The sequence below is a fragment of the Vulpes vulpes genome, chromosome 12 (assembly GCF_048418805.1).
Source record: "Vulpes vulpes isolate BD-2025 chromosome 12, VulVul3, whole genome shotgun sequence".
Lineage (NCBI taxonomy): Eukaryota > Metazoa > Chordata > Mammalia > Carnivora > Canidae > Vulpes > Vulpes vulpes.
This window is the reverse complement of record NC_132791.1, coordinates 33,287,331-33,359,419: the sequence shown is the minus strand read 5'-3', so window position 1 is coordinate 33,359,419 and position 72,089 is coordinate 33,287,331. Positions and strand designations below refer to the sequence as shown.

At 42.1% G+C, this 72,089-nt stretch overlaps 1 protein-coding gene across 1 annotated transcript; it reads left to right on the top strand.

The window, feature by feature from the left end:
* Nucleotides 1-11,935: 11,935 nt before the first annotated feature.
* On the top strand, nucleotides 11,936-64,366 carry MTAP (methylthioadenosine phosphorylase). Its single transcript, XM_072728167.1, has 8 exons — nucleotides 11,936-12,330; nucleotides 24,320-24,406; nucleotides 25,600-25,658; nucleotides 29,251-29,418; nucleotides 51,371-51,473; nucleotides 55,849-56,088; nucleotides 60,966-61,088; nucleotides 63,420-64,366. The coding sequence occupies exons 1-8, from the start codon at nucleotides 12,298-12,300 to the stop codon at nucleotides 63,456-63,458; spliced, it is 852 nt and encodes a 283-aa protein (XP_072584268.1). The 5' UTR covers nucleotides 11,936-12,297; the 3' UTR covers nucleotides 63,459-64,366.
* Nucleotides 64,367-72,089: the final 7,723 nt, after the last annotated feature.

The following is a 72,089-nucleotide window of genomic DNA, read 5'->3' as shown; positions in this document are numbered from 1 at the left end:
AGACAATAGGAGCCTAGCAGGGAAAAATATATCCTTGTAGACTGAGACCATTTCAAATTTATAATCCCTAATCTGACATGGTCCCACAAAAATATGCCATCTATCTTCAAATCCATTTTGCAACACCATCTCTTACTTTGTTGAGAATATTAGGCCATCAGGGAGGATTTCCTGCAGGTTCAAAACACCTTCTCTTAAATTTATCTAAAGCCCTCATTCTTACCTCCTTTTTTCCAGACCTGTATCTCCTTCCTCTGATATGGGACCATGCTCCCCATCAGTACTTCTCATCCCATCCCTCTGGAATACTCCAAGATCCTGCCTCATTAGATATCCCTGTCTGTTAGTATCTTCCATTTTTCCTTCTGGGTGAACTTCTTCCCAAACATATTCAAAGCTCTCTCATCATTCTAGGAAAGGGGAAGAAAACCAACATTTACTTCCTATCCTCTTATGTTTCAATGTCTTTCTTTTTTCATCCAGACTTTATGAAGGGAGCATCTACTGTCTCTTTTCCTCACTTCCAGTCCACAGCTTATTCTCTTCAACAGTTTCTGCTCTTGGTGGAATAATCAATGTTTTGTTTTTATGTTTAATATTGAGTCAGATGGAGTTGAGAACTCTGTATGCATAAACAAGTGTCTTTTGGTTTTAAAATTAATATTAAATCTATTAAGGACACAAAATCAAAAACAAGTCTTAAGTATTCCTTAAGCATTTATTTTTAATTGAAAAATTGTTATTCTACTTCTTACGATGAAATCAGACTGGGAGACAAACCTTAACTATAGGAGACTCTTAACTATAGGAAACACACTGAAGGTTGTGGAAGGGGAGGTGGGGAGGGAGGGGAAGGAGAGGGGTAACTGGGTGATGGACAATAAGGAGGGCACGTGATGTAATGAGTATTGGGTATTCTATGCAACTGATGAATCACTAAACTCTACCTCTGAAACAAATTTAAATTAATTGAATTTAAACTTAAAAAATTTTATAGCATTAAAAATTTTTATTCTATTTCTATATTGGGTACAATGAGAAATATCATCTTTGCTCTTTCATTGATGATTGCATTAACTTTTATTGGTTAACACTTCTATCTCAAACAGAATAATTTTCTTCAGTTCTCTTTTTACAATTAAATCAAACATTTTTCAAAAATATTACATATTTTATTTCATGTTGAAGCATTTCACATTCCTGAGAGGACACATTTACAACACCTATAAGTAAAGCATTTCCAAGAACTCAAATATTTTTAGATGGAGTTATTTATATACTTTTAGAATTACCTATATTACTCAGAAATATAGCAAACCAATTTTTTTTTTGTTTTGGGGGCTTTTTTTTTTTTTTTTTACCCACAGCTTTCTATAATCAGGCCAGAAAGGGAATGCAATGATTTTAAATAACAGTAGTTGCTTTTACATTCAGATATTTCCCAACTTTGTCTATCCATCCCATCAGAAAAATATTACTTTGTGCCATAAATAGTTGCAAGGACCATTGAAGTCTCTAGTTTATAACCAGCTGATCACAAAGGCTCATATGGCATTTTGTAAGTTTGTCCACGGAAGGTAGATCGTTGCTAATCCTACTTGAGATTATTTCTTAGGAAATTTGATTATCTGATAAATGTCTTCCAAAATAATATGGTCACAGGGTGCCTGGGTGGCTGGGTCAGTCAGTGAAGCCACTGACTTTGGCTCAGGTCATGATCTCAGGGTCTCAGGGGACATCAAGCCCCATGTCAGGCTTTGCTCTCAGTGCAGACTCTGCTTGAGATTTTCTCTCTCCTTCTCCCTCTGCCCCTTCTCCTGCTTGTGCTCTCTCTGTCTCTCTCTCATATAAATAAATAAAATTTTTTAAAAAACCAGTATGGTCACCACTGCAAAGTCAAGGCTCTCAACCAATTTAATGCAACAGCTCCAGGCTGGTGTCAACATAAAGGGCAATCAACAGTCATGAGAGAAAACCAAATATTTATGTAAAGTACTCTGTCAACATTTTGTGAAAAATGTGGAGTCTTGCTATTTTAATTGTCAATTACCACAAGTAAAGTAACGTGATCAAGTGATTCAGTCATTATTTTATTGCTTAGATCTGAGTATCTTGAACCTACAAAAACATTCTTCTTGGGGACAGACCCTGGCATTCCCTTGGCACTCCTTTCTTCTGATCATCACTCTCCTCCCCAAGTCCTGTTTATCCAGCTGCCCTATCCTTGCACTACAAATTCACTAGTCTGAAGTAAGTCACTCTATAGAAAAATTAAGAAACATCAGAGAACATTCAGGTTTCTCAAGAAGATATGAAGACAAATTTCACCATTTTAAGAAGACACACTAAGAAATTTGACGGTTCAAAGTTGAAAATCCCAGCCCCATCATCATGTATACACGTGTATGCACATATGTCATTATATATATATATATGTACATCTTATCATGTCACAATGTCTCATCCTTGTGGAAAACGGAAAGTGACCTGATATCCCTTAATCCTGAGTTTTCTTCTTTATAAAAAGGGGTGGGGGATTTCTATCTTACAGATTTTTTTAGGAGATTAAATTGTTGTGTAATTCACATGTAACCGTAATATAATTGACATGGTAGATATTATTTTAATAAATGCCCTTTCAGATAGTGAGTTCTCTTACTAGTTCAAGTTAGAAAGTATAGCTGACTATTTCTGTAGAATTACAATATAAAATTGGTGTTTAGAAGGCAAGTATTTACACATATCTATTTAATGTGTTTTTAATTCAAAATATGGACCAAGTCAAAATGCTGAAATGTGAAATATGAATGGCTCAAACTTATGAGGAGTTATAGAAATACAAATTAATCTCAAAATGGATTTTATATTTATATATATAATGCTTATTATTGGTGTGTAGGAAACAATTTCATTTTCTTCTCAGCAGTGCAAGGTGGCAGTAGCTTACTATAAGATAATTTGACTCTACCGAGTGCTTGCAAAATGCCCATTCCTTTTGATTCTCTACCTCTCTTCTAGAAATTTATCCTAAGGAAAAAAATATATTTAAGCAAATATTTACATAAGATAGAAATAACATGAACATCCAATTAAAGGAAATATTGATTAAATAGCTATACAAAATATCTTATATGACCTGATACTGTGTAAAAATTTATAGTGAAATTATCTGCCTTTTAGCTTAAAATCAATTGTACATTAAATTAGAATTGTAAGGATAATCTGTGAAATTCTATTCATTTGATACATTTTACAAAGTTTAAATAAGAGACATAGAGATTTACCCTCAATTTAACATGAAGGTATTAATACTATGTTTACTTTATTTCATTTCTTTTTTTTTTTTTTTACTTTATTTCATTTCTATATTTAATCCAAAACTTTCCCCAGATTGCAAGGCACTTACTTACTTAAGGATATCATAAAATGTATTTTCTAAATTGGGACACTTTTGAGAGGGAAAGTGGTAATAATAACAAGAATTAAAATGTGGGGATCCCTGGGTGGCGCAGCGGTTTGGCGCCTGCCCTTGGCCCAGGGCGCGATCCTGGAGACCCGGGATCGAATCCCACATCAGGCTCCCAGTGCATGGAGCCTGCTTCTCCCTCCGCCTGTGTCTCCGCCTCTCTCTCTCTCTCTCTGTGACTATCATAAATAAATAAAAAATTTTTAAAAAATTTTTTTAAAAAAAGAATTAAAATGTGTTCATTGATTTATATCAGAGATAAACTAGGATTGTCACAAGCAAGCCAAGTCACCTCATATTTATCCAAGTATAGGAAGTAGTTTCCAATTTGGGTGAGCAGAACTTTCTGGATCATGAGTTCCTAACCACATACAGTTATATAGGTCAGAGATTTCAGACCAGGTGATAGGACCCGAGTGTTAACTGCTTTCTAAGTGTTTCTATCAGTGTTACAGGTAGACCAGCGAGGTCTCTTTACAATTGCTGCATCAATTAGCAACTTCAAGTTTATATGGTTCATAGTGATTTTGTGATTTGTATTTCCCAGGTTCTTACTTTATTCTTTATTCTTTCTTTCTCCCTTTTATTGCCTGATTTGGGTAGGCCAACTTTTCTACCACCACCAACATAGATTCCTTTTAATGTTCCCAGCCATTTGCAATTCTATAAAGTTATTTTAATTTCATCTCATTGGCTGCTGCTGCTGCTTCTTCTTCTTCTTCTTCTTCTTCTTCTTCTTCTTCTTCTTTCTTCTTCTTCTTCTTCTTCTTCTTCTTCTTCTTCTTCTTCTTCTTCTTCTTTTTTGGCTTTGATCTGAAACCACAAATTTTTTTCATGCTAAGGATAAACGTCATTGACAACTTCCTAAAATTCAAATAATCAAATCTAATCAATCATTTTCATTCCAAATCTTAATGGACCAAATGGTAGTAATTATCTGAATGATTATTCTCTAGCAACTTTAGGTCCCTTTATACCCACCCTCACACGCATGCACATACACACACACACACACACACACACACACCTCACTTCCATTATTGGCTCATCCCTTAAGACTCAGCTCAAATATCACTTTCTCTAGGAAGAGGAGATAATGAACCCTGCTCTGTGCTTTTACAGGACCAAGTAGGCAGTCTCAGACTTTTCATAATCTCTGACTTCTCTCACCATACTGGAATTCTTTAAGGGCTAAGAGTGTAGAGGTCACACATCTCTATCTTCAGAACTTAGCTAAAACCAGCACATGGTGGGAAACATAGAGTAGCAATAAAGAGTTCAGACTTTGCTGTTATGACAGATCTAGGGCTGAATCCCAATGATCCCAGTTACATAAATTTGAGAATACTTAACATGACAATAGAGATAACTCCCATCCTTGTGCTTTCTCAAGCATCACATTCCATCTGGAGTTTTATCTTAATTTGCTTTAATCTCATGCAATCACAGACCCCCTAAGGGAGTAACATTTTAAACTGCTATTGGACACTTACAACTTCACAGAAATAATAGATTTCATCAACTTTTTTGATGGCCGGGGAGACCCCAAACAATCAAAGAAGCTTTTGATAGAGGCAGATTTAAAAAGAGAGAGAGAGAGAGAGGCCAGGGGAAGCCAATGTCTCTTAATCTCCTCATCTGTGAAATGGAGATTAGAACAGCATATGAGGATTAAATGAAGACTAGATTGTTTTCAATAAATATTAACTACTTTATTGTTGCTTTTGAAGATAGAAGACAAAAATGACCTCATTCTCTATTTTTTAGACTTTATTTTTAAAAAAGACTATTTACAGACAACACATGGATTTAGCAGTGAAAATAAGAAATGCTTCGAGTTAGTTCTTATATTTTCTTTGCTACCCATAGGTTCGCTTTGAGTTCTAAAAGATTAAAGAGCAGAAACAACCTATGAGTTTCCAACCTATGAGTCTCTCCCTGCTTTAGTCTGGCTGCTATAACAAAATACCACAGACTGGGTGGCTTACACAAACTTATTTCTCACAGTTCTGGAGGCTGGGAAGTCTAAGACGAAGGTACTGACAAATGCAGTGCCTAGTGAGGGCTTGCTTCTTGGTTTATAGATAACCATCCTCTCTCACTGGTCTTCACATGGCAGAAGGGACTGGGTTGCTCTCTGGGGTCTCTTCTATAACAGCACTAATCCCTTGGGGTGCCTGGGTGGCTTAGTCAGTTAAGCTTCCTACTCAGGTCATGATCTCATGGGTCATGAGATGGAGCCCCAAATCCTTGGGCTCAGTGCTCAGCAGGGAGTCTCCTTGAAGATTCTCTCCCTCTGCCTCTCCCCAACTCACACTCATGCTAGCATGCATGTGTACACACACACACACACACACACACACACACACATACACACTCATTCTAAAATAAATATTTTTTAAAAAGTAAAAGCACTAATCCCATTCATGAGGGCTCCACTCTCATGACCTAATCACCTCCCAAAGACCTCACCTCCTAACACTGTCAGCACGGCGGGGGGGGGGGGGGGGGGGGGGGGGGGGGGGCAGGATTTCAACATACCAATTTCGGAAGGACACAAACAGTCGATAATACTTGACATAGTTCAGATTGTGACATGCTAAACAACAGATTATGCTGCAGCTGTAATATTAAAATAAATCTGAGCACTTGCAACTTCCTGCTTCTTTTCTATACAGAACACAGAAAAGCCCATGTCTCTTTAGAACAAACTCAAACATTCTCTCCCTCGCCAAGGGAGGTGTGTAGGGTTAAGGGCTTCCTCTAGCAACTTGCTCATCCTATAATAGAAATAATAATATCGGCCTCACAGGATGTGAGGATCCCAGGACTCTGGGATTCCAGGATAGATGGTCATTCTGTTAACCAGAATAGGTTCTTGATGGGGATTATTCTAGGGAGAGTGGAAAACTAGACATGATTTTTCTTCCATAAATCCAAATTATATGAAACTTGAGTCATCTTCAGTAGGGTCTCCAGAAATGAAAGGATAGATACAATTTGAAGTGAACACTGAAGAAGAGACAAGATGACTTGGAATAGAAGCTATTTCTAGCCATCTCTGGGGTCAAATGGACTTAGAATAGAAGGAAGAGAAAACTGAATGAGTGGAATTTGATTAGGATTGGAACAAGACAGTTAAATAGCCAGGAATCACCAGGTGGCTGGAGCACACCAAGTTAAAAATAGATCATCGGAATTGACCTTGCTTATCTCATTTCAAAGCATGTAGTCCTTCCTTCAACCATAAATACAGATGCCAAGTTATATTTTATTATTGGACACTACTTTTATTAAAGGTCATTATTAGGGATTGCCACCTAAAATGTGTTATAAATACATTTCTCAGGCATTACACTTTTTAAGGAAGTTAACCTCTGATTCCTTCTACTAAGTGCCCTGCAATAAATGCATTATAAAAATTAGACTTAAACAATCGGAGGACAAACATTATCAATCGGAGAAGGACAAACATTATATGGTCTCATTCATTTGGGGAATATAAAAAACAGTGAAAGGGAATAAAGGAGAAAGGAGAAAAAATGAGTGGGAAATATCAGAAAGGGAGACAGAACATGAAATCTGGGAAACAAACTAGGGGTGGTGGAAGGGGAGGTGGGCGGGGGGTGGGGGTGACTGGGTGACGGGCACTGAGGTGGGCTTTTGACGGGATGAGCACTGGGTGTTATTCTATATGTTGGCAAATTGAACACCAATAAAAAAATAAATTTATAATAAAAAATTAGACTTAAATAATATTTTCTCCTTTTGTGACACGTTACTCTGACAACAGGAGCATGAGCCATTTTTCTTTATTTTTTTCTTAAAATTTTAGTCTAAGTAATAATTAGTGACCTATAAGACAAGTATAAAGAACTTAGATCAAATAAATTAAGCTTTCTGTGACAAAATTAATTAGTCTCTAGTACTAAAATATTAATGTTACATGGTATAATGGCCTACAGTATATGGTGTCAGAAGATACACAACTGTATTTTTAAAAGCTAATAAAATAATTTACTTCATCCAGTTATTTCCCACAATCAGGAATGTTAAAGAACTTGAATTATAGATAAATATTTACATACCAAATAATATATATATATTTTTTTTTTACAGAATGTTTACCTATAGGCTGGCTTGGTACCTATTTGCATATCTTTTACTTCTTATCCTGATAAACACCAGCCACTCTTCCCGGTGGCAGGAAAAGAGAAGTTAATTACTTTGAATATTACCTATAGAAAAATTTCTCTGGACACAGTTTTGTTAAGGTTTGTCGTGTCTATTTGGGATTAATTTTTTTTTTCAATGACCACACTGTGTACAATGATGACATTAAGGTTTCCAAACCTGAATCGATAGCAATTCAGACATCTCTGGGAATCTTTGTGCCTTCATCATGGGCTTGCCCAGCTGGAAATCCAAAGGGGTGACACTTGTTAAAATTTACTATTACTTCTATTAATTTCCATATTTTCTTCTTCAAGATATTTAGTTGACAATGTGCCTCTACATCCAGAGTGGCTTTTCCTAGCTTCCAATGCCAGACTGTAATCCACTGATAGAAGCAGCGGCCAAAACATCACTACCCATAGTATCTGTGATACAGGAATACTGTAACAAGATCTGAGTCACAAGAAATTGGGGCTCTGCAAAGACACTCTCAGATTATTTAGAATTTTTATTTTGGCCCAAATTTCTAAAAGGTGGTGGGGAATTATGTGGGTTCCTTCAGCCATAACAATTTGACAGCTTTAACATGCCTACTTGAGGAGGGGTCACCAAACAGTTTGGGTCCCTTTTGGAGGATCCATCCAGCACTGACACACCGGTCAGGAGCAAGAGATGTGATTATTCACTGGGAAAACTGATATGGTTAACTGAGATGATACACTTCACACATTGTGTGAAATTTCCTCTTGGATATTTGATGATCCTGGAATGATTTGAAGTCTTACAAAATAACATATCATATAGTCATATTTAAAGACATAAATTGAGGCACCTGGGTGGCTCAGTTGATTAAGCATCTTCAGCTTAGGTCATGATCCCAGGGTCCTGGGTTTGAGCTCTGCGTTGGGCTCCCTGCTCAGTGAGGAGTCTGTTTCTCCCTCTCCCCACTGTTTGTGCTCACTCTCTCTCTCTCTCCTAAAAATAAATAAATAAAACCTTTAAAAAATAATTAAAAACACAAGTTATTGGAAGTTCTCTCCCTACAAAGGGACCATGGGAGAATAAAAAACCATTGCTCAAGACATGATATGGACAGCCATTGGCAACACCATCTCAGTGCATCATTGGCTAAGAGCTGGAAGTTGGGGAGGTGTGGATGAAGGACTCCCTGAAAAAGAAGAAGCTATTGAAATATCTGTGCATTGTCATAATCAGAATTGTTGTAAGGTGACCTGGGTATTTCTTTAGAATTGTGTGAGAAAAACAAGGGTACAGGCGAACAGAGGGAATTTATAGGGCAAGAACATGAGGAGAGCAAGATGTTACTTTCATAGGCAGACTCTTCAGATACCTGCTGTCCTGTTGAGGATTCTCCCCTACTAATGAAAAAGAGAGACCACTAACTATGGCAAATATTGTCTTCCATTGATTCTAGGGCTCAGTAAGAAAAAATTATCTAAAACTTGGAAATAAGCCAAAAAGACACAAGTTTGCCCAAGGGTCATCATCTTCTGGGAGTAATAAACAATGGCCCGCACCCTAGCCAAACCAGCTTTCTACCTGTTTTTGCATAGATTCAAACTAAGAATGTTTTTTTACAATCTTAAGTGGTTGGGGGAAAAAATCTAAAGAAGAATAATATTTTGTCATATGTAAACATTGTAAAAAAATTCAAATTTTAGTATCCATAAAGCTGTATTGGAATATAGCCATGTTTGGGGGCATCTGGGTGGCTCAGTCAGTTAAGCATCTGCCTTAGGATCAGGTTATGATCTCAGGGTCCTGGGATCAAGTCTTATGTTGGGCTCCCTGCTCAGTGGGGAGCCTGCTTCTCCTTCTCCCTCTGCCCCTGCTCATGTGTGCTCTCTGTCTCTCCCTCACTCCGTCTCTCAAATAAATAAAATCTTTAAAAGGAGATATAGCCATGTTCATTCAATTAGACATGGTCTAGGTTTTCAAGCTTCATGTGCTCCTTGATTTTTACCTCTTAATAGGCAAGGTTTGTAGACCTCTTACCTAAAGGCTGTAACTTTGTTTTATTGTTTCTTATTGAAAAATGTTCAGCCTCTGGTGGTAATATCTTGTTATGCTTGATTACTTTTTTTTTCCCAATAATATCTATTGGTAGATGAGATAATCCCAAAGGCTACGGTTTTATTTTTTTTTTGTAAAACATAAATCAGTTTTGTTTCTAATTTTGTCACCTTATTCTATCATTCTCTTTTCTGTTGTTCGGCTTCTTATATCCTTCTTTGAATTTGCTTTGCCACTCTGCTGGTTCCTTTATTGATAAGCTAAGTACGTCTCTGAAACGGCTGACTATATATTTATTTGAATATTATGTTTTCAACTTTCTGAAAATTTACTTTGACTCATTCTTCTAAAATGGATTTTTATTAAGAGAACCCTGTAGTGGCTGTTGTGAGTTCAAATCACCTATAGTTTGCCAGTCCCATGCTCCTAAGTATTTGTATGCCTTTTTCTCATAATGCATAATGATGAAAACTGCAGGAATCTCCTTGGGAGGTGAACAAATTGGTCTTAAACTACATGTCACACACACACACACACACACACACACACACACACACTGCCTCACAATCAGCTGGTGGATAGGTGCCTGGTTTCTTACAAGAGGTTAGAAAATTGCTTAAATTTTATCTAGAAATGCTAATTGTCTCCCATTAATGGCTTGTGAATTACATCACTCAAAAAACTTGACCAGATTTGGGACAATTTTCTCTTCACAGATATCACATAGTCAAAAGCAAATGATTGAGCCCAGACCTACAAGTTACAGTAGAAAAGTCCAGAAGTCCAGTGTAACCCCTTCCAAGTTTCCACCTCCTTCTCTGAGGGTCTTCTAAGGCTTATGGTATCTGACCTGTTTACAGGGTCTAACTTAGGCAGAGACACAGTACTGAGTAGACACTGGACTTGCTGATCACATCAAAGCACCTAAATTGGTCAAGATCCCCTAATTACATAGCAGTGATAAATAAACCCCAGGGTATGCGGGTCCCTGCAATGGTTCCCTTCTGATCAGAGGGCTTCCTGGTCTCCAATAGAGCAATCAGCAGACAGACTCCTAGAAAACCACATTTGGGGGACTCTCCGGCTTCTGCCCTTTCAAAGGAACACTCCAATCTATTCATTACCCATTTCATTGTATAACGTAAGAGACAGAAGAAAACTTGCATCGTAAAAAAGTCAGACTTAGAGCAATAAATAAATAAATAAATAAAAGAGAGTGGAAGTCCATACTATTTCAGTGAACAGGTTAGATGGGCGGCACCCCCACAGTGATACTGTAGATGAAACTGTCCTTGCGGGGATCCCTGGGTGGCGCAGCGGTTTGGCGCCTGCCTTTGGCCCAGGGCGTGATCCTGGAGACCCGGGATCGAATCCCACGTCGGGCTCCCGGTGCATGGAGCCTGCTTCTCCCTCTGCCTGTGTCTCTGCCTCTCTCTCTCTCTCTCTCTCTGTATGACTATCATAAATAAAAAAAAAAAAAAGAAGAAGAAACTGTCCTTGTGTCTCGTTTCAGCGTGTTGCTGCTGTAGGGAAAGAAGGCAGTACACTCTTCCACAGCCATCCTTCACCCCCCGGGGTAATGTGCAGGGTTTTTGTGTCTCAGAACATTGCTGCCACCCAGCATTTACTCAAGGAGAGCTTAATCCATCAAGGGAGGTAAAGTGGATTATCCTAGCAGGGAAGGGATGGAGACTTTGATAGTAAGGGACCGTCGCAGCGGAGGGCCGGTGCTATGCGCTGGGGAAGAGGGGGACACGGGAACGACGGTGAACCCGTGAGTCTGGATTCTGAATCTGGGTGTACCGGACATTGGCCGAGCTGGGAGAGGTTAGGGATGGCCGTGGCCGCGTCAAGCCAAAGGGCGGGGGGGGGGGGGGGGGGGGTGCTGGCAGTGTCTCCGCCTCCCCTGAAATTGAAGATGAGCAGGCTACAGTCTGCACATCAGGTTATCCAGGAGCACGTTAGTCTGTTTGCTTCTTGTCATCCCCGGGTCCGGGGTCAGCGCCGTCCGCGCTCTGCCTCCCAGGACTCAGGGTCCAGGCGGTGGGAAGAGCAAGGTGAGCCGCGTCAGCAGCTGGAGGGAGGTCGCGGAGCAGCCCCCGCCCCGGGGAGGAGGAGGAGGAGGGGGGGGAGGGGGGAGCTCCCTCCCGCCAGGACTTGTGGAAGGCGCCCCCGCCCGACCTCCCCGCGGAGCCCGAGCGCGCCGGGCCGGCTCGCGGGGGGCGGGTCTTGCAGAAGTTCCCGGAGCCGGTTGAAGCGCAGCGCGGAGCTCACCCGGCGGCCTCCGCTATCACCCTCGCCGGGCACCCGCTACTCAGAACCCGCGTGGAGAGAGAAAGCACCGCGAACCGGAAAGGTCTGCGGAGGGGGCGGGACGCGGGAACCTCGAATTGAGGAAGGGGGCGGCGGGGGCGATCCGCACTAGCAGCCAATCCAGCTGTCCTGGGGAGGAAGAGGAGGAGCCAGGGCCGCCCCCGGGACTCCGCGCCGCGAGTCCGGCGCTGCCGCTGCCGCTGCTGCCGCCCGCTCGGCCGCCGGGCCCGCGCCTCCTCCGCCTCCGCCGCCTCCGCCTCCGCCGCCTCCGCCTCCTCCGCCGCCTCCGCCGCCGCCGCCGCGCAGCCATGGCCTCGGGGGCCGCCCCCACGGCCGTGAAGGTGAGAGGGGCCGTCCCGGGGCTGCAGCCGCCCGGCCCCTGCGCTCGCTCCCGCCCCGGGGGACCGCGCCCCGGGGCCACGCGCCTGGCCTGGCGCCGCTGAGACCCGGCCCGGCCGGGGTCGCTCGCCGGGGCCGGGGCCGGGGCCGGGGCCGGGGGACAGAGGGCGCCTGCGAGGCCCCCGCCTGCGCGCCCCGTGGGCTCCGCGGCAGCCGCGCGGCGCAGGGAGCGGGCGAGCCCCGGGGGGCGCAGTGCGCAGGGGCTGCGCCTCCCGCCCGCCTCCCCGGCCTCGGCGCCCTCCCCGGGGCCGCGGGGGGCGCGGGCTGGGGGGGGCGCCCCGGGGGCTCCTGGCGCCTCCCGCCGGCCCGACTCCGGCTTCCGCCCCGCCTCGGCTCGCGGAGCCCACGTGAACTGGGTGCTGGCTCTTTTGCGAGCTTCCGGCTTTTTTTCTTCTTCTTGCAAACGCAGGGCTTTGCTGTCCTGAAGTTTTCCCTGCGGCCGCGCTTGGGGAAGGGCCGAGACTTCTGGACTCCCCGAGCTGGAGCCCAGGGCCGCTCCCTGTTTGGAGGCCTCGGGGTTTGTTTGCAGCCTCGAAAGTTAGAGATCAGTTCCCTTGTGCCCTCAGACCTCACGGGCCCCGGTACCAGGGATCGCTGTTGGGTGGGAGGTGGGCCGAGGGCTGAAGCGTGCGGCCTGCTGCCCTGGGGCTTGCAAACGCTTGTGACCTTGTGACCTGGTTGGTGTCTTGCTTGGGAGAGAGCGTGTGTAGAATTACAGTGCAATGGGAAAATGGATGCTAGAACTTAAGATCTCTTCTAGGTGGTTGGGTTGGCTGAGAACTCAGTTAATTTGACTTTAGAAATTCCTGCCTGATGGCATAGGAAGGTCTGGGATAGATCCTCCTTCGGGTGTCTCCAGACTCAGCCAGTGATTCGCTTATCAGGCTCTTTGGCTCTTAGAAGGAGAAGGGGTAGAGTGGAGAGTGTTTGCATTCATACTTAGAGACATGAAGTTTGTTTTGCCACTTTGAAAGGCATCTTGAATTTAACAAGTATTTGTAGATCGCCTCTCCCTTATCAGTAACAGAGAACAAGGCAGAACGTTTTTTCCAAAGCTTATGTGCGGAAGTAGGTGAGCCAGGGCCTTAGGAGCCAATCTGTAAATGGAGATTTTCCTACAGGGTTTGCTGGGATGGTTCCAATTATCTGTCTGGCACTGGTTGAAACTTATTAAAAGTTAGTGCTTAATGGGGGGGGGTGTGTGAAATTAATCTTGCATGACTTTTTCCCAGCAGTTCTGGTGTTTTATAGGTTATTATAAGTGTTACTAGGCCACAGCTTTCAGTGGGTAAGCAGGAAGTGATCAACTTTCCCTTACAGGAATACACTTAAAAGTGATGTTAAGAGTAGGATAATTTTTAAATTTTTTAAATTTAAATTCTGTTTAATTAACATATACTGTATTGTTAGTTTCAGGGGTAGAATTCAGTAATTCATCAGTTGCATAAAACACCCAGTGCTCATTACATCATGTGCCCTCCTCAATGCCTGTCACCCACTTATCCCATCCCCTTACCCCCATCCCCTCCAGCAACCCTCAGTTTGTTTCCTGTAGTTAAGAGTCTTTTATGGTTTGCCTCCCTTGCATAGAGGGATGATTTTGAAAAAACAGTCTCACTTCAGTCTTGTTTGGCATTTTCCAGCCACGCAGCTTCCCTGCAAAATTAGTGCAGTGCATTTAAGTGCAGAATGGGCACTGATTAGAGCCCTGATGTAAATATTGAATGATGTATATTTTTGGTTTTGGCAAGATGCTGAATATAAAATTAAGAGGTACAAATAGCGCTAGGCCAGCCTGCTGATTGCTCTTTGAGCTTAGTGAGGTGACAGCTTTGCTCTGAGAATCCATGACAGTGACACCAAGTCCCCCAAACTGCTGAGGCATCATCCTCTACAGGAGACGGCAGGTGCCAGTGTGCAGAGCAAAACAGGTTCATAAAAACCATACCCTACCCTCTGATCATAGACCGTGGAACTGGAACATTTCTTAAGACCATATAGCCACACAGACCCCTTTTGGTGGACATAAAGCTGAGTCCCAGAGAGGTTGACCAAGGTGTTCAGAGCTACACAGGTGGACCTAGATCGAGAATTGGGCCTAGAAACTGGTGTTCCACCAACTAGATGCTGTGAGGCAGTTCTGAAATCTAACATGGGGTCTTTGGGCCCCATCTTATTATGTAAGTAGGGAGATCATGCCACCTGTCCCCCCCTCCCCCATGGACACTTGCCCATGTTATTCATGACAGCTGTTGTCTGGGAGGACCTCAGGGAGACATGATCCTCCAGCGTCAGACATGGGCAGGTGGTATGCATGACCATGCAGAGGGATGAACAGGTCTTTGGCACCCAGACAGAACATTCTAAAGGGCTCTTTCAATGGGCTATGGCTCCCCCAGGCAACTGCCCAGCCTTTGTTCTGGAGGGTTAAAAATAAGCCTTATTAATCATGGTTCTCAGGACAAGGTGGGGATGTAGTCCTATCATAAGTGGGTAGTGGCCTACAGTAAAACTGCATTGAGAGACGGACAAGTCATGGAGTCTAGACTGGGACGACAGACCTTTTAAGCTCTCCTTTTGGCTCCCTGATTATAGCTGGCCAAGGCCTTCGGACTGAAAGTCCCTAAGTGACTCTCAGAAACCAAGGAACAACCCTCAAGTCCCAGTTGGAAGCCAAAGAACCAGCTAGCCTTCATGTTTTTGTTTAGTCCACAGTGGCATTTTGGGTAGGACAGTCCCTCCTTTTGTAGACTGTTCTGAGCATTGCAAGACCTATAGCGCATCCTGGACGCCTCCCCAAAAAATGCCCCAGTCTTCGTGGCAGCCAGAAATGTCCCCTTGGGTTTCCACACACTTCTGGGAGAGCCAGTACACACTCGGTTGAGGGATCTGGGCCAGATCCCTGATACAGAGACTGGTGAGGAGAGGTAGGAGAGCCCACTTTGTATCCTGACCAGCAGAGAAAGACCAAGAGATAAGGAGACTTTTGTTGTTGCTTGCAGGGATGTTTTTTATTTTGTTTCTGTTGGAGATGGGGGGATAGACAGAAATAATGACGGGTACTAATGCGTTATTTCATTGGATTCTCATAATTCTGCGGATTAAGGAAGAATCTGACCGTTTCCGTACAGATGAGCAAACAGGTGATAGAAATTTTTTGTGTGCAGTGGACCTTCATCCTTCACTGTGATTGTGATCATGGTATTCTAGTCTGTGCCTCAGAAGCATCTAAAGTAGTAATTCTCAAAGTGTGTGAGGCATCTGCACCTGCCGGGGGATTTGTTAGAAATGCACCTTATTAGGCCCTGTCCCAGTCCTGCTGAATCAGAAGCACTGGGTTGGGGGCCCCGCAATCTAGGTTTTGAAGAACTTCAGTATAGGGGGCCCCGCAATCTAGGTTTTGAAGAACTTCAGTATAGGGCAGCCCTGGTGGTGCAGAGGTTTAGCGCCGCCTGCAGCCCAGGGTGTGATCCTGGAGACCCGGGATCAAGTCCCACGTCGGGCTCCCTGCATGGAGCCTGCTTCTCCCTCTGCCTGTGCCTCTGCCTCTCTCTCTGTGTCTCTCATGAATAAATAAATAAAATCTTTTTTAAAAAAATGAAGAGCTTCAGTATATTCAGATGCCCTCAAAAGTGTGACAAGTGGTGACCCAGAGAGCTTGGAAGACCCAGGCATCTGCATTTTTAACAAGCTCGCCAGGTGATTCGTGATGTACTAGTTTTCTGTGGCTGCTATAACAGTCACCACAGACTGGATGGCTTAAAACTGTGCAAATGCATTCTCTCACAGTTCTGGAGGTTAGAAGTACAGAGTGAGTCCTACTGGACTAAAATCTGGGCAGCTTCTCTTGGGAGATCCAAGGGAGAGTCTGTTTCCTTACTTTTCCATCTTCTAAAAGTCACCAGCATTTTTGGCATCATGTTGCCTTCTTCCTCGTTGGACCATCTTACAGGGGCGCTTATGATTACATTTAGGTCCTACCCAGATAATCCAGGATAATCTCCCTATCTCAAAACTTTTGATTTAATCAGGTAAGGTGACGTTCACAGGTTCTGGGAATCAGGAGACAGATAGTCACAGACAGTGACCTTCAGTGAGCCCAGATTTTGGAAATTCCTGGTCTGGGCCCTAGAGTGAGGTGCTCAGTGCTGGCTGCACATTAGAACTACCTGTGGAGTTTTAAGAAAACAAACTTTTCCTTTCCCGATTAAAAAGAGTCTCTAGAATCTTGGACCTGAGCTTTGGTGTTGAAAACTCCCTGTGGGATTCTTGTATTGAGGAACTCACCGGGTGGGGGCACCAGGAAGATTCCTGCTGTTGTCCCACCAGTAGGAGGGAGCTCTATAGAATACAGTAAACATTGAGGAAAATGCTTCTCAAAAAAAAAAAAAAAATGGGCCATTTCAAGAGGTAAACTATATCTTCAAGAGGGTGTGTCTACCCATTAGAATAGCATCCTGACTTTGTAAGAGGAGATTGGTTAAGTAAAAATGATGGATGTTCTGTGTCATAAGATTGTCTCTGACCAAAATGTTGCTTTACTGTATTAGTTTGCCAGGCTGCCATAACAAAGTACCTCAGGCTTTCTTCATAGCCTGAGGGCTGGAAGGCCAAGATCAAGGTGTCAGCAGGGTTGGTTGCTTTAGAGGCCTCTCTCCCTGGCTTACAGACAGCCAGCTTCGTCCTGTGCTTCACACGGTCTTCCTCCTTCCTCGGTGTGTGCTTGTGTCCTAATCTTGCTTTATAGGGACAATAGTCATAGTAGATTAGGGCCCTCCCCATGACTTCATTCAACCTCAATGATCTCATCAAAGATCTTTTTCCAAAAATAGTTACATACTGAGGTATGGGCGTTAGGGCTTCAACATATAAATTTGAGCCAGTTCACCATGACCAATGCCTACAAGGGTGCCTTAGAGAGGAGCATCAGATCCGAGATAGAGCCCCCAGCCATCTCTGTGGACCATATTGCAGGTTTTAAACAGGCCATCCAGACTGAGACATTTGGCCACTCTCTCTCCATACAGCTGGCCTTTCAGGATTTTACAAGGCCCTGGGAGGCTCAAAGCCAGGTTGTCTTAATAAATGGAGAACTTGTGTCTGTTGCGCCTGCCAGATATGTCAGTGGCAACCAGAGCTGAAGGACTGAAGTGCTCAGATCAGGGATTGCTGCCAGCTTGAGCTCTGGTCCTCTCGCCTCATCATGAATTTGAAGCACTCAGAGGCAGCCCAGCTCCCTAGCAGGAGTTAGTCTGAATTGCTTGGGCTTAGGTGTTTTAAGAATGCCGTCATGCAGTGCTGGCTTCTTTAAGGTAATGTATCTAGGCCTCAGCATGATGGTGAGTGGTTCTTGAAACCAAGTAGTATATGTGTAATTTCCTGGGTCCAGGTCCTAAGGGAAAAGACACAGGGTAGGGGGTTCGTATGAGCCCTTTCAGCATTGCTGGAAATAACCATTCTGGCCAACATTCAGATAAAATGCTTTTGCACTCTCAGGGAGGAAGTCAAACCCTCTTTTTTAAAAGGAAATTGATGCAGTGGCCTGGTGTGGGAAAGCATGGGATGAACCCGTAGCTGTTAAAAGTTGGCAATGACCATGATTGACCAAGGGTTCTCTATTTCAGAACCTTATCTTGTGTAAAGAAGTCCCAGCTGAGCAGGACTGGCCCAGAAATTCCATCCCAGTCCTCAAATATATTTCTAGGCAGCCTGGGACTACCTGGACTAAGGACTGATGCTTTTGGCTCAGGAGGCCTAGTAAGGTCTTGTCCTTGCTTCCTGAGTGTGGATGAGGCCCCTCCCTTTGGAAGTGTTAGCTTAGGTGCCCAGGGTCATTGTTTCTATACTTACCCTGTGACCTTGGCCCAGAACTTGACCTCTCTGAGCATCAGATTCCTCAGTACATGGAGAGAATACAACTTTCCTAAAGGGGTATGATATAAAGGACTCCAGGGGGTATCAAGAGACAGTAAAATCATCGCAGTTGAGCGTGAAAAACCACTCCTATTCCAGCTTTGCTTCTGACGATTTGTTAGAAGAGGAGTTTCTTAATTTGATACTTTTCTTTTGTCTTTGGGAAAATGAGTATAATACTGTAAGGCGTATCTTACGGAGTGGTTGTGAAGATCAGATGAGGTAAGGTGGCTGGGGCACTTGGCACAGTGCCTGGCACATCTCAGTACTCAGACACAGTGACTTTATCACTGAGGCAGGTACAGAGTCAGCTGTTGGATTCAGAGGCTCCAGGCCTGGGAGTTCCATGCTGGTTATCCTTTGCTGTGGGGCCAGCAGGTGGCGACATTGCCCCATCCTGGCGCTGAGATCCTCCCTCTGCTGCAGGAAGATGGTTAGTGGACCATTTCCTGGTGTGGCTGTATTGTCCTGTGTACCTTGCAAGATACGACTGTCTGTAAACAACTGGAGCCTGTTGGGTGACTGGACACGCTCACCTACAGATCATTCCAGCGCCAGAGACCCCATCCCAGCGTTTCTGGGGAGCAGTAGCAGGTCTTGCTTTCACGGCCAGTACATGTTTCTCTTCCAGGGCTTCCTAATGCAGTCATGCAGCCTGGGAGCTGTGGACTGAAGCTTGAGGCTGCTGACCTCTCGGGCTTAAGGGTGCTGAACTTTGGCAGGACCTCTCTGGTGGGCGTTTCCTAGTCACTGCTGTGATGCTGGGCTAGCTTGCCCCAAACCGAGAGGTGGTTTCACCACAGTCAGTTTTGTTTTGTATGTGCAAATCTGAGACTCTAGTGTTGAATCCAGAATATGAGATGCCATGGCCCAGGGGACCTCCAGAAAGAGCCAAGTCAAAGTGGTAAGAAACCTCTAAAAAGAGGAGAGAGGGCAGCCCTGGTGGTGCAGTGGTTTAGTGCCTCCTGCAGCCCAGGGCGTGATCCTGGAGACCCTGGATCGAGTCCCGTGTCAGGCTCTCTGCATGGAGCCTGCTTCTCCCTCTGCCTGTGTCTCTGCCTCTCATTCTCTCTCTGTGTCTCTATGAATAAATAAATAAAATCTTTAAAAAAAAAAGGGGGGGGGGGGCAAGGCAGAAATTTTCAAGAGCAACAGAATCCCCCAACTGCTGAGTATAATTTCAGAGTCAGCAGTTCAGTTTTGTGACCTGGGGTGAGGACACAGGCTGGGCAGCTTATTGGGTCCCCACCACCCCATGATCTGGGGTGCTTCGGGGATGTAAGAAATGAAGGATAAAATGGAGTAGCCAGTTAGAGGAAGGATTAAGATTCTATAAAACCTATTTAAAGTTTTTTTTCTAGTGCATTGGCATGATTTAAGTGTACTGACTTAAACGAACACTTCTGTTGATGGGAAAACTGGAATATTGGTTACTCTTAGGATGTTAATGTGGTAGCAAGGTAGGAGAGAGCTGTGGGGTTGGCACAGAATGTGTAACCTGCTGTGGTTTCAACAACCTACCACAAGGTGGCACCAACTTCAAAAGCTAGTTTAGCCAACTTTAGGAAGTTGTGGGGACACTTCCAAGTTCTGAATCACGTAACTAGCAGTTCTTCAGTAAAATCTCACTAAATTGCCCCTCTGGTTTTGTTTTGTTTCCAGAAAACTGGGAGCCAGAGGGATCACCATTTCCCCATATATTAATATAAAGTCAACTTGTGTAACCTGATCTGAAAATTATTCAAATGTTCAGTGAATTCTTAACTCTGGGATTTTTTTTTTCTTTCTCAAGGAACTGTGTTTTTCATTTAGTAGAAATTTTACTCAAGTGACAATAGGCTTAAAGCTTTTCATTGAAAAAAATAATGCTCAGTCGCTTTCCATTCGGTTTTTAGTAAAAGTGTCCTCCCTCTAACCTGTCACTGATAATTTAAAAATTATTTTCCCTTTAGGAATTATCAACCCAGAGAAGCTTTAATGATTTCAGTCACTTAATTTTTAGTCAACACTTCAGTTAATATTTAGTTGTCTTTGTAACTGTTCTTGTTTGTGTTTCTTAGTCATCAAATTAGATTAACCCTGGAGATGCTGTACCAGATTCCTTTTTTTTTTTTTTTTTTTTTTTTAAGATTTTATTTATTTATTCATGGCAGACACACAGAGAGAGGCAGAGACACAGGCAGAGGGAGAAGCAGGCTCCATGCAGGGAGCCCGATGTGGGACTCGATCCCAGGTCTCCAGGATCACACCCTGGGCCGAAGGCGGCGCCAAACCACTGGGTCACCGGGGCTGCCCACAGTACCAGATTCCTGTAACTCCCATTAGCCCTCGAAGATAGCTGTTAAGTTCATCTCTGCAAAATGCAATACAACACTTGAAATTTTAAAAAAAAATTCAGAACTACCTTTGCATTATTCATATTGACTATATAAGAGGGATGGTTTGATTTTATAAATATACATGAGGCTAACTTTCTGCTTTTCCAGACTCTTATCCATGATCTCTTACAGCTCTGTGATTTTAGTGGCATAGGAAAGAGAATCTTTCTTGTTTCTTTATCAAATGGTATAATGAGGAGGAAACATTACCAACTTGGTATACAGAATATTTTCTGTCCTGGAGGTCTTTTGAACATTCCTTATTTCATAACCCATTTAGAAGACAAAATAAAATTCATTAGAAAGTACTGTCTGCAACCACACATGTATTTCTTGGGTGTTTTGTTTTTTGTTTTTTTTAAGATTTTATTTATTTACGCATGAGAGACAGAGAGAGGCAGAGGGAGAAGCAGGCTCCCTGCAGAACAGAGAGCCTGGCTCAGGACTCAATCCCAGGACCCTGGGATCACATCCTGAACCAAAGGCAGATACTCAGCCACTTAGCCACCCAGGTGCCCCTAGGTTTGGTTTTCTAACTTAAGCTAGCTAAAGTATCTTTCTGTGCTAATTTGTTATTTGCAGAGTCAGCAATAAATGTCCTATAGTCCAAAAACATGACCCCTGTTTTGGTTATTTCTGGAGTATGGAAGGCCCTCAAATATTTATTGAATGGGTGATTATTTTTCAGTAATGTGCAGTTTTTAAAAAGGACTGGGGCTGAGAGGAGTTAGGATGACAGAGGAGTAGGGGACCCTAAGTTTGCCTGGTCCCAGGAATTCAGCTAGATTGCTATCACATCATTCTGAACACCTGTGAAATCAGTCCGAGATCTGAGAAAAGAAATGGTGCAATTCTACAAATAGAAAAGTGACCACTTTTTGGAAGGTAGGAGGTGCAGAGACATGCATCTGGGGTGATACGTTGGAGGATACCTTCTGGGGAGGGAGCCTCTGGCAGCTGGCACTAGGGAGCGACAGAGCAGCAGAGCCCGAGATGGGAACCTCCAGGATTCTGCTGTGCTGAGGGACGTCCCTGCTGAAAGGCACTGGGGTGGCACAGGACTGAATCCTAGGTGGGACAGTGCATGGGTCACAGGAAGACCAGGGGCAGCCGGCTGCCGTCAGCGAGCCCAGAGGTGGGATCTCGGCTCTGGGAGGGCATAAAGCACTAACCGTGACAGTCCTGACTGCTTTGTGGTTGGGTGACTGCTCTCCAAGTAGGGCCCAGCAAGCACCAGCCCCCCCCCCCCCTTGTAGGGTAGGGATAGAGGGAACATTCCTCAATATCTTAAAAGCTATCTATGAAAAGCCCACAGCGAATATCATTCTCAATGGGGGAAAAACCCAGAGCCTTTCCCCTAAGATCAGGAATGCAAGAGAGGTGTCCACTCTCACCATTGCTATTCAACATAGTACTAGAAGTCCTAGCCTCAGCAATCAGACAATAAAAAGAAATAAAAGGCATCCAGATTGGCAAAGAAGTCAAACTCTCACTCTTCTTCATAGATGATACTCCATATAGAAAGCCCAAAAAACTCCACCCCAACATTGCTAGAACAGATACAGGAATTCAGCAAAGTGGCAGGATATAAAATCAACACACAGAAGCCAGTTGCATTTCTGTACACTGCCAATGAGGCAGAAGAAAGAGAAATCAGGGAATTGATCCCATCTACAACCGCACCAAAACCCATAAGATACATAGGAATAAGACCAAAGAAGTAAAGGATCTATACCCTGAACATTAGAACACTGATGAAAGAAATTGAGGAAGACACAAAGAAATGGAAAAACATTCTATGCTCAGGGGTTAGAAGAACAAATATTGCTAAAATGTCTATGCTACTCAAAGCAGTCTATACATTCAATGCAATCCCCATCAAAATACCATCAGCATTTTTCACAGAGCTGGAACAAGCAATCCTAAAATTTGTATGAAAAGACCCCAAATAGCCAAAGGAATATTGAAAAAGAAAAAGCTGGGGGCATCAGAATGTCTGACTTCATGCTATGTTAAAAACCTTGATCATCAAGACAGTATGGTACTGGCACAAAAAACAGACACATAGACCAGTGGAACAGAACAGAGAACCCAGAAACGGACCCTCAACTCTATGGTTAACTCATCTTTGACAAAGCAGGAAAGAATATCCCATGGGAAAAAAGACAGTCTCTTCCACAAATGATGTTGGGAAAATTGGCCAGCCACATGCAGAAGAATGAAAATGGACCATTTCCTCACCCCGTGTGCAAAAATTGACTCAAAATGGATTGAAGACCTAAATGTGAGACAGGAATCCATCAAAATCCTAGAGGAGAACACAGGCAGCAACCTCTTTGACCTCAGCCACAGCAACTTCTTGCTAGACACGTCTCCAAAGGCAAGGGAAACAAAAGCAAAAATGAACTATTGGGACTTCATCAGGATAAATGCTTCTGCACAGCAAAGGAAACTGTCAACAAAACTGTAAGACAACCTACAGAATGGGAGACTATATTTGCAAATGTCTTATCAGATAAAGGGCTAGTCTCCAAATCTATAAAGAACTTATCAAACTCAACACCCAAAAGGCAAACAATCCAGTCAAGAAATGAGCAGAAGACATGAACCGACATTTCTCCAAAGAAGACCTACCAAAGGCCAACAGACACACGAAAGAATGCTCAACATCACTCGGCATCAGGGAAATACAAAACGAAACCATGATGAAATTCCACCTCACACTGGTCAGAATGGCTAAAATTAACAACTCAGGAAACAATAGATGTTGGTGAGAATGCAGAGGAAAGGGAACCTATTTACACCGTTGGTGGGAATGCAAACTGGTGGACCACTCTGGAAAATAGTATGGAGATTCCTCAAAAAGTTAAAAAAAGAAGTACCCTACCACCCAGCAATTGCACTACTAGGTGTTTGTCCAAAGGATACAAACATAGTGATTCGAAGGGGCGCCTGCCCTCCAATGTTTACAGCAGCAATGTCCACAATAGCCAAACTATGGAAAGAGCCCAGATGTCCATCAGCAGGTGAATGGATAAAGAAGATGTGGTGTATATGTACAATGGAATATTAGTCATCAAAAAGATTGAAATCTTGCCATCTGCAACAACGTGGATGGAACTAGAGGATATTATGCTAAGCGAAATAAGTCAGAGAAAGACAAATACCATATGATTCCACCCACGTGGAATTTAAGAAACAAAAACGATGAACATAGGGGAAGGGGAGGAAAAATAAGACGACAATAGAGAGGGGGGCAAACTAAGAGATGCTCAACTCTAGGAAACAAACTGAGGGTTGATAGAGGAGAGGTGTGGGGGTGGGGTAACTGGGTGATGGGCATTAAGGAGAGTATTTTATGTAATGAGCACTGGATGTTACGTGTATCTGATAGATCACTAAATTCTATCTCTGAAACTAATTTTTTTTAAAACAACTGGGGCTTAGGAATGGAGAAGAGTATATATATATATAATATATATATATATATATATAGAGAGAGAGAGTATATATATATATATATATAATATATATATATATATAGAGAGAGAGAGAGAGAGAGAGTGAGTTTGCTTGAAATAATGATTTTGTTTCTAATGAAAAATGATCAAATCTGTTGTCTTTTTATTGTCTCCTTTAGATTGGGATAATTGGTGGAACAGGCCTGGATGATCCAGAAATCTTAGAAGGAAGAACTGAAAAATATGTGGATACTCCATTTGGCAAGGTTAATATCCATTTAGTGGAGACATACCAGCTTTTTCCTTTCTTCTTGCTGGCTTGATTTTTAAGTTCACAAAAAAATTGTTTTAATTACCTTCATCTTGGAAGCACAGAGCTGTCTGCCCCAGGGTGAGAGGGGTCACTGGCCCTGTCATTGGGTCCTAACAGCTGAGACAGTGTTCCTAAGAATGCCTTAGACTTCAAAGATTATGAACATGCACATATGACTTTATAATTTTTATCTCTAGAAACCAGATTCTCATTTCAGAGATAGCAACTACTTCTTCAGATCTCTGCATTCACATTAGCTCTTCATTTGCTTCTACGTCTTCCACGCTCACTAGACAGACTGATGGCAAACAGAAATAAATAATGCAAAGTAGCCCTTTTTTAGTAAGCCCTTGCCCAAGGCGGGGATTTCCTGAGGATCCAGAAAGCAATGGCATAACTGAACTAAAAATCACACACTCTCCCTTTTCTGTTAAAATGATGCTGTTCTCCTAGCTCTTGTGTCATCCATCAGGATGAGGTGTCTACCTTCTAATTCCATAGTGCTGCTTCCAAACACAGCAGTTCTTCTGGTCCTCCTGTGAGGATTCCTGCATCTGGCAGCCCAACCCAACCCTTCTTTCCAGCCAGGTCCTCAGACCTCATGTTCTCTAGGACCTGCTCTCAGCTTAGCTCATCTCATGGCCTCATGTCTGGTTAACCCTCTCCAGTTTTCAGGACCTTCCCCTCCCTTACTTCAGGGTATCCTGTGGCCGCCTTAGACTTGGTTAACACGACAAGCGGTTCCAATGCTGAGTTCTTAAATTCTGTGACAGTGGCCTCCTTATTGCCTGTCACTTGCACATCTGTTCTCATAGCTACCAAATACCGTTGACACATCTGTATTTGAGCAGTGTGACATCAGAGTCCCCTGGGGTGCTTGCTCCAAATAGATCATACTAGGTAGTATCTGTTCATGCACCCAAGACAACCCTCCCAGTCCCATGAACCTCTGTGCTTGCAGAGGGCTCAGTAAGCATTCCTTATTGAGTGATTAAGTTGGTGAAATCTGGACTCTTCCTTCCTTCCAGTGGATCTTCCAAGTTTCCAAGAATCCTGTTGTGGTCAAACAACTGAAATGACGGTTTTTAAATTGTCCTGTGAATGTTTTCAAGTCTTAGGTTGTAACCATTTTCCCTTATGTTCAAGCCTTCTGATGCCTTAATTTTGGGGAAGATCAAGAATGTCGATTGTGTCCTCCTTGCAAGGTAAGATACTTTTAAGCTTTTTGAATGTTGCTGCTAAAGGAGGGATGAAATTCTGGAGAGTGTAATAGTGTGGGTGTGTGAGTGTCTGGTGTTAGAGCCAGAGCATCTCGGGCACTTTTATACCCCACTCACAGTTTGGGAGCAAACTGTAGTGACTTTGGAGGTCAGAGATCTCACCCACTCCCCCACCCCCTTAGGCTGGAAAAGTGGTCAGCATCCTCAGTGAGCCATGGAAGGAGTCTGATTAAAATCAAAGCTTCTGGTTTTAGTTCTAACTGCAAGAGGGGAGATGCTTTCCCTTGTTTATTGTTTTTCTCCTAAGTAACAAGATAACTTCTTCATTCAGGACTGCTTCATTTGTTCCTTATGGAATAATAGTTACGGGTTTACCAGGAGTGGGTTCCCTTTGGTATCCACACTGTTTACTGGACAAGACTAGCAGGGGCACATCATTTTTACCACACAGTTGGGATTTAGTCAGACTACACGTATGAGTTTTCTCTTGCTGTGGAACAAATGATCACACATGTAGCGGCTTCTGACAACATAGCATCCTGCATTTTCTGAGCACCAGGAGCATGGGTACAGCTTAACTGGCTCCTCCGCTCAGGATCCCATAAGGTCAACTCAGGGCCTGGTTCTCACCTGGAGCCCCAGATTCTCATTCAGGCTTACCTGCTTGTTGACAGAATGGGCATCCTCACAGTTGAAGGACTGGGGCCTTCAGCTCCTGTGGGCTTGTTCACCTTCTTGGTCATGTGGTGTCCTCCAGGTTCATGAGGGGCTCTCGAGGGCATGCTGGTGAGGTGGAAACCTCATCATGGAGGTGACCGCCAGCACCTTTGGTGGAGCCCATTGGCCAGAAGCAAATCTCAGGTCCACCTGCAGTGGCAGGATCACCCTGTAATCTGTCTGCCACACCACAGTTCTGAAATGGAAGTGACTTTGCTGAATCCAGTAAAACTAAATTATAGTTTTAGATGGTCACATGGAGTCCATTTCAGGCAACCTCCTTTATTGGAGGATTGATTCATTTTTTTTCTAGGCTCTAGGAGAAAGCAGCTGGTGGTGTGGCCCTCTGGTGAGGCTTTTATGCTCCCACTCATTGAACGGAATCGCCTTGGACTGTGGACTCTGTCCCTCTGATGTACATGTTTCTTAACGACTTTGGATTTTTTAATTTCTATTGAGAATCCTGATTAGTGTATTGGAGACTAGCCTTAGGAAGATGCATACACTTCCTGGGCTTACGTGGACTTCCACCTTCTGAGAGGTCATCTGTTCGCTCGGTAAAAACCCTGACATGCTCTGCCTCTCTAAAATTACATACAGAGCATTCTGATGTTTTTCACAGTCCTGTTGATGAACAGAAAAGTTTTTTCTCAATATTAATACGAGATGAAGCAAGGGTTGTTTAATAACAATCCAACACGTGGTACATGTGGGTGGCTCAGTAGTTAATCATCTGCCTTTGGCTCAGGTCATGAACCCGGGGTCCTGGGATTGAGTCCCACATCGGACTCCCTCCAGGGAGTCTGCTTCTCCCTCTGCCTATGTCTCTGCCTCTCTCTCTCTCTCTCTCTGTGTCTCATGAATAAATAAATTTTTTTTAAAAATCTTTAAAAAACAATCCTATGTGCAGATAGTATTATTAACCATTTTACAGATGGAAAAAAATCAGGCTGAGAGCACTGAGTGGCTCTGAGGGGGCCCCACCACTAGTGAATGGCAAAGCTAAGACTTGAACCCAGGCAGTTTTACTCCAAAGCCCAAGCTTAATCGTCAGTGTAGAAAGTGAGATTTTTGTGTGTTCATCTACTTCTTGAAAGCCTGTTTCTGCATTATCACACATAAAGGACCCTGGACTCGACACTGCCTTTTTGTGGTGGACTGTTTCACCCTTCTATTGGTAGTTTCTCAAGTGGCCCAGAATAATTTTAACTCTTTATGAAATGCTGCTTATATAATGTATCATCAGGGCACCTGGGTGGCTCAGTGGTTGAGTATCTGTCTTTGGCTCAGATCATGGTCCTGGGGTCGAGTTGCACATCGGGCTCCTCACAGGGAACCCTCTTCTCCCTCTATGTCTCTGCCTCTCTCTGGTGTGTCTCTCATGAGTAAATAAATAAAATCTTTAAATATATATATAAGTGTATCACCTAACATGTGAATTTTAAAAAATAATTTTAGAAATTGGGTTCCCTTGACTGGCCATTTACTGGCACTCCTGGTCGTGTTCTGCATTCCAGCGAGGAGCAGAGATAAGGGCCTTACCCTCTCGGGGCTAATTCTAGTGGGAAAGATAGACATGGAAAAGGAACTGTAGTTTGAGCTAACAACAGGTGATAGAAAAGAAGATAGTGATGTGATTCTGACTGGTTATGGAAAGCACTTCTCTGCAGAGGTGATGTTGGAGTCGAGACCTAAACCGGCCAGAGACTGAAGCAGGAATGAGCATAGAGGCCAGGAATGAGCCAGAAGGCCAGTAAGGCTGACTTAGAATGGGAGGAAAACACGGTCAAGAGCTGAGGCTGCGTAGTACACTGGTACCCAAGTAGTATGAGGGCCATCATTAGGTGTTCGGATTTTATTTGAAGTATGGTAGGAAGTCATTAGTGGTTGTATTAGTTTGCTGGAGCTGGCACAGAATAGATGAAAACAGAAATTTGATTGTTCACAGTTCCTGGAAGCTAGAATTCCAAGATGAAGGTGTCAGGAGAATGGGCCTTCTGAGGGCCTGGAGGGAAGGACCTATTCCAGGCCTCTTTTTTTGTGTGTTTTTTTGTTTTTTCGTGTGTGTGTTTTTTTTGTTTTTTTTTGTTTTTTTTTGGCTTGCGGATGGCCATCTGCCTGTGCCTTCCCACATTCTTCCCAGTGTGCAAGTCTGTATCCAGATCTCCTCTTCTTGTAAGGACACTGGATTGGGGTCTACTATAATGACCTCATTTTAACTTCATTATCTTACTAGAGTCTCTGCAAATACAGGTGCATTCTGGCATACTGGGGATTGGAACTTCAAAATAAGAACCACGGGAGGACAGGCACACAATTCAGGCACTAACAGTGGTCATATGTGAGGCGACTAGTTCTTGGATGAAACCTGCTAGTGTCATAACAGCAGGGAATTATTTTTAAGGTTTCATTGACTTACTTGGGTGATCAGATCAGACAAAGGAATGGAGAGGTCAACTGGAAATTTGAGTTTCTATTTCTCTTTTGTACCTTTCTTCATTGGCACCTCTTGTTTTCCATGTTGGGGCTCCTGTGAAACCATCTGCCTCAGACTCTGGGGGAGTGGGTGCACCAGAGGATAGACACAGTCTATGTCTTCCTTACCTGCTCTTATTTTTTTTTTTCTTACCTGCTCTTGATAGGAACATAAATACATACCATGTAAAGGCAGCCTGCACTTTAAGACCAAATAGTTTGTATTTGCAATAGGCTAGTTACAGCCTCGCCTCTGCCCATTCTTTCTGTGACCATAAAAGTGCTCTGATGGAAAGGGCTAGAAGGCACTGCTGTAAATTAGTTTTCTCTTCTTACCGGTATTTGAGTGCCCTGTTCACTCACCCTCTGCATTCACTCCTCGCAGGCACGGGAGACAGCACAGCATCATGCCTTCAAATGTCAACTACCAGGCGAACATCTGGGCTCTGAAGGAGGAGGGCTGTACACATGTCATAGTGACCACAGCTTGCGGTTCCTTGAGGGAAGAGATTCAGCCTGGCGATATCGTCATTATTGATCAGTTCATTGACAGGTGAGCAGGTCATCTGAGATGCTTTAGGCTCATGTAAAATCATTCCCAACTCAAGCAGATGTTGTATGGGGACCCAGGAGAGAAGGGGGAGGCAGGCCCACAGACTTGCTCTTAGCTTTTCATTGTGGGATGTTTTTAAACATCTGCAAACCAGAATAAGAATCAACTCTCAGGTTACCAGTTCCCAGCTTTGCCATTTATCAGTTCACTGCAATCTGTAACTTGAATAGATAAGGACTCTCTTAGAAACAAGCACATCACCTAATATTTCCCTAGTCTTGGCTGTCTAGACAGTGCTCCTCTTTTCCTTGTTGTCTCACAGACCTTGTTTGTTTTTTTCAAAAAAGGTGCCAGAGGGGCTCCACTCGTTACACACATGAGCTGATAATGTTTCGGCCACCTCCTTTTTTCCTTTTCTTTTGTTGTCCTATGGTGTCCCCAGTCCGGATTTTACTGACTGCATCCTTAAATGTCACTTAGTGTCTTCCCCTGCTGCCAACACAGGTTACTTGTAAACCAGCATTAGCTCTGAGGGCCGAATGAGAATCGGGTTCAAATTCTTGACAAGAAACCTCCCTTCTGCATCAAATCAGCAGGCATGTAATGTCTGGTTGTCTTTGGTGTTAAGATTGACCAATTGGTTTGGGAGTTAGGGACTCTTTTATTATTTAATTGTACAAGTACTAGATAACGTTCCTTTACCCCCCCACCCCACCCCCCCCAAAAAATCACCAGTGTTAGACTGCCAAGATCCTGGGCTTTTTCAGCATTTAGAATTAGTTGAAGAGGGGCACCTGGGTGGCTCTTGATTTAGACTCTGGTCATGATCTCTGGGTCATGAGATTGAGCCCTGCATTGGGCTTCACCCTCAGCGTGGAGTCTGCTTGAGATTCTCTCTCCCCCCCCTTTCCCTGCTTTCTCTCTCAAATAAAAAAAATAAATAAAATCTTTAAAAAAAAAAAAAAGAAAAAAAAGTTGAAGAAATCACAAGGGAAACCGAATGGTCTCCAGGGGATTGCTTCCCACGGCACCCTGCCCCCTTACAATTCCTAGTGAAAGGAACCACCTCCCGAGATGTTCTGGATAGAGACAGGTGTCTGCACTCCATGCCTGGAGTCAATGGTGGGGAGAAGTTGCACAGAGTATAAGCCATTTGGTGGATCCTGCTGAAGTCCCCAGAGCATCATCTCTGTCCTACCCTCCCCATCTGCCATCTCTGAGTTTACTGCACCCCCAAATGCCTCTTACCTCTTCCATGAGAGGAAAGTTTATTCAGTCCAGTCCTCTTCTTCCTGTTAGGGATCTGTTCTAATTTAGAGTCTATCAGGAGCATTCTTGATGGTTTCCTGATGGAGTGAGACTATTAGGTTGAACCGTATGAAATTGACCATTCTGTAGGTCAGAAACGGTTGAGGGGCACCTGGGTAGCTCAGTCAGTTAAGTGTCTACCTTCAGCTCAGGCCATGATCCTGGGGTCCTGGGATTGAGTCCTGCATCAGGCTTCCTGCTCAGTGGGGAGCCTGCTTCTCCCTCTCCTTCCATCTGCTGCTCCTCTTGCTTGCGCTAGCTCTGTGTGTCAAATAAAATATATTTAAAAAAAAGAAGAAGGAGAAGGAGAAGAAATGATTGAAAATCAGCACTTTGTAGGGGGGAGGGCAAGATGGTGGAGGAGTAGGGTCCTCACCTTACCAGGCTCCACCAACTTACCCATATTACTGTCAAATCATCCTGAAAACCTATAAACCTATGAATTCAACCTAAGATTTAAAGAGAGAATAGCTGGAACACTACAGAGAGAAGGGTTTTCATTTCTAACAGGGTAGGAAGGCGAAAAAAAAAAAAAAAGAATCCAATGGGGGATGTGATGGTTACTGCGGGAGCTGATTCCAGAGCTGGAGAGCTGGCCACCACCACTGTTGTTGTTCTTCCTGATGTCACCCTGTGCCTGGGAGAGGTGGGGCCGCCAGGGAACAGGGGCCTCACAGGACAAACAGCTCCCACTGAGCCTGGCACCCAGTGGGGGGCGGGGCAGCTCCCCCAGGTGCACACACCTGAGAACCAGCACAGCAGCCCCTCCCCCAGAAGACCAGCTGGAAGAACGGGAAGAACAAGTTCTTGACCAAGCAGTGCTGGAAAGCTCCAGGGGAAGTTGAGGGGTTTACAGTATGTAGAACCAAAGAATACCCCTCCTTTTTTTTCTCTTCCTTTTTCCAGTACAACTCATTTTTATATCAGACTGTAAATTTCCAATTTTTTTTCTCTTTTCCCACCTTAACTACAATATTTTACCACCTCTTCATTTTTAAGATTCTTCCTTTTTGACTTTAATATTAATTTCTACAATTACAGGTCCTAGATATATTTTCCACTTCTAGATTCTCTTCAACATATGCAACTTAATTTTGGGAGATATACAAGATATGTTGTTTTTGTTTTGTGTTTTTTGAGAAATCTGCCTCATTTTGTTTTACAATGGTGGAAGTTAATACCTTCTAAAACATGACCAGTATGCACCCAGAACCAAGTGGTATACTGTGCTGGTTCATTCTGTGAGATTCTTCATTCCCATTTTGCCTCTCTCTTTTATCTCCTTTATTATGTTTTGGTGGTCAATACTGGGGCCTTCTACAAGTATTTCTGGTTTATATAAATTTGGGACTGAGCATCTTCTAACATACAGAACTTAATATATTCAGAAACAAGAGGATCACCCTCTAGGACCCCTCAGATAGACTACATTCTCCCTCCACTACCACTTCGTCGTCACCACCATCTCCCAGTCCCCCCTCCCCTTTTTTTTTCTTTGTTTTTCTTTTTCTCTCTTCTTTAGGATTCCTGGCCTTTTATTTTTTACTACTTTGTTTTAAAATTTGTTTTTCACTTTAGTGGTTCTTTTGTTTTATTTCGTTCTGATCTTTGTTTTCAATTTCTGGTCTCTGACTTTAGCAGAATCATCTAGGGTGAAATTTACTTAGGTTGTGGTTGATACTCTTGATGCAGCCCACTCATACAGCCACTCTGCAATGAGCAAAATGACTAGAAACAAGAACTCACCACAAAAGAAAGAATCAGAAACAGTACTCTCTCTCTGCCACAGAGTTACAGAATTTGGATTACAATTCGATGTCAGAAAGCCAATTTAGAAGCACAATTATAAAGCTACTGGTGGCTCTAGAAAAGAGCATAAAGGAATCAAGAGACTTCAGGACTGCAGAATTTAGATCTAATCAGGCTGAAATTAAAAATCAATTAAATGAGATGAAATCCAAACTGGAGGTCCTAAGGATGGTTAATGAAGTAGAAGAAAGAGTGAGTGACATAGAAGACAAGTTGATGGCAAGGAAAGAAGCTGAGGAAAAAAGAGAAAAAGAATTAAAAGACCATGAGGAAAGGTTAAAGAAAATAAATGGCAGCCTCAGAAGGAAAAATCTGTGTATAATTGGGGTTGCAGAGGGCACCAAGAGGGACAGAGAGCCAGAAAGCATATTTGAACAAATCATAGCTGAGAACTTCCCTAATTTGGGGAGGGAAACAGGCATTCAGATCCAGGAGATAGAGAGGTACCCCCCTAAAATCAAAGACTGTTCAACACCTCGACATTTAATAGTGAAACTTGCAAATTCCAAAGATAAAGAGAAAATTCTTAAAGTAGCAAGAGACAAGAGATCCCTAACTTACATGGGGAGAAATATTAGATTAACAGCAACCTCTCCACAGAGACCTGGCAGGCCAGAAAGGGCTGGCAGGATATATTCAGGGTCCTAAATAAGAAGAACATGCAACCAAGAATACTTTATCCAGCAAGGCTCTCATTCAGAATAGGAGGAGAGATAAAGAGCTTCCAAGATAGGCAGAAACTGAAAGGATATGTGACGACGAAACCAGGTCTGTAAGAAATATTAAGGGGGACTCTGTAAAAAAAGAGGAAGCCCTAAGAAATAATCGACAAAAACAGGGACTGAATAGGTATTATGATGACACTAAATTCATATCTTTCAGTAGTAACTCTGAATGTGAATAGGCTAAATGATCCCATCAAAAGGTGCAGGGTTTCAGACTGGATAAAAAAAGCAAGACCCGTCTATTTGCTGTCTACAAGAGACTCATTTTAGACGTAAGGACACCTACAGCCTGAAAATAAAAGGTTGGAGAACCATTTACCATTCAAATGGTCCTCAAAAGAAAGGGGTAGCCATCCTCATATCAGATCAATTAAAGTTTATCCCAAAGACTGTAGTAAGAGATGAAGAGGGACACTATATCATACTTAAAGGATCTGTCCAACAAGAGGACCTAACAGTCATGAATATTTATGCCCCTAATGTGGGAGCTGCCAAGTATATGAATCAATTAATAACCAAAGTAAAGACCTACTTAGATAATAATATACTAATACTGGGAGACTTCAACATGGCACTTTCTGCAAATGACTAATATTCTAAGCATAACATCTCCAAAGAAACAAGAGCTTTAAATGATACACTGGACCAGATGGATTTTACAGATATTTACAGACCTTTACATCCAAACGCAACTGAATACACATTCTTCTCAAGTGCACATGGAACTTTCTCCAGAATAGACCACATACTGGGTCACAAATCAGGTCTCAACTGATACCAAAAGATTGGCATTGTCCCTGCATATTTTCAGACCATAATGCTTTGAAACTTGAACTCAATCACAGGAAGAAATTTGGAAGAAACTCAAACATGGAGGTTAAAGAGCATCCTGCTAAAAGGTGAAAGGGTCAACCAGGAAGTTAGAGAATTAAAAAGATTCATGGAAACTAATGAAAATGAAGATACAGCCATTCAAAATCTTTGGGATACAGCAAAAGCAGTCCTAAGAGGGAAATACGTCACAATACAAGCGCCCCTCAAAAAATTGGAAAGAACTCAAATACACAAGCTAAGCTTGCACCTAAAGGAACTGGAGAAAGAACAGCAAGTAAAACCTACACCAAGCAGAAGAAGAGAATTAATAAAGATTTGAGCAGAACTCAATGAAATAGAGACCAGAAGAACTGTGGAACAGATCAACAAAACCAGGAGTTAGTTCTTTGAAAGAATAAGATGGATAAACCATTAGCCAGCCTTATTAAAAACAAAAGAGAAAACACTCTAATAATATCACAAATGAAAAAGGAGAGATCACAACCAATACCAAGGAAATACAAACAAATTTAAAAATATTATGAGCCACTATATGCCAATAAATTAGGCAATCTGGAAGAAATGGACACATTTCTGGAAAACCACAAACTACCAAAACTGGAACAGGAAGAAATAGAAAACCTGAACAGGCCGATAACCAGGGAGGAAATTGAAGCAGTCATCAAAAACTTCCCAAGACACAAAAGTTTGGGGCCAGATGGCTTCCTAGGGGAGTTCTATCAAAAGCTTAAAGAAGAAGCAATACCTGTTCTACTAAAGCTGTTCCGAAAGATAGATAGGGATGGAATACTGCCAAACTCGTCTTATGAGGCCAGCATTACCTTAATTCCAAAACCAGACATAGACCCCCCCAAAAAAGGAGAATTATAGACCAATATCCCTGATGAACACAGATGCAAAAATTCTCAACAAGATACTAGCCAATAGGATCCAACAGTACATTAAGAAGATTATTCACCATGACCAAGTGGGATTTATCCCCGGATGCAAGGCTGGTTCAACACTGGTAAAGCAATCAATGTGATAGATCATATCAACAAGAGAAAAATCAAGAACCATATGATCCTCTCAATAGATGCAGAGAAAGCATTTGACAAAATACAGCATCCATTCCTGATCAAAACTCTTCAGATTGTAGGGATAGAGGGAACATTCCTTAGCATCTTAAAAGCCATCTATGAAAAACCCCCAGCAAATATCATTCTTAAGGGGGAAACACTGGGAGCCTTTCCTGAAGATCAGGAACAAGACAGGGATGTCCACTCTCTCACCACTGCTATTCAACATAGTACTGGAAGTCTTAGCATCAACAATCAGGCAACAAAAAGAAATAAAATGCATTCAGATTGGCAAAGAAGAAGTCAAACTGTCTTCACAGATGACATGATACTGTACAAAGAAAACCCAAAAGACACCACCCCAAGATTGCTAGAACTCATACAGCAATTTGGCAGTGTGGCAGGATACAAAATCAATGCCCAGAAATCAGTGGCATTTCTATACACTAATAATGAAACTGAAGAAAGAGAAATTAAGGAATCAATCCCATTTAGAGTTGCACCCAAAAGCATAAGATACCTAGGAATAAATCTAACCAAAGAGGTAAAGGATCTCTACCCTAAAAACTACAGAACACTTCTGAAAGAAATTGAGGAAGACACAAAGAGATGGAAAAATATTCCATGCTCATGGGTTGGAAGAATTAATATTGTGAAAATGTCAGTGCTACTCAGGGGAATTTACACATTTAATGCAATCCCTATCAAAATACCATGGACTTTCTTCAGAGAGTTGGAACAAATCATCTTAAGATCTGTGTGGAATCAGAAAAGACCCCGAATAGCCAGGGGAATATTGAAAAAGAAAACCAAAGCCGGAGCAACACAATGCCGGATTTTAAGTTGTACTAAAAAGCTATGGTCATCAAGACAGTATAGTACTGGCACAAAAACAGACACATAGATCGATGGAGCAGAATAAAGAACCCAGAAATGGGTCCTCAACTCTCTGGTCAACTAATATTCGACAGCAGGAAAGACTATCCACTGGAAAAAGGACAGTCTTTTCAATAAATGGTGCTGGGAAAATTGGACAGCCATATGCAGAAGAATGAAAGTAGACCATTCTCTTACATCATCTCTTACACAAAGATAAACTCAGAATGGATGAAAGATCTAAATGTGAAACAAGAATCCATCAAAATCCTAGAGGAGAACACAGGCAACACCCTTTTTGAACTTGGCCACAGCAACTTCTTGCAAGAGACATCTATGAAGGCAAGGGAAACAAAAGCAAAAATGAACTATTGAGACTTAATCAAGATAAGAAGCTTCTGCACAGCAAAAGAAACTGTCAACAAAACTAAAGGACAACCTACAGAATGGGAGAGGATATTTGCAAATGACATTATCAGATAAAGGGCTAGTATTCAAGATCTATAAAGAACTGATTAAGCTCAACAGCAAGGAAACAATCCAATCATGAAATTGGCAACAGACATGAACAGAAATTTCCCCAAAGAAGACATAGACATGGCCAACAAGCACATGAGAAAATGCTCTGCATCACTTGCCATCAGGGAAATACAAATCAAAAACCACAGTGAGATACCACCTCACACCAGTGAGAATGGGGAAAATTAACAAGACAGGAAACAAATGTTGGAGAGGATGTGGACAAAGGGGAAGCCTCTTGCACTGTTGGTGGGAATGTGAACTGGTCCAGCCACTCTGGAAAACTGTGAAGGTTCCTCAAAGAGTTAAAAATAGAGCTACCCTGTGCCCCAGCAATTGCACTGCTGGGGATTTACCCCAAAGGTACAGATGCAGTGAAGAACCGAGACACCACCCTAATGTTTCTAGCAGCAATGTCCCCAATAGCCAAACTGTGGAAGGAGCCTTGGTGTCCATCGAAAGATGAATGGATAAAGAAGATGTGGTTTAAGTATACAATGGAATATTACTCAGCCATTAGACATGACAAATACCCACCATTTGCTTCGAAGTGGCTGGAACTGGAGAGTATTATGCTGAGTGAAATAAGTCAGTCAGAGAAGGACAAACATATGGTTTCACCCATACAGGGAATATAAAAAATAGTGAAAGGGAATTAAGGGAAAAGGAGAGAAAATGAGTGGGAAATGTCAGTGAGGGTGACGGGACATGAGAGACACCTAACTCTGGGAAACGAACCAGGGGTAGTGGAAGGGGAGGTGGGTGGGATTGTTGGGGTGCCTGGGTGACGGGCACTGAGGGGGGCACTTGGCGGGAAGAGCACTGGGTCTTATGCTATATATTGGCAAATCGAACTCCAATAAAAATTTTTTAAAAAAAGAAAATCAGCACTTTCATGTAGCTTAGCCTAATAAATAACAAGGATAGACTAAAATCATATGCCCTTTACTTATCACTTTTACTATTATTTTTTCAACACCTGACACTATGTATGTATTATTCATCTTTCCCTCTAGAATACAGGCCGTGTGAGGACAAAAATCCTATCTGCCACTTTATCCCTAACACTCACAACAGTGACTGTAGTTGCTCAGTCAGTATTTTTATTTTTATTTTTATTTTTATTTTTATTTTTATTTTTATTTTTTTCTCTGCGACAGGCCACACTTTATTTGGAGTGTTCCACGTAAGCGACTCCCAGCAGAGCCGCCTGATATGTGCAAAAGTCCCCCCAGAAAGCTGGGCCTCGCAGTGTGTAAAAAAGGCCCCTCATGGGGCAGAGCTGTGCAACTGTAAAAAAAAAAAAAAGAGAGAGAGAGAGAGAGAGAGAAAGAGAAAAAGAGAGAGAGAAAGCAGTCCTCCAGGAAGCCTGGCGGGCAGATAGAAATCGCTCTGGGCCAGGCCACGTGCCAGCGCTGCTGCTGGTTCTGGGTCTGTTTTCTCCTCCGATTGTGCTTTCTTTTCAATTTTTATTTATGATAGTCACACACAGAGAGAGAGAGAGAGAGAGAGAGAGGCAGAGACACAGGCAGAGGGAGAAGCAGGCTCCATGCACCAGGAGCCCGACGTGGGACTCGATCCCGGGTCTCCAGGATCGCGCCCTGGGCCAAAGGCAGGCGCCAAACCACTGCGCCACCCAGGGATCCCTCAGTCAGTATTTTTAGAGCAATTGAATGAACATGATCATTTGAAGAAAAGAGAGACTGGAATTCTTGACAAAGATCCCTGTGGTTGTGAAAGTCCATTTGTTTGGAAGTGATGATTTAAGAAAATGATTGTAATATGCTTGTTTAATAAAGCAGAGTGTATGTGCTGCTTGTCTGGCTCAGTCCATAGAGCATGGGACACTTGATCTCAGGGTCATAAGTTCAAGCCTCACAGTCGGCATGGGGACTACTTAAAAAAATAAAGCAGAATATAAAGCTTCCTATTCAGACTGATCCAGATATATAAAGTATCATAGATGCTCCTGGAAAGAAAAGTCTGACTTGGGTATTAAACCTCAGATTAATCTGTTACATAAAAGGTGTAACTGTACACTGTCACATTTGCCGGATCTTTTCTTCACGAATAGCAAATGTAAATGTTTCACGTCCTGGCTCTTTGAAGAAAGTAGTTGGGGCAGAAAGATGAAGAATAGAAAGAAAACCGGTATTACCATCATATCTGGTTTCATTCTGTCGTAGCACTCCTTAGCCGTGTAACCTTAAGATCTTCTGGTATCTATTTTGTTTTAGGTGGTGTGTGGATAACCTGACTCCTTATTCTTGCCTTGGAAATTCAAAGTCTCTAGCAAGTGCCTTTTATGGGATCTAGCACCTGTTGCCTGCCCAGTACATGGGTGCCATTATTTTGAATATGGTGTGTTGGCTGAAGGGGTCTGTAGCTAACAGCAGAAGAAAAGTTCTCTTAAAAGGAAGATCCCTGCGGGAGTATCATTTAGAAGAAATCTCAAATTTTATATTGCTACTACAATGATAACATTTTGAGTTTATTGAGTTAGATAAGATTTTAAAGCTAATTTTACCTGTTTCTTTCCCGTTTTCTTGATATCACTGTTAGGAGATTTAATATTATGTTAAGTGGCTTGAATTATATTGCTGTTGGACAGTGTTTCTGAATGATGCTGCCACTGGCTGAGTCATTTCACCAAGCTTCAGTACATACATGATTCACTGTATGTCTCAGAAGAGAAGAGAATCAGCACTTTCTGCTTTTATGAGTAATGGCCTTTATGTGTTGTAGTAATAACACATTGTTTAAGGTAAATCTTGGTGTGTTCAGGCAGGCACCTGATGTGTCCTCTTGGTGTGTTCTCAGGCATACAATGGTGGGCTAGAGGCTGTGCAGTTCATAGCCTGGTTCCCACTGCCATGTCCCCAGCCTCAGCTTGAGTGACAAAATTGCAGCACCTTGCAAAGCCACCCAGTGGTTTATAATCCTGGGGATAGGAGCCCTGGGTCAAGAGGTTTTGTCTTGGCTGTTTGGCCTCATTGATTTGACCTGTGGCTCTCTCTTCAGAATCCAAGGTTGAGCTCCACCATGGCTGAGGCATCTTCTCCCTACTCAGTCACTTCTCCAGGGACTGATCTGGAAATTCATGTTTCCTTATTGCCACCACTTTGCTGGCACATTATCTTAGAAAAAAATATTCTTGTCCTAAGGGGGTCTTCAGGGGTTTAGAGGAATCTTTTTAATCTTCCTAACATAAATTTGTGATGAAGAATCAGGATGGAGTAGTGTGGCTGTTCTTACTAGATGGCAGAACTAAAGCTCCCTTACGTCCTCTGCCCCTGGTGCCCAGCGTAGGGAAGAACACCACCGTCCTGGTCTATCGGCCATGTGTGTATACCTTCGAGGCCATTAAAATGTTGAAGACTGACAGGTGGCTCTGATTTTATGGTTGTTTTTAAAAACATTAGATTTCTACTCTAAAAATGGAATATATCCTTAAAGGAGTCTGATGGGCTGGAAGGTTTTTTTAAGAAAATAAGCTTGTTGTCTTCTGAAAAATAATTGTTTTCTCTCGAGCTGTGTTCCAACCTGTGAAAAGTGGAAAGCCGGGCCTGAGCAAAGGGCAATCCGGGGTGTGGCTGACCTGGAGAGTACAGGACAACAGACAGGTGGGGACGGGAGTGGCTCCAGGTGTTTTTGGGGATGTGCGCAGTCGTGTGTCTCGTTCTCAGACATGCAAGGAGATGCCTTAGCTAATATATAAAGTGAAAATAATCCTCTTGGTGTTTGTGATCAGGGCAGCTATGGAAAGCAAAATGGATCTTGGCCTCATATTTAAATATCAGAACCGGGTTGGTTTTGTCACTTTCCCATTCTTACGTACAGTGATGGGTTGCTTGACTCTTCCCTTGCCCCAGGGTCTGGGGGCTCCACATGCAATCACGGTACCAAAGTTAAAAATAGTTAATACCAAGAACTCACAGGAGTCTGGTCCACGATAAGTTCCTTCAGTGCCTGATGAATTGGGTTCGACTGATCCCGTTTCTTCTGCCTTGATGGAGGTCCTTGCTGTCAGAGCCACAAGTCATTCGACAATTTGGGATATAAAACCTGGTTAAGAATAGATCTAATTTCACTTCTTGATGGCCATTCCACAGTCCATCTGAACTAGGGAAAGAGTGCATCTGACCTTTCTTCTGCCCCAGGAGACCCTTGTGAGGCTATTTATACTTTAAAAGGATCTCACAAGGGAGGTACTTCAAGATCCATAATTTGGGGATTCTTCTATGATACAGACCCTTTATGTGCAGCATTACCTGTCAACCCAGACTACTGATGAGCCATGCCATGCAGGGTACACAAGGGTAGAGAATTCTAGCACTTGAACACATGACCTTTCTCCTTTTCACCATAACTTCTGGTTGTTAGCATGGAAAAGGATTGAACTCACCACATATCTATAAACTGTTTGGAAATATGCCCACATTCTATTAAGTTAAAAAAAAAAAAAAAGATGCAGGGGACACCTGGGTGGCTCAGTAGTTGGCGGTCTGCCTTTGGCTCAGGTTGTGATCCTGGAGTCCTGGGATCAAATCCCAAATCAGGCTCACCCACAGGGGAGCCTGCTTCTCCCTCTGCCTATGTCTCTGCCTCTGTCTATGTCTCTCATGAATAAATAAATAAGTTCTTAAAAAGAAAAAGGAAAGAAGGATGCAAATTAGGGGGACCCATTAAATTGCTCTGGCTGTTGTCACTGTCTAAAGCTGGGTCCAGCAAATGTATCCATTAAGGACAAGGATAGGATTCATACTTTATTAATTTTTTAAAAGATTTTATCTATTTATTCATGAGAGACACAGAGAGAGGGAGGCAGAGACATAGGCAGAGGGAAAAGCAGGCTTCTCCCAGATAGCCCGATGTGGGACTTGATCCCCAGACCCAGGGTCAAGCCCTCAGCTGAAGGCAGACGCTCAACTGCTGAGCCACCCAGATGTCCTGGGATTCATACTTTTAATAGTGGTCTTTATCAGGAATGTTTTGCAGATAAGGACTTTTTCTTTTTGGACAATGAGAAGAATACAACCAAAAAAAAATTAAGATGAAAAACAGTGGAGTGTGATGCCTAGAGGCACATGTTTTCTGTAAAACACTGTTAACACATTGGCCTGATATGCCTGAGCCACCCAGCTAGGTTCTGCTTGAAGAATGCAGTGGGAGAAGCCCCAGCTTGGAAGTGGGAACATCCAGAATTGTTTCCTGGCTCTGTCCCCAAATTCTTTTGTCACTTAGTGTCCTCATCTGCACACTGAGGGTGTTGCGTCCATTCCTGAGTTCTAATGTCGTCCCTTTTAGGAGGCCTATTTGTTCACTAGAATAGGGCAAGGTTTGACTAAACTGTGCCTCTGATGCTTGCTGGCTTATTCATCAGGAAAGTCCCGCTGTAAACAGTGGTAAGGGATTATGTCACTTTATTTCCCCCTCCCAGAGCTCTGTGCTTTCCCCTCGATCTCCATGTCATGATGTAAGTTGTTGGTACCCGCCCCTGTGAAGGACTGTTCCAGAGGCTGAGATGCGCTCTGATGTCCATTAATCACCAGCTTTGAATCTGTGGGGCAGAGGGTGGATTTTTATACACCTACGTCGGGGTTCTGGTAAAGAGTTTGCACAGGAAGCCCTCCCTTGGCTCTTTTCCCATTCCTCTTAGCAGCTATTTCAAACTCTTACTGTTATCGCAGCTTCCCGCCCATCTCCTGCACTCTTGAGTTGAGAATGTCACCTCTTTATAAGAAAACAGAAACCATTAGATATCAGTGGGCCATGTTCCTTCCCCCTCCCTCTCACCAGCTGTGTACCTGCCTGCCTTTTGTCATCTCCCTGCCTACACCTGTCCTGGAAGCAGGACATGTTCCCAAAGTTCCCACATTCTTCACAACCTAGTTGTCTTATCACTGCCTCACCTGAGAGCCCTTCCCTTAATAAAAATCTGATCAGCTCTGAATTTTTGAGTTACTACCGAGTGCCACAAATCACTTAATCCATTCACCTCATACAAGGGTAGTTTTCGCAGTGTATGGTTGAGGAAGCTTAAAACCCAAAAATATCAGTCATTGCCTAGTAAGTGGGACCTGTGGAGTTTGAATTCTGTGAACGTCCAAAGCCTGTGACCACCCCCTCACACACAGACTTCCAGCTCTGCTCTCCCCGCTTCAGATTCACACTAGCCTCCAGGTATGGGACAGGGTCCCAAAGATACCTCGTGCTTTATAATTCAAGATTAAATTAGTCCCCTTGGATGCCTTCTAACCCCACACTTACATTCTCACCCCACCTCAGCTCCTTCTTCCCTACTTGGTAAATTACTAGGTTGATCGTACTGTGGCACTGCCATGGCCTGGCAGTCAACTGCTATGGCTCTCTGCCACCCCTGCATGGAGAGACCGGCTTCAGGTCATGCCTGTTGGTGCTTGGAGCCATCCTCCATTCTTTGTCACCTCTGCCTTCACTTGATCAGTGCTTTCTTTAATATCCCTGTTCTTCTTTTTTTTTTTAACCAGCATGCCTCCTGCAAAGCCAGTTTTGAGACTACTCCCTGAAAATATAATAGAAACGAAGATATGATCAGAAAAGTGCTGGAGGGATGCCTGGGTGGCTTAGTCTGTTGAATGTCCAACCCTTGATCTCAGGGTTGAGTTTAAGCCCTGCATTGAGCTCCATGGAATCTACTTTAAAAAAAAAAAAAAAAAGTGCTGAAAACAGCATCTGGTCTTCTCTGGGAGGGCTTGCCCTGGAACTTCATCTTCGATTGAGGTTGTTACCGAGCAGCGATTAATACCAGCTCGGAGTTAATAGCACAGTCCGAGAGGAAAGAATGTCCTAACAAGCTCTCTATGTAGAAAACCTCAGCTCTTCCTGTAATTTGATGTGATTTTTTTTCCTAGTTCCTTTTGTCATCAATGCTGATGATCTTTGACATGTACTTAAAAATATCATCACCTTTGTGGCAGTTTCTTCCATTGCCTTTGTACTAAGTATCCCTGCCCATTTCCCTCTCCCCAGTGAAACATTAATGCTTATTAACTGGTTACATCTATTCTTCTGAACATGAAGTTGTTATTTCTGGATAATTTTTAAGTGAAGAAATATTAAGCTCTTCCCACATGTCAAATGCTATTTGGTCCTGGATAATTAACATTCACATGCCTATTGCTGGTAGAGATAGTTAGGACTCTTTTTTTTTTTTAATTTTGCTAAAGAGATTTACTTATTTTTAGAGAGGAAGAGCACAGGAGTAAGAAGAGGGACAGAAGGAGAGAGAATTTTCAGGTAGAGTTTGTGTTAAGCGTAGAGCCCAGTGCCGGGCTCAGTGTCACAGCCCATGAGATCATGACCTGAGTCAAAAGCAAGAGTTGGACACTTAACTGACCAAGTCACCCAGGTGCCCCTAGAACTCATTAAAAGGCAGTCTGACTTACTAATAAGTTTTAAAATATGCATACCTGTCCAACAAGCCTTCCCTTTTGTGGCTTGTAGTCCTAAGAATAAAACCACCAAATGGCATATTTTTCTAGACACCAAATGGTGTATTTTTCTAGACACATAGATGGCTTCTTGAGTGAAGAGCCTAAAGCAGTGGTTGAACAGCCATCCTATGGAATGTAGTGAAGTTGTAAACAGGATTTGTTAAATCATACATTGACCAGGAGCCATATGCATGATACTTGATTGTGAAACAAAGCTGCTTCTGTGGTCCTAACTATATTCCTGGCGCTGCTAATTATCACAGCATCATTAATGTACCCTATGACCCCCTTGTACAGATGAGAAAACCAAGGCCCGTAGAGACTTTATACACCACCAATGTCAGAGCCAGGATTTTGTTCTTGCACTGCTGCTCTGCATGCTTTGTTTAGCAAGACCTCATGAAAAGTAGAAAATAAGAAGGGAGAACTGTACATGTTTATTAGGCAGTCTTGCCTCCTCATTGGAATCTAAACATTATTGATTTTTCTTCTTTCCCATGGCCCTATAATCACTCATTAGATAGACCAATGGTGAGATCTTAATGACATTTGTCCAAATACAGAAACTCTCAGTTCCTTCTGATTAATAGAACAGATTCATTCCATGTCATCAGTTGCCGTTCCTGTCACTCATGTCAAAGTTTCCTCTACTCTCCACTTGAGTTTTAATTTTTTTTTTTTTTTTTGAGAGAGAGAGAGAGAGAGAGAGAATAAGGGGAGCACCAGGGGGCAGAGGGAGAGGGAGAGAGAGAATCTTAAGTGGATTCTACTCTCAGTGCAGAACCCAGACATGGTTCTCAATCTCAGGACTCTGAGATCATGACCTGAGTGAAATCAAGAGGCAGATGCTTAATGGACTGAGCCACCCAGGTGCCCCTTCCCACTGCAGTTTTAAACTCTCTTTCTCCTCCTAAGTGCCCTACATTTCTGCTCCAGATAAGAACCTTATATGCCCTAACTCCATGACCCAAACCTTCTAGGATTTGATCCTTCACTTACATACATGCTCACAACAAGGTGGGGTAGTTGGTTGAGCGTCTGTAACTCTTGGTTTTGGCTCAGGTCATGATCTTCAGGGTTGTGAGATTAAGCCCTGTGTCAGGCTCTGCACTCAGTACAGAATCTACTTGAGATTCTTTTCCCTCTCTTTCTGTCCCTCCCACTTGTGCACTCTGTCTCTCTCTTTCTCTCTCTAAATCTTTTTTAAAATTTTTAATTAATAAACATGCTCACAAAAAAAAAATAAATAAATAAACATGCTCACAACAGTGCTGTCCATAAATATGTGTGTGCACATCCACACATGTGCACACCCACACCTAGAAATTTAGAAGACTTTCTCATAATCCTGTTGATCTTAAAATTACTCATATTTCCTAGAATATAAGTATCCTTTTGATGTAAACCGTTGGTGACTTGGCCTTATTTTTGTTTTTGCTGTTTTTTGCCATCTTCACCTATTTGTTGTATACTTTAACATTTTTAACTTAAATTGTCTTTAGGGTTCTAGTGTATGCCAAAACTAAAATGATATCCAACATACCTGTGTTTTAGAGCATTTAAAAAATGATACTTATATTTATAATGAAATAAATTTTAAAAAGTATAGGAGGAAATATGGTGGGGATCCCCTGGGTGGCTCAGTGGTTTGGCACCTGCCTTTGGCCCAGGGCGTGATCCTGGAGTCCAGATCGAGTCCCACATCAGGCTCCCTGCATGGAGTCTGCTCCTCCCTCTGCCTGTGTCTCTGCCTCTCTCTCTGTGTCTCTCATGAATAAATAAAATCTTAAAAAAAAAAAAAAGGAAATGTGGTAAAAGTGAAATCCTCTTATGTTTCTGGTGGGTGTATGCCTTGCTATAGCCCTTTGAAGGGAAATTTGGTGAAATCTCACCATTAAACTTGAAAATGTGTGTGGCCTTTCACTGGAAATTGCTCCTTTTCTTCATTTTTTTTTAAGATTTATTTATTTATATTTTTTATTTATGATAGACACACACAGAGAGAGAGAGAGAGAGAGAGAATGGCAGAGACACAGGAGGAGAGAGAAGCAGGCCCCATGCCGGAAGCCCAATGCAGGACTTGATTCTGGGACTCCCAGGATCGCATCCTGGGCCAAAGGCAGGTGCTAAACTGCCGAGCCACCCAGGGATCCCCTCTTCGTTTTTTGAGAACCATGCACAAGACACTTCATGTGGAGATACTGGTTATGCCATTTTTAATTACCCATTGTGTTTTAAAGATTTTATTTGACAGGGGATCCCTGGGTGGCTCAGTGGTTTAGCGCCTGCTTTCTGCCCAGGGCGTGATCCTAGAGTCCCGGGATCAAGCCCCACATCAGGCTCCCTGCATGGAGCCTGCTTCTCCCTCTGCCTGTGTCTCTGCCTCTCTTTCTCTCTCTGTGTGTCTCTCATGAATAAATAAATAAATTCTTAAAAAAAAAAAAAAAAGATTTTATTTGACAGCATGAGCACAAGGCAGGGGGAATAGCAGAGGGAGAGGGAGAAGCAGGCTCCCTGTGGAGGAGGGAGCCTGACAAGGGACTCGATCTCAGGATCCTAGGATCATGACTTGAGCCAAAAGCGGATGTTTAATCTATTAAGCCACCTAGGCACCGCTTTAATTACCTTTTTTTTTTTTTGTATATTTATTTAAGTATACAGATATATCCATCGCCTTCTATTCAAAACTTTAAACAAGATTTATATGTGCTAATAATAGTGAAAGGGAATATAAAGAAAGGGAGAAGAAATGTGTGGGAAATATCAGGAAGGGAGATAGAACATAAAGACTCCTAACTCTGGGAAATGAACTAGGGGTGGTGGAAGGGGAGGAGGGCAGAGGGTGGGGGGGAATGGGTGACGGGCACTGAGGGGGACACTTGACGGGATGAGCACTGGATGTTATTCTGTATGTTGGTAAATTGAACACCAATAAAAATTAATTTATTAAAAAAATTTATATGTGCTAATACAGAAAAGTCTTCATGGTCTGTCATCATTAAATCAAGCATATTGTGAGACTGTCCATATTGCATACCATTTATGTATTTTTTAACACGAAAAAAAACAATATGTGACTGTAGGAATGCTAGAAAAAGAACAGTTTTTCTTTTTATTCTATCCTAGCTCACAATGTGTTGTCTTCCCTTTTAACCATCTCTCTTAGCTTTCAGATACCACTGTGTTCTTCCTAACACATGTACACTCTTCCATTGTTGGGTATGTGGTTTATTTAAGCTGCCTTCTCAGTGGGAAATCAGTTTTTATTGACTGTGGTTCAGGTAACAATGTCATGCCACTCATCTTTTATTTGTGTGAATATCCCTGTAGGATAAATTGCTAGCAGAGCTACTGGGTGTCAGGGTGGCTGTGACAAACTTGCTACGGAGAACACCTCCACTTTCTCTCTGAGCTCAGGCTTTAATGAAAAAAGAGATTGGGGGCACCCAGGTGGCTCCATCAGTTGGGGGTCCAACTCTTGATTTTGGCTCAGGTCATGATTCCAGAGTCGTTGGATCGAGCCCTTGAACCCTGAGTTGGACTTGAGTTCAGTGGGGAGTCTGCTAGAGATCCTGTCCTCTCCCTCTGCCCATCTCCCTGCTTGCATTCTATCTTTCTGTCTCCCCACCCCCCACTCTCCCTCTCTTTGGGGCAAATAAGTAATCTTAAGAAAGAGAGAAAGAGAAAGAGGAAGAAAAGAGATTGGGAGGATTTTTTGTTTTATTTTGTTTTCTTAGAAACTGAGTTTGAGTTTGTCCATGCGCATTACTACTTGGATATCTTTTAAGACGTGAGTGGAATCATTTCCCCAAAACTATGCTATTTAGAAGCAGCCGTTGGCCCTGCTTTGCCAGTAGATTAATTGACTCATGTTCCTGCATGCTGAGGCTTGTTGGGGACATGTGCCTCCTCAGAGATGTGCAGTTGTGTTTGCTTCTGTGGTAGGACAAGTGTTTTCCTTGTTGTTTGCTCAACTTTTCCTTGGAGGAAAATTATTAACCAATGGCTCTCAGAGAGCCAATTCAAGAGTTTTGATTCAGAAACAACCTACCAGTCAGTTTTTTTCTGGGCTTGTCCCTGTTCTGTATGTGAAAGTGCCCAGTGTTTTCTCCTTGGCAGTCTGGAACTTACTTCCTTTGCCAGTACACAACACAATTTTGCCTCCTTCACTCTTCCATGGGCAGTTTTTTTGTGTAAGCACACTTGACTTCTCTTAGCCTGGATCCCTGTTTGCTGGCCTCCACGGTTTTTGTATACTTTGAACGCGAGGTCCGTAAACGTGTCAGGCCCTGCAGTTGACAAGTGAGAAGTACAGAGGCAGATTTCCCATAAATGGCAGTTGGTAGTGCTGAACACTTGCTTCCCGGGTCTCCTTAAGTCGTCATATCGACCTTGGAAGGTAGGTGGTGTTATTTATTCCCCATTCTAAATATGAGAAAATGGATACCAACTGAGGTGCAGAGAGATGAGATTGACTTTTCCATGAAGCACACAGTCACTAAGTGAACGGTAAAGCCAGCTGGATTGGTCAGTCCCAGAATCTGTTTTCCCAGAGGCTCCCAAGCTAATGGGGAAGTGAAACTCACAGTCCCCTTGCTAAAGAAGCCAGAGTGGGGGCCAACCTTCAGCACTGTTTCTTTATTACTGTGGAAGCCATTACTGGGTTGATTATATCTTAAACCACAGAAGTACATGTATTAGTGTCCTGTTGCTGCTGTAACAAATTACAGTTGACAGTGACACCCATGCCTGTTGAGCTGAAAATCCATTTATAACTTTTGACCTCCCAAAAACTTAACTGCTAATAGCCTACCATTGACTAGAAGCCTTCCTGATAACGCACAGTCGATTAATACCTATTTTATCTGTTATACATATTATGTACTATATTCTTATGGTAAAGCATGCTACAGAAAATCATAAGAAAGAGAAAAATACATTTATACACTATACTGTATTAAGGAAAAAGTGTGCTCCACTCACCGCCCCAGTGATTGTAAATCCCATCACTCTTGGTCAGTCAGAATGCCTTCAGCATTAATCATGCCTTATCATTTTATGCTGGACAGGAGTATTATTATTTACAGTGATTTAAGTTTAGGTTATTAGATGTTTCATTGAATGTTTGATGTATAAGTTAGTTATGTGGAACAGCACAGAGGTGGGCAGGCTGTGTGAAGAGGTGTTTCTCATGTGCTGCTCCTTCCTTTTCCTAGATCTTAAACAACATAGCCATTAGAAATATTAGAAACCATTAGAAATAATGGTATTAAAGTCTTCATTGCTGGGGCTTCTGGGAGGCTCAGTGGTTAAGCATCTGCCTTTGGTAAAGGTTGTGATCCCAGAGTCCTGGGATCGAGTCCCACACCGGAGTCTCTGCAGGAAGACTGCTTCTCCCTCTGGCTATGTCTCTGCCTCTCTCTCTCTGTCTCTCATGAATAAATAAAATCTTAAAAAAAAAAAAAAAGCTGGGTGGATAAACTACATTTTATGATTAGAAATCGAGAATCAAAAAGATATGGCTGTTTGCTTTCTAAGCCCTATAGCTAGTAGCTCAAGAGCTTTGTTTAAAGAGAAAAATGGAAATTGCTCCACTTGATAGAGGAGTGAAAACCATAGTTAATGAGTATTGAGTTTATGTGACATAACTAGTGCCTGTTTTCGTCTTCAGATGGGAGTTCAGAATGAAGTGGAGTGAGTAGGCAAAGAAGGGGTAGAAAAAGAAGGGAGAGGGCATAGATAGGTAAGGTAGGGGTGTTATGGTATTTATGAGTGTATAGCTGCTGGAGGTTTCTGTGACCCTGTTTTCGTACTTCATCACGGTTGTAAATGGGGATATTGCTAATCCTTGACTCATGGAAGGCTGATACCAAGCCAGAGCTGGAGTACGAGGCACGATTTTATTGGTTAATTGTACAAAAAGAGAAAAGCTTCTGTGTATGTGGGCTAGGACAGCCATTTGACCTGTGCTTCAACCCCATCTGGGACTGCTTTGGTGTTAACTTGGCCTTCCCCTAAGACACATAGGACAGAGGGCTGGGAGGAGCACAGGCTAGGTTTTCATCCCTGCAGAGCACTGAGGCCTCGTTATTAAGCCAGGTGACTTTGGTGCCAGCTAGTGCTACTGTTTTTAGTATGTGACAGGATGGAAGTAGCAGATGAATTTTGGTAGGTGGGCACACCAGCTGTATAAACCCAACCAGTATATTTTCTCCACGCTGTTCCTTCCCTCCTGCTCCCGGAAGTAGATGTTAAGCCATCGCCTCCCCCTCCTTTCCCTTGGGCTGTCCCTCCCCGGCCCTCCCCTCTGTAGGAAAGATGAAGACTCTCTTTCCTGTATTACTCATGAGTTCAAGTTGAGAACAATATAAAGGACATAGAAGGTGCTTTATTCTGAAAACTTTGGGTGAAAAATTGCAGGGTGACTTGGCTCCGGGTTAATTTTAGCCTCTCTTTTGTGGATTCAAAACGTTTTACCAAAAAGATGAACTAAGAGACTTCTGAACCAATTCTAGCGGGTAGAGAAACAAGCTAAATAATGTGGCAGAGAGAGTCCCCAAAGCGGAGCAGGACAAATAGCTGCATTCTTCAGTGGGTCAAAGGCATGAAAGACTAAGGTTGGGGGTGGAGGGCAGGAGCTACTCTCATCAGAGACAGGCCAAGCAAATGCCAAGTTTAGGACCTTGTTTGGAACTTGAAACTAAAAAAGCATTTGTTAAAGAGAAATAATAATTAAAAATACATAAATGAAAGACACTTCTGAGGACATCAGGAAGATTTGCATATGGTCTGTGTATTGGTTGGTATTGAGGAATTAATTTTTATTGAAAGTGATGATCACATTACAGTAAAAAATCCCGTATTTTGGTACATCTGAAGTAGGCGTGAAATGTCAAAGTCTGAGATTTGCAACCATGGAAAAGCTAACAGGGGAAACAAGGTGGACAAAATCTGAATGGTTGAATCTAGGTAATGGCGATGTGTGGGGCTCACTGTACAGCTCTCTACATCTACAATGACAGAATTTCCTAGTGACTTCCTTAAGTGTTTTACCCAACCTCCCAAGCTCAAAGTTGAGTTGTACCTGCAGTCCACTGCAGTTGTCCTGTCAGTCACGAGACCACACCCTTGAATTCCTGTTGGAAGGCATGTTGCCACCAACCCAGAGCCAGAAAAACTGAATACTGTCCTGAAGGGGCTTTTCCAACAATTGCCTTCAGCTTATCCAGAGCTCCTGATTCTGGATGAAGGACCAAGGTGTTGACCTCAATACAGGGGATTCACCAGCCCCTGGAGGATGGAGTGATAGCTTTAAAAAAAAAAAAAACCTTTTCACTTTATTTTGTAGGACCACCAAAAGGCCTCAGACCTTCTATGATGGAAGTCATGCCTGTGCCAGAGGAGTATGCCATATTCCCATGGCTGAACCGTTCTGCCCCAAAACGAGAGAGGTTCGTAGTCTTTCTGGAAGGTGCACCGAAATAAGTTGTGGAGGGCTTGGGTGGCATCTAGAGTTATATTAATTGGCTAAGCAGGTGATCCTTTTTTCCCCTCTCAAGCTTGCTTCTTATGCAAGGTTTCTAGAAGACTTTCCCCTTGTTAGTACTGCCTCCACTACTCTCTGTCACTAAAGTTGCGACCTACCTTTTTTATAGGTTTTGATTTTGCTGTCAGAATGTCTTTTAAATAATTTAGTGTAGGACAGCATATTAATCAAGAGTGTATAGTCTGGAACTAGATTACTTGGGATCAAATCTCTGCTCTTGTGCTTAAGAGTTGTGTGTTGTTGGACAAGTTATTCCATGCCCCCAGGCCTCAGTTTCCTTGTTTGGAAAGTGAAGGTAATGATAACGTGTACCTCATAGAACTGTGTGAGGGATAAATGAGTTATTACTTACAAAGTGCTTTGAACTCTGTCAAGTTATGCAACATCCAACAACTGGTAACTGCTTTTATTAATTCAGTTTTTGGTAATCTATAAATTGTCAGATTGGTATCATTGGCCTTTGAGCTGAGTTTGGCTATTACTGTTCAGCCTCCTCTCTAGGATTATAGTAAAATCTTAGCACTAAGGGGGTAGCCCTACAAAGATCAGTGGAACAACTTAAGCATGTTACTCATTCAGATAATTTTAACACCTACTTATGGAAAGCAGATTTATTGTAACTTTTTTTTTTTTTTTTAGATTTATTGTAACTTCTATGTCCAGCCCTCGTAAGTGTGTAAAAGTAGTTTTCTTGTAGTTAACAGCAAGGGCACCTTAACCTCACTGTGGATCCAAACAAAAATCTTGAATCTGAAGCCAGGAGTCAGGGGGAGCCATTTCAGATATCTCACTGCTTGTTGATTTCTCTGTGATTTCTGTGAAAATACATTTTTTGTTTGTTTAAAAAAAAAAAGGCAGGTTAAGTTTGTATTTGGGTATTTGGGAAATATATGTTTCCAGATACCAGCAGAATATATCAAATGCTGCTGGTAGTCTTCCCTCTGAAACACAGATCTGTCCACATAATAGATTTGCTTTCTAAGGGTATTAGATGTATATGAGATTCTTGTCCATTTCAAAATCGGGACAGCTTAGGAAGAAATAGACTAAGGAGAGAATAGGCCTGAGATTTTGTCCCAGGGAGGGAACACTGATTTCAGGTACTAGCAGTAAAGATAAGAGAGGGGAAATACTAATGATGTATACAGACACATGCAAATGTGGTGGCTTGGTGATTGTTCCCAGTAATAGGGTTTGGCCTCCCTTGAGACCACACTAACTCAGCTCTTCTTGGTGTAGCTAAGACCTTCCCATGTAAGACTAAAAGAACACTAGGTTTAAGAAAACAGGAAAAAAATGTCTTTGAAATATGACCTCATTCCTACATACTCTGAAAGAGATTTGTAAATACCATCCAGAAATGTAGAGAAGTTGGTGCTGTGTCCCTTGATAATTATCTCTTTAACTTTCAACATTCACATGACCTTTCATGTACGGATGAGGAAGGATTGTCAAGGTGAACTGTCAGGTGGTGAACAAGATGTGAACAGTGGTTGTACCATATTCTTGTGTATATATAAAGAGGTAAATGTGAAAGTATTTACATGCAAATAGTGTTTTTGGAAAATTGAACCAAAAAACTGGTAGGTTTTTTTTTCCCTTGGGAGGGATGAAATGGTTTGCTACAAAAAAATACTTGTCACATTAGTGGGGTAAATGTTTTGTTCCATGTCACTTTTACCCCAAAAATATTTTCACCTCTAGTCATTTTAGGAGGTAATCAGAAGCCAAGTTTTTCAAAAGTCCAGACACATAAAATATATTTAGCTTGGGTAATTTAATACTGCTAATACATTTGCAGGATAGTGGGAAATTCAGGATTTCCATTATCTTTGCTCCAAACATGCAAATGAAAGAGTCTTCGCCTCAGACCCAGAGATCTCTTAGCCTGTGGTTTGGTGCAAAGTGCTGGTTCAAGTGACAAGACCCCAGAGTCTGTCTCTACGGCCGGTCCACATCCATAATCCTTCATTTCCTCCTCCTCACTATCAAGGCACCTGCCTCCCAGGGTGACGTGAGAACTCAATATGCCACAGCCCAGTATACAAGGTTGTTGTGATATTCTTTCACTTATCTTTAGAAGTACTGAAGTTTGCTTAAGACATACAGCTTTGTTATTCAGGATTTTAAAAGATATTTAATGAAAACAGGACTGGGCTGGCTGTATTTTAATTTGGGGATGGGGGACATAGGTAGGGGAAGGAGGAATGATTTAGGCCCACAAATTTATAATCTGTACTCTAGGGGAAAGTTTTTAAGCAGCAAAATCTTATTTTCAGCATATATAGTATAATAAATAAACATGATATAACCTCAACTGTTCATTGTGACTTGTCATGCTTCTAAATTTGGAGTTGCCAGGGCTCTCATTAAAATTCTTTCTCCCGTTGCTATAGCATAATGAAAATTATTTTTAAAGAAATAGGTTAATTTGCCTATGTGGTTCTGACATGTGCAGGCTAGACTTTGGCCTAAATTGGAGCCTTTATTGACACTGAGTCACACTATTTTATATATAGAGTACCCCAGGAATCTTTGCCAATTATTTGGCAAATAAGTGTAGAAGGTGCCAGTGTAATTGTTAGAAGACTGGTTTAGCTTTATCCAGTGTTTACAATGTGCCCGATACAATTCTTTGCTGTATTATTTTTTAGCTCATTTAATCCTCACAATACTTCTATAGTACAATCTAATTATTCCCATTTTACAGATGAGAAAACGAAAACATTGAAAGATTAAGTGAATTTTTGGCAGTGCTTAATCAGGTTAACAATTAATTAATTGATTTTTTTAAAAGATTTTATTTATTTATTTATTTATTTATTCATGAGAGACACAGAGAGAGACAGAGACATAGGCAGAGGGAGAAGCTCACAGGGAGCCTGATGCAGGACTTGATCCCCAGACTGGAATCATGCTCTGAGCAAAAAGGCAGACAGATGCTCAACCGCTGAGCCACTCAGACATCCCAACAGTTAATTTATTTTTTTTTCCAGCTAAATTTATTTTTTAATTAGAAAGGAATGTTGAAGCAAAGGCTAGAAATTGGGCAGCCCGGGTGGCTCAGTAGTTTAGCACCACCTTCAGTCCAGGGCCTGATCCTGGAGACCTGGAATCGAGCCCCACGTCGGGCTCCCTGCATGGAGCCTGCTTCTCCCTCTGCCTATGTCTCTGCCCCCGCCCCCGTGTCTCTCATTAATAAATAAATAAAATCTTTTTTTAAAAAAAGGCTAGAAATTGATAACCTGAGGATTAGATGTGTATTAATAATTAGACTATGGAAAAAGTGATCATTCTTTTATTTATTTTTTTTTTAAAGATTTAATTTATTTATTAGAGGGAGAGCGAGAGTGGCATAGGGAGAAGCAGCCTCCATGCAGGGACCCTGACACGGGATTCGATCCCGGGACTCCAGGATCAGGCCCCCAGCTAAAGGCAGCGCTAAACAGCTGAGCCACCCAAGCTGCCCATGATCATTCTTTTAAATAATGTTTTTAAAACCCATGCATGGCCTTAAAGTGGTATCATGATAAATTTATTCTTAGAAAAAAAACAGAATAGCTTCATTCTGTTTTTGTATGTGTTTTGGGAGAGGCAAGAGGCTAAAGAGATTATGAAGAAACCATTTTCTTTTTGGGGGGTGTGGAAAGAGAGAGAGAATCTGAAGCAGCCTCCATCTCCATGCCCAGTTTGGAGTCCGATACAGGGCTCCATCTCACAACCCTGAGATCATGATCTGTGCCAAAACAAAGAGTTGGATGCTTACCTAGCTGAGCCACCAGAAATTGTTTTCTAACCAAAAAAGGGTTCTAGAAAAGTCTTTAGCTCTTGTGTGAAATACCAGTCAGGAGCTTGGAAACCATTCTTAGCATGTCTTTGAGGAGATGTGATTCGGACTGGCACCCTAGCTCAGCCTGGGAGGGGAAGGGATCAGACTCAAATCCATGTTCACAACCCAGCTTAGTCTCTTCAAGCTGTAAAGAAGTAAGTGAAATTAAAGTATACAAACAAATGCCTGGTATATAGAAAAAGTTCACAGTTTGCTTTTGTATCTGTAAGCTGTGTGTGCAAGGGGCCGGGGGAACAGGGTTACGTAAGTGGGTGAGGGTCTAGAAAACACCGTTCTGTGATCTCCAGGCACTGTCTGAGGACCTGAGGTACTGACCATTTACAGTAAAAATTTTAAGTAATGGAACATGTTGAACATCAGGGAAAACCCCAAAATAACTCAGCTGTTACTTATGTTTGAAGTTTTGAGTTTGTGGTTCTTTGTTTTCTAGGTCCTCATAGAGACGGCTAAAAAGTTAGGACTCCGGTGCCATTCAAAAGGGGCAATGGTTACAATCGAGGGACCTCGTTTTAGCTCCCGGGCAGAAAGTTTCATGTTCCGCACCTGGGGGGCGGATGTTATCAACATGACCACGGTTCCAGAGGTGGTTCTTGCTAAGGAGGCTGGAATTTGCTACGCAAGTATTGCCATGGCAACAGATTATGATTGCTGGAAGGAGCATGAGGAAGTGGTACGTAGAATTCTCTTCTCAACATGTATGACCTGGGTTTCCAGGCATCATGGGAGTGTCTTAACTATTAGTTCCATTGTATTGGGTCTGGAAAGTGCCTTTCTACCAGGTTTTAAAGTTAGCTTTCCCTATGTGGTCAGGTATTTTCTTTATACTTCTCCTTGGAAAATATGATCTCCACAGGGAAGAAAAAGACACTTTGATCCAAGGATAAACAGTACATTTTGGACATGTAGGTGTGATGGGAATCATATTGCAACTTGGGCCTTATTTTAAGGATGAAAATGTGTTTTGGTTATCATTTCTTTATCCTGTGCTACTGGTTATTATGTTTGTTTTCAAAGGGAAAGACCTATTACCTCTTCCCTATAAGAGGACTCTATTCATATCTGTTTAACCTACCATGACTAGATGATGTTGGTGTAGGAATATGACAGCAGATAGACAAGCCTGTGAGGAGCAAACATTCTGAGGCTTTTGGGGGGGTTGGGGGGAAGTGCAGAGGTTAAGCTGACCAGTGTAAGGAAGCTCAGGGTTCTACAGAAATAGTATGGTGAACAGTACATATCCAATTGACCCAACCAAATATTTGCAGTCTGAAAAGGCTTTCTGGTGTAAGAATGGTGGGAAAGACAGGCTTCCTTGGGTGGAGTGGAGAAGAAGGAGTAGACTCTGTAAGTATTTCAGAGAGGAGATCAATTATGGGTTCTGGGCAGGAGGTCCAGCTGATGTGTGAAGACACTAGACCACTTCATTCAGGCTTCCAAAATAAATATACTTTTTTTTTTTAAGATTTTGTTTATTTATTCATGAGAGACACAGAGAGAGAGAGGCAGAGACATAGGCAGAGGGAGAAGTGGGCTCCATGCAGGGAGCCCAATGTGGGACTCCATCCTGGGACTCCGGAATCACACCCTGAGCCAAAGGCAGATACTCTACCACTGAGCCACCCAGGCGTCCCAATAAATATTCTACTTATTGTGGAAAACTTCAAACATCTGTAAAAAGTTGATAGTCTAGTATAATGAACCTCCAGTTCATCACACAGCTTTCCAGTTAGCCATGGCCAATCTTGTGTCCTGTATATAGTGCCCCTACCCACTTCTCTCTCCCCTGCCTTCATTACTTTGAAGTAAATATTTTTCCAGAAGGCCTCTTTTTTAAACTAAAATAATAACAAAATAACTTCAATACCACTATTGTAACCAAGAAATATTGATATTCCTTAGTGTAACCAAATATCCAGACTGTTTACATTTTCCTTCTTGTCTCATATAACCGTTCAAATCAGGGTCCCTTATAATCCACACATTGCATTTGAATGATCTGCCTCTTAAATCTCTTCTGATATTCCCCATCTGTCTTTTCACTCCTTACATTTCCCTGGAAGAAGCTGAATCATTTGTCTTGTCCCCTGTCTGATTTTAAAATAGAGGAAAGGGGCAGAGGGTGCCTGGGTGGCCAGTCTGTTGAGCATCTGACTCTTGATTTCAGCTCAGGTCATGATCTCAGGGTCGTGGGATCAAGCCCCATGTCAGGCTCCCCACTCAGGGAGTCTGCTGGAGATTCTCTCCCTCTGCCCCTCCTCCCCCTTAACATGTACATGTGCGCACTTGCTTGCTCTCTCTCAAATAAATAAATAAAAATCTTTTAAAAATAAAATAGAAAAAGGGACAAAATTACAGTCAAGGAGTTTTGAAGATTTTATTTGTTTATTCATGAGACACACAGAGAGGCAGAGACATAGGCAGACGGAGAAGCAGGCTCCATGCAGGGAGCCTGATGTGGGACTTGATCCCAGAACTCCAGGATCATGATCTGAGCCAAAGGCAGACACTCAACCACTGAGCCACCGAGGCACCCCCAGTCAAGGAGTTTTGAAGTAAAGAACAAGTGCGCAGGTAGCTATTATGAGCACACTTACGGGAGGGGACGTCTTCTCCGAGATGACCCTTCCCACCATCTCAGAGATGCTTGTTGTGCTGTCCATTTTCATGTAAAACCGTAAGATATCCATCTGTCAGTCCATCTATGTATTTGGAATTTGGGTTGTTTTTTTTTTTTTTTTTTTTAATTTTTTTTTTTTTTTAATTTATTTATGATAGTCACAGAGAGAGACAGAGAGGCAGAGACACAGGCGGAGGAAGAAGCAGGCTCCATGCACCGGGAGCCTGATGTGGGATTCGATCCCGGGTCTCCAGGATCGCGCCCTGGGCCAAAGGCAGGCGCCAAACCGTTGCGCCACCCAGGGATCCCTGGAATTTGGGTTGTACTTGAACACAGGTTCTTTGTTTTGCATGGATACCTTGTCCTGATTCCTCAGTGTAATTAACCACTGCACTACTAAGGCATTTTTTGTGTAAGAAACTTCCAGATCCTGACACAGCATAATCTCTAACTTGGCAGCTCTGGTCACCTAAGGGACACGCTCAGCCTTATGGATGTTAAGAAGCTTCTTCCAATTAGCAGGAGGCTCCAGCCTCTGCCACACCCTAAGAGCAGGTTGCTTCCTGCCTCTGGCTTTCTGCTCAGTCTAGTAATATTTGCCTCCTGCAGATCAAATGGTGCTTTCCTTTACTACATGAGGTTTGGAAAGAAGTCAGTTGGAGCCACTTGCATTGAAAGCAGAGAAGCTAAGCTGTGTGTAAGTGGTAAGGCACGAAGGCAGATAATGCTAAATGCCACAAGAAAAGCACAGACGGAGATCACATCATCACCCAGTCATGTGTGTCATTGAGCTTTAAACCAGATGTGCGGCCTGGTGTGGTGCAAAGATTTGAGTTGCCTACACCCACCTTCAAATTCCTGTTGCTCCATTTACTTGTGAGACTGGACAAGTTCTCTAATCCATCTACTCCTGTGTGGGGTGGAGCCAGAGGTGAGGGGTGGAGGTTTTTCACTTACACTTCTAACCTTGCAGGATTTCTGGGAGAATTAAACCAAATGTAGAGTAGCTGCTATAGTGCCAGCTCCTAAGAGAGGGTGGTTATCACCAGGCAGCTATGATGGAGAGAGGTGGTGCAGAAATGTTTGAGAAGAAAACTTGTTGTTTAGGCTGGACATTAAGCAGAGGGTTAGATTTTACTGTGAAGAGGTTAGTAGAATGGGCATTTTGGATGGAGCCCAACAGCAGAAACAAAGAGAAAAGAGAGGTCAGAGTCCAAAGAAGTCAATATCAGTCAAAAGAAGGAGTGCCTCAGTCAGTTCAGTGTCTACCTTCAGCTCAGGTCATGACCTCGGGGTCGTGGGATCAAGCCCTGCCTTGGGAGCTCCCTGTTCATCAGGGAATCTGCTTCTCCTTCTGCTCCCTACCCCCCCACTCATGCTCTCTCTCTCTTGCTCTCAAATAAAGTCTTAAAAAATACATCAATCAAAGGAAAAACAGTAAATATAAGGTAAATCTCTTGGATGCTTCATGAGCCTGCACTGGAAGACTCTGCTTAAAACTTGCTTCTGCAGGTACTTGGCAACACCCAGCTAGTCACTGCTTTGAATTCCCACAGTGATGGAACTCCCATTGGCTACAGTGCTTGTCATTTTTTTCTAAATACATTTCCGTGTTTGTGGGATGGGTCTGGAGTTTATATAAACTCTAAGAAATAAAAAGATGTAACCTTTGTGCGCTTGAACCCCAGATTCCCTCTAAGTATAGTGAGGTGTGACAAGTACTCTACCTCTGATAGGCATCTTACATTCACAACTTTTTTTCAACGTTTTTATGGAAGCAATTTTGGTGATATACAGAAGTTGACCATAGTATGAGCTTTTGTAAATCAACATCCAGCTTCAATTGTAAATGTATCAGCTTAGGGCCAAATCATATTTCATCTGGACTCTGATCCATAATTTTATCCATAAACACCTAACATAACCACATTATCATTATCACATCCCAATGGTAATTCCTTAATATTTCAAAGCACAGTTCACATTTCTAGTTATCCCAGATATCACAACTTTTTACCTCCAAGTGTTCTAAAGAGAAACTAGGTCATTTGTCCTGTAGAGTTTCCCACAGGAAACTTTCTGGATCACTGAACTCATCTCCTTGGGGTAGTTTGACAGATTCCTCTTTCTTCTGTATTTCCTTTAAATTGACAGCTGGTTCTAGAGATTTGTTCCAATTCAGGTGTCAAAACTAGTGTTGAGGGGCAGCCTGGGTGGCTCAGCGGTTTAAGTGCCTGTCGTAAGCCCAGGGCGTGATCCTGGGGTCCCGAGATTGAGTCCCATGTCAGGCTCCCTGCATGGAGCCTGCTTCTCCCTCTCCCTGCGTCTCTGCCTCTCTCTCTCTCTCTATCATGAATAATAATCTTTAAAAAAAATAACTAATAAATAAATCTTTAAAAAAAAGTGTTGAATTAATATGATTCCTGTAAGGAAGCTCATTAAAGTGGATTGTTTGTTTTGGGATTTGTTTTTGTCGTTGTTCTGTGATGTTCTGTGATGTCCATCCATTAATTCATTGGGAGCTATAAAAATGACAATACTCTGATTCCAGCATTTCTCTTTATTAGCTGGAAGACTTCTTGAAAGATAAATGTGCTTATCTTGTGACTGGCTAGCCAGTGTAGCAGCAGTTTTAAGACTGGAATCCATTCTACTGTGGATGTAAGGAGCATTAGCCACACCTTTCCAGACCTGCTAACATATTATACATCTGAGAAAGTTTCTCAAACGTTATATTGAAAACCAGTTTTTTTTAGAGATACCATTGGATTCCTCCACCATCTCCCCTCTGGGACCAAGCCTGCCTTGAAAAGTGCAGAGCTAGTGCCCAGGGGATTGGAAGTGGAGTGAACTGACTCTACAGTTCTGTGAACAGCAGTGGAATTGTAAAATTGCTAGTAACATTTTCTGCTGGGTTTTTTTTTCTCTAGGTTTCAGTGGACCGGGTCTTAAAGACCCTGAAAGAAAATGCCAATAAAGCCAAAAGTTTACTCCTCACTACCATACCTCAGATAGGTTCCATGGAATGGTCAGAAACCCTCCATAACCTGAAGGTAAGTACCCTCAGCCATCTGCAAGCAGACACTTCCACGGACCATCATCTGCCTTACACTAGTCTAGAGGTTCTCTACCAGTTTTCATGCTCTTTTCTACCATACTACCAGTGTGAAATTGAGTAGTTATGGATTTTGGCTAGTAATACAAGACTGCTGAAAGTTGAGGTGGTGAGAGTTTTATTATCTAGTCTGCCAAGTTCTTAACTTTGTCATGCTCTACAGGATATTCCTAAGTCATACTACAGAAGGTTGAAGATAGTGCTTGTTCTGTACATGGCTTATATCGCTGACAAAGCTGTTTGCTCTTTGGCAGACCCAGGCAAAGTGTTGGCAGCCTTTAAAGCCAAAACACGAATAGCAATACCAAAACGGTGCCAGGAGTGTACTTAGGATTGATGTTATATCAGACTAAGACAGTGATTAATGATAAACATGGGATGGGTTGTAGATTGGTAACTTTTCAACTCTAGCATTAGTTCCCAGAATATCATTTAAACTGAGTGCTAAACTCAGAGACCCATGATTTTTATTTGGACATTTTTTGATTCTCTTGATTAACCACACTGGATAAGGAGTTGCCTCAAATTGATTGGATATTCCCCTACTATCCAGAGAAAGTAGCTAGCATGGCCTAAGGTGTTGAACATACTGTACTCTTGGGTCTTATGACAGGTAGTTGAGAGAGGATTTGAAAAGTTGATAAATACCCTCCCTACCTGAACTGCTACCACCAAGGAGCCCTAGAATGAGAGTCACAATTTTAGTGTGATGAAGACACCGCATGGTGGTCAGTGATTGACAGCTGCTGGGCACAGAGAAGCCATGATTTATAGCAGATATTGACTGCATGGTTTAAGTGCTCCAGCATAGCCGATTTCAGTCCATCAATCCAAAACCACTGATGGATCCAAAGAGCTGATTCTTGCAAGCTGATACAGCAGGCTACACTACACACCCCTCTAACAAGGTGTCTCTCAGCCCTAAGGACTGGAAAGTCAGGAATATTGGAATTTGTATTCCAGTCTTTCCCACTAGACTTCAAGTGCATAAGAGACAGGAAATACATGTGTTGGTTTCAGCCTTTATACCTAGGCGCTAAATATTCTAAATGACTAAATGATAGCCCCTCTTTCCCCCATGAAGTGTTTCATCATAATTGAAATGGAGACAAACCTTGTTAATAATTACAAAGAAAAGGGAAACAAAATAATTCTAAGAATTGAGGAAAGTCCGTTTAAACTGGAAACCGTTATATCTCCCTGGGTGCAGTGTAATAAGAACAGCATGACGTTAGCTTGTCTAAATAAGCACACTATTGATTGTGGGAAATATGACTCATACTTTTTGCTGCTGCTGAGGCTAGTGTCACCTGCAAGACGTGATGGGTTTTATTTTTTTCTTTAGGTTTTTCAACTGACCCCATTTTGACCATAGTCTTTCGAATTTGAATATAATTTCTCAAGGAGTAAAATTTATCATTTCAGCTTCATTTTTAAATAAATCTTAGATGGTAGAAATCCATGTTCTCCTTTCCTTCTGAGAAGTTTCTGAAAGTATGCAATTATAGTGTGTTTCCCTATGTGTGCATTTTTAAAGAGGGTTAATATTTATAGCTTTCATCAGATTCTCAAAGAGTTATACGATCTAAAGAAAGAAAATGAAGCATTTTGCTCTAGGCGAAACTGAGAATCATGGCCTTTGTTGTGACACATTAAGGCACACCCTATTAATAACCCTTTATTCTTGGGGGTATTTTGGGGGTAGTGTGTTCAGTCCTCTGTACACTGAAATGTGTGTCATGCATTCACTCATTTCAGAAACCGTGAGCACCTGCCATATGGCCAGCTGTGGTTTACAAAGGTACATAAGACCTGTGGTGATGAAGATGATCCTCTTATGTTTAGAGATACTTATGTAATAAAATTTCAAGGGTGTTTTCCAGTGGGATAAGGTGAATGACAGAGGTTGATATACATTAATCCAGGCTGGAGGTTAGTGCGTAATACATATCCTAGGGGATATGAAAGAGGGTGGAGATCTGGGAAAACCTGGACAGCCCTCTTGAGATAAGCAAAACTCACTTAGCAGGAAAGGAGAGTGAGGAACTACGAGTTAGGAGCTGTATTGCAAGTTCCACGTCTAGTTGGTTATTTTTAAGTTTTAATGAACATGAGAATTTTCTGAGTTTATTGAAAGTGTGGATACCCTGGGCCCTCAAGTCTCTGAAATCAAAATCTGGTTTTTAATTAGGACTCCTGGTGATTATCCTGATCTTAAGAATCACAACCTACAGCCAGCTGTGATCTGTGCCTGTTTTCTTTCTTTTAGAATATGGCCCAGTTTTCTGTTTTATTACCAAGACATTAAACTAGCATGGCCACCTAGAGGACAAGAAGACTTGCTAATTCCAGTCATTTGGGAAATTTCGGCTTAACTTGGAAAAAACATGGAAAAGACATGCAGCTCTCATGCCCTCGCCTACTAAGGAAGAACATAATTAGACCACACGTGCACATATCAGAGATGCCTTCTAGAAGGGTTAGACTGCTTCAGAAAAATGACCAATGAACATGTGGAAAAATTCTGACATCTGACACTTTAGAAAAAAGATAAGACCTCATTTACCTTTGTAAATTTGTAATAATAAAGGGTTTCCCATGTTACCAGGGAAATATGAAGAAGAAATGGGAATTCTTAGACTGTTTATTGGTGTGACTATAAATTTCATACAGTCTTTTTGGAGGGCAGTTTGGTAAAATGTATCAAAAGGCTTAAAAATACTTATACTCTTTCTGCTGGTTACCCCACTCCTAGGAATTTATCTTTAAAAAATTATCAGGGATACAAAGAACTGTGTATAAGGAAGGATGTCTAATATAGCATTAGTCATAATAGCAAATATTCAAAACAATCTCAATATCCCAACAGTCAGAGGTAAATTATGGTATAGTTCTAATTAGATTGTGAAGCAGCCAACTGAAGATCCTGTTTTCACATAATATTTGATGTCCTAAAGAAATGGTTGCTCTATAATATGAAATGAAAAAAGGGTATGTGTACACATTTTACATTGCTAATGTTGTTTTAAAGTTCTACATTGATGTACAAAAAGACCAGAAATGGATATATAATCTTTTGTTAACTGTATTTGGGGTTGGGACACTGAATCATTTTAATTTTCTTTATATTTTTCTGTGTCTTCACATTTTTCTACAATGAATATAACCAAATAATAAAGTTGTCTTAAAAATAAAAAGATCCAGCTCTTGAAAACATACTGGTGTGAAGCAAAGTTTAAGATGGTAATCCTAAGAGGAGTTTTGTTTGAGTTCCATCTTCATTTTGTTAAAAAAAAAAAAAAAAAAAAAAAAAAGGATCAATGATAACTGTATAGTAAGAACGATACTTGGGCTTGCAACAACTTGAGAAAAGTTGGGTGTTTAATCATCACAGAGTAAATAAAATCTTTAAAAAAAAATGTTTAAAAAAAAATTTAGGGGCAGCCCCGGTGGTGCAGCGGTTTAGCACTGCCTGCAGCCCGAGGTGTGATCCTGGAGACCCAGGATCGAGTCCCACGTCGGGTTCCCTGCATGGAGCCTGCTTCTCCCTCTGCCTGTGTCTCTGCCTCTCTCTCTCTCTCTCTCTCTGTGTGTGTGTGTGTGTGTCTCTCTCTATGAATAAATAAAATCTTTAAAAAAAAATGTTTAATCCTCACAGTCTGAAACTCTGTGAGAGATAATAGACATTCTAGTGTGTCAAGTTTTTTTTAAATTAATATTTGGCCTTTGTTTCTACTTTTTTTTTTTTTTTAATTTTTTTATTTATTTATTTATGACAGTCACACAGAGAGAGAGAGAGGCAGAGACACAGGCAGAGGGAGAAGCAGGCTCCATGCACCGGGAGCCCGACGTGGGATTCGATCCCGGGCCTCCAGGATCGCGCCCTGGGCCAAAGGCAGGTGCTAAACCGCTGAGCCACCCAGGGATCCCTGTTTCTACTTTTTATGAGTTGGTTATTTTACATGAGTGAGTGGTTTGGATTTTTTCATAAAACAGAAGCTTGCTTCTTACTCTTTTTTGTCGCTTTATAGGAATGTGTTTTGTTTTCTGTCATAAAGAGATCTTTTTTTCTTCAGAATTACTACTTTTCTTTTCACTGTGGTCTGTTACTGGGTCTGTTAGTCATATAGCTTGTCTGTTTAAACAGTGTAAAGTCAGTGTGTTTGTGTCTAAGGAGACTGTCCTCAAGATAAGCTGCTAGTTGTAAACAACAAAATAAACCAGTTACCCACCCCCCCAGCATTAATATTGAGCTGTTTCGGTTACAAGTGATTATGATTCTCACATTCCCCAATGCAGTGATTCAACCCTGGCTGGACATTAGTTATACACACATCACATAACAGATCTGAATCCAGGTTTACGGAGGTAAACCCTGATCTGCCACTCTCTAATACTATATATATATACTTTTCTTTCATTCTTAGTACATATCTGATGATGTCAAGGCAAAAATGTGAGCATTTTGCTGCCTTCAGAAAGCACAGTTCTCCCTCACCAACTTCTAGGGGCACTTTTTTTTTTTTTTTTTAAGATTTTATGTATTTATTCATGATAGAGAGGCAGAGACACAGGCAGAGGGAGAGGCAGGCTCCATGCAGGGAGCCCGACGTGGGATTCGATCCCCGGTCTCCAGGATCGCGCCCTGGGCCAAAGGCAGGCGCCAAACCGCTGCGCCACCCAGGGATCCCAAGGGGCACTTTCCTTGATTCAGCAGTCTTGAGTAGCAACCTCACTTTCAGACTTCTCACATGGAGTATACTCCTGTTTTGTTGCTATTTCCCATCAGCTGCTCCTTATTCAAAACCAACATAATCTTTCTGATTTCTTCGTTCTTGAGGACTTTGCTGACCATTTCTTCCTGGAGTGCTTTATTACTTATGTGATCTTTCACTTTTTCTTTTTTAAGCTAAAAAATTAAGTAAACACGGTGAACAGTTTATTTCAGTTTCCCCAGTGGATTATGGGCATAATGGAAAAGCTGTGGCTTAGTGACCTAGTCCTTTGGGAGAGTGCCAAGTTATTGATAAGTGCATTTGCATCTATTAGTAATGCATCATTTTGCATTGTTTTTCATTGATTCTGTAGATGAACCTGAATAGTTCTATCTGTAGAGTGTTACCCCAAGAAACGATGGAGAAGCCTGGAATACCAGGGTTTATTTGAGACCTGAAATGTTTTGCAAATTAGCCCCAGTGCATCCTGGAGTTGTTTATAATAAGCAAATGCTTAGGAAAACTTTGAGATAAAATATTTAAAGGGATGTATGCAGTTAAGGACTTTCCCATCTCCCTATCTGATGAACTTCCATAAAAGGAAAACCTTTGTCTTTTTCACTTGGGATCCTGAGTTCCTTGAACTTAGCACAAGTTCAAGGAATCTTTGTGTAAATGAAAATCTAATCCGGGCAGCCCTGGTGGCTTGGTGGTTTAGTGCCGCCTTCAGCCCAGGGTGTGATCCTGGAGACCTGGGATCGAGTCCCACATTGGGCTCCCTGCATGGAGCCTGCTTCTCCCTCTGCCTGTGTCTCTGCCTCTCTCTCTCTCTCTCTCTCTCTCTCTCTCTCTGTCTCTCATGAATAAGTAAATAAAAATCTTTAAAAAAAAAAAAAAAAAAGGAAAATATAATCCTGTCTTTCCTACATCAGTCTCAGCTGGTCAAAGACCTCACTCTAGTGGTTGTCCATCTCCATGCTCAAATTTTCCCTCATTGGATCATTTTTCCGAGGGCACAAATATGCTGGTACTTCTCCCAATAAAAAAAAATTCTTGGCTACAATTCAGTGTGGTGTCTGTCTTATTGCTTTGCCTTTTATTGGGATAAAGTCCCCAAAGATCTCGGTCTCCAATTCCTCTTCTTGTTTCTTTAGCTCACTCCAATCTAGATTGTGCCAGTACCCCACTTTCAACATCACCACCATCCTCAAAGTCACCTCCTTACTAAATCTACTGGTGAGTTCTCAGACTTCATCTTTCTTTTCCTATCAGCAGCATTTGACACATTTATTCCCTCCCTCCTCCTTGATAAATATTCTTCACATGTCTTCCGAGGACACCACAATTGGTTTTCCTTCTACCTCAATGGTTGCTATTCAGTCTTTTCTGGTTTTTGCTGTTCTCTCAGATCTTTTAGTGTCACCTGCTCCAGCACTCATTCTTCACTCATTCCTGTTTCCAGCCCCCCTCTCAGATCTCTCCCAGCACTCTCCCATCTCGGTTGTTGGCAGTTTCATCCTTCCAATCCCTCAGATCAAAAACGTGGAGTTATTCTTAACTCTTCAAAACCTACATTCGCACCAGCAAGATATTTGTTCACTCTACCTACCATCCAAAATATATCCAGGAGGGCAGCCCGGGCGGCTGAAGCACCGCCTTAAGCACAGGGCCTGATCCTGGAGACCCGGGATCGAGTCCCGTGTCGGGCCACCTGCATGCAGTCTGCTTCTCCCTCTCCCTGTTTCTCTGCCTCTCTGGGTCTCTCATGAATAGATAAATAAAATCTTTAAAAATATATATATATTTATATAGGAAATGTGGCGCGTGGGTGGCTCAGTTGATTAAGTGTCTGCCTTTGGCTCAGATCGTGATCTCAGGGTTGTAGGATCAAGCCCCATGTTTGGCTCCCTGCTCAGCGGGGAGCCTGCTTCTCCCTTTGCCTCTGCTCCTCCCCCACCCACTCTCCCTCAAATAAAATCTTAATATATATATAAAGAAACTGACTTCCTCACATCAGCTACTGCCTCTACCCTGGCCTGAGTCACTTGCCTTTCACCTGGGTGCTGCAATAATCTAACTGATTCTCCTGCTTCTACTCTAATAGCAACCCAGAAGCTAGAACGATCCTTGTAAAACATGAGTCATTCTCCTGCTCATGTCACTCAGAATAAGAGCCCAAATCCTCACAGTAGTGCATGAATCCTCATGGGATCTGCACGTATCCCTAATCTCGAACTTCCTACCGTCCTCTGTACCACTGACCATGCTTTTCCTAGAACACACCATGCCCTTTTCAGCCTTTAATGCTAGAGTACTTGCTTTATGTTTCTTCTACCTGGGAAACCTCTCCCAGATAACCACGTCATTCACTCTATCACCTTCAAACCTCTGCTCAAAAATCACCTCACTGGATCAACCCCAACCATCCTATTTTAATGCAGGGCAATGATTCTCACTACACATCCCCAGTACTCCTGCCCATTCTCACCTGAATCAACTTTTGTTTTTCCATAAGCTCTTAACACCTCCCAGCATACCCTTAATATTTGTGTTTGCTTGCTTGCTGTGGTTTGTTGGTATCTTCCACCCCCATTCCCTACAAAATAAAAATTCTGTGAAGGCAGAAATCTTGTTCACTGATATATATCCCAAGTGGCCAGAATATGGCCTTAGTAAACTTTCAGCCAATACTGTTTTGAATGTACAGCTTTCTACTGATTATCACAATATTTGCAAAGCCCTGCATGTTCTGACATTTCTGGCTTACTCCAGCCTCTTCTCTCTACCTCCAACACCTGATGGCACTCCAAACCAGCGCTGTCCATAGAAAACATAATGCGAGCCAGTATGTAACTTTGAATCTAGAAGCCACATTTTTAAAAATGAAATTGTAATAATATATTAACCTAATTGACCCAAAGTACCATGTCAACCTGTAATCAATATTAAGTCAAAAAATTTTATGCATTCTTTTTCAAATACTAAATCTTTGGAATTGTGTATTTTATACTAACAGCACATCTCAAGTCAGGTGCTAAATTTTTATCAGAAAAATTTGATCTGTATTAAATTTTACTATGAAAGGTAGATCCACAGACCCAAGTCATTGCAAGTATAATGAAACATCAATTTTTAGTTCATTAAAATTTTGTACTAAAATTATAAATTCAGGGCACCTGGGTTGTTCAGTTGGTCAAGTGTCCAACTCTTCATTTCAGCTCAGGCCATGATCTCAGTGTTGTGGGATCAAGTCCTGAGTTGGACTTTGTGCTCAGCACTGAGTCTGCTTGTCCTTCTCCCTACCCCATGCTCACTCTAACTAAAATCTTAAAAAATACAATTATAAATTCCATTTCTCAATTAGCTACATTTCAAGTGTTTGATGACCACATTTGTCTAACAGCCACCGTATGCAGAGCAGCTCTTCACTTCAGATCCAAGCAGGCTGGACTTTCTCCTTGCTTCTGCCCTTTGTTGTCTCTACCTGAAAGACTGCTCCACCACCACCTTCCTTTATTTGGCTCATTGCCTGGCTGTCCTAAAAAGGACATATGTTCCCTAAATGCCCTGCTCTACTATAGTACTTGTCTATTTATAGTTGTTACTTGTCACACTGTAATTGCCCAGTTCATTGTCTGATTAGCATGGTGACTGACACATAAGAGTTACTATATATATTGATTAAATGTATAAATCCATGACACTTCTACCTGTGGATATTTTAGTCATGCATCCATTTCCAAATAACTTCTCCCCAGGCCCAGAGTCTGGCTCCTTGTAATATTCAACTCATGATAAAAATCATAGTGTCCTGGCATGGCAGACACTGAAAGTCCATATTTTCCAAGAAGGGAATGAATATATTTACAGATATTATGTTGGTACCTTAATGAATGTTACTAGAGCCCCCTATCCATTCTCTTATATTTTCCCAATTTATGTCCCCTTGTTATCTTAGCAGATTTGGGGGTTAGTCAGGTTTTAATACAATTGAAAAATTCCTCAAATGGATGGAATGAGGAATTCTGGGTATTGAATCTTGAGTTTAAAAATATATATATAATTTGTTGCCTTTACTATTATTTACATCTTTCTTGTTCATCTTGGCATGTAATTTGTCTTCCCAAGGAGATTGTAGTTTTCTGTGAGTGGTGGACTGATTTCCAAGGGCCTGGCCCATGCCTTACATTTAATGAGCAACCAATAAAAAGTTGTTGGTGTTACCTCAATCAGTAGTTTAAATTGAACACACACAGAAATTGAACAGCTGGTCATATCAATAGGATCTTGAGGAAATGATTTTTGAAAAAGTATAAATACCAAAATACTTAAGTGTTTTAGAATTCAGCATATAATTGAAAAAGATGTGTGTTTGATTTCATAGGTATTTTGCCACAGAGAACATTTGTTTCAGAACAAAAACAAAAGCATTTGATGATTTCATTTAGAGAAAATTAACAGGAAATTGTCGGTGTTTTCAAACGATGCTCTCAGTTTTATAGATGATTCAGATTTAAAAAGTCTACACATCGGAATGTGATGATGTGTTCCTTAACTGCTCTTTTTGACCTCACCTTAGTTTACAAATCCCTCCCTGTAAGAATCAAGATTACAAGGTTAAAGCAGTAAGTTTTAGGAAAGTCAGTTTCAAATGTATACAAAAACAAAGAATAGTAATGAACCTTTATCTATTACCCAGCTTCAAGAATTTTCATCTCAGGGACGCCTGGGTGGCTCAGCAGTTGAGTGTCTGCCTTTGGCTCAGGGTGTAACCACAGAGTCCCGGGACCAAGTCTCACATCGGGCTTCCTGCATGGAGCCTGCTTCTCCCTCTATGTCTCTGCCTCTCTTTGTGTGTATCTCTCATGAATAAATGGATAAAATCTTAAAAAAAAAAATCATCATTTCATAGGTAATGTGTTTTTTCTATATTCTCACCTACTACACTCCTTCCATGTTATTTTGAAGCATTTCACATACATCATATAATTTCATCCATGAGTATTTTCATTGTTACTTCTAAAGGATAAGTATTTTTAAGGGAGCCACAATTCCAGTAGTGCACATTTAAAAATAAATTAAAACTCCTTCATAGCATCAAATATGCAATGAATACTCAAAAGTTCAAATATCTTGGGGTGCCTGCGTGGCTTAATCAGTTAAGTGTCCAACTTTTGATTTCAGCTCAGGTCATGATCTCAGGGCCATGAGTTTGAGCCCCCAACAGGCTCTGCGTCTGAGTGTGGAGCCTGCTTGAGATTCTCTCCCTTTCCCTCTGCCCCTTCCTTCCCTTGAATAAATACATTTTAAAAATAGATATCTTAATATATACACAGAAAGAGCATTTCATAAAGTTCAACAGTCCTTTATGGCAAACAATGTTAGTAAACAAAAAATAGAAATTCCTTAGAATTTAAGAATGGATCAAATATATACTATGAAATACATATGGGATAAATAGAAACAAAGCCATGGGAAGAGAAAAATATAATAAAACAATAAGACTATCTTAAAATACCAGGCAGATTAAAAGAAAACTAAATAGTACTGAAGAAAATTTAAAATATAACCAATAAAATTAGAAACTCAAAAGAGTAATTCAGAATATTAGGGTTGGAGAGAAAATTGATTAGCTGGATTATGAACTAAAAATAAACTCAGAATGTACAGAGAAATAGAGACAGAAAACATGACAGCTTGACATGTAAAACACAGCAGAAGTTTCATCATAAGGCTTACTGAAGAGAATACATGTTCCAGAAACAGGAAATAAAAAAGATGGGTGGCATTCTTCTGACTCTCAGCATGACAGCATAAGGAACTCTGGACAAGCTCACCAGTAGAACCAGTGAAAATTATTTTTAAACAACCAGTTAAAACCTTTGGATATGGCTGAAGCACACTTAGCAATGAAATAAACACACATTCAAGAGAACTTATTAAAATGTATTAGGAACCATGGCAGTCTGTGATATTTGGAAAGATCTACTTCCCCCTTTCTCCCTCCCAGTTCAACAAGATGGAAACTTTACTTAAGACTGATGCAGGGATCCCTGGGTGGCGCAGTGGTTCAGCGCCTGCCTTTGGCCCAGGGCGCGATCCTGGAGACCCGGGATCGAATCCCACGTCGGGCTCCCGGTGCATGGGGCCTGCTTCTCCCTCTGCCTGTGTCTTTGCCTCTCTCTCTCTCTGTGTGTGTGACTATCATAAAAAAAAAAAAAAAA

Excerpts from the sequence above, each read along its gene's own strand:
- MTAP (XM_072728167.1), top strand. The coding sequence starts at position 12,298 with ATGGCCTCGGGGGCCGCCCCCACGGCCGTGAAG. Across the intron at positions 25,659-29,250 it reads GATTGTGTCCTCCTTGCAAG|GCACGGGAGACAGCACAGCA; the intron begins GTAAGATACTTT and ends CACTCCTCGCAG. Across the intron at positions 56,089-60,965 it reads GGAAGGAGCATGAGGAAGTG|GTTTCAGTGGACCGGGTCTT; the intron begins GTACGTAGAATT and ends TTTTTTCTCTAG.